Below are 52,750 nucleotides of genomic sequence, written 5' to 3'. Positions count from 1 at the left end.
TTACGTCAATGGTTTATACGTAATTTTTTATAGGTTATGTCATAAAAACAATGTTTTAAGTAAGATATAAGCCTCAAACGATCCAATATGTAAAATACTGGACGGTCCGCAGCGCTAACGCGCTTCGGACAGTCCAGTATTTTACATATTGGATCGTTTTCGTCTTATATCCTATACGTAAAATACATAGACAAATGTCCACTTTCGGTTTAATTCGGTCTTATTTCACAATTTTCAAAAGTTCTCACGTCAAGAAATGCCTTCGCATTGCAGATCGACCTGCATACGTAAGAAGTATAACAATTAAATAACATTGCCCTCAAATTTGTTACAGAAAGTAAAATAAAAACTCACCCTCTGCCTTAGTTTACATTTTTCGTTTAGTTCCGGCCATTAGCTCAGCCTGGGAAGTATCACTGTCTCTTATTTCAACTCATCTCCATAAAGAGCGGGAGCCAGTGTTTACAGCCCGTGAACACGTTCCTGTCAAAGTTCTTACAGTGTGCAAAAAAATATTGAGAAAGTATTAGAAACTCAGATTAACTAAAAGGATGAATGCTATCTTAATCAGTCATTTAGATGGATTATTTGTACAGTAATGATAGCGATTCAGATGCTAGGAAGTTGATGAATAATTGGTTGCGAACACGAACGTCAGTCGTAAACTGCAATTATAACACGTCCCGATTCAAAGACTTAGTGATTTGTCGTTGAATAAAAGCATTGTTTGGTGTTTAGATGCGAAAGGGTTATATCATGAGGGCATGGCCCGGTTGACACAATACTACACACCTGAACGACAAACAATGACACTATGCAGGAGCAAATCACTATATGAGATATATTATTTCGATTCAAACACGTTATCAAGGACTATTTTGTACATCCTTTACGTAATCCACCAAATATTTGCCTGTTTTCTGTTGTTGTTTTCAGCGTCCCACTAAGCTGTTTGACGCTATAGCGTCATTACTGTGACATCAGAAAAAATAAATTGTTGCATAACACACAATTTTCAAAAACAGATCAGGTCAGAGGTCTATAAGAAATTACAACATTTTATTTTGCTCACGTCACAATAATTAAGTATTAGCATCAAACTGCATAGCAGCGCGCTGGAAAAGAAGCCAACAGCATGCAGATGTGATATAATCCCTTCAACTTCAAACAATTATTTTATCCAGCGACAAATCACGGAATGAGATATATTATTCCTTTAACAATTTGCAGCCTACAAAGAAATGACATTTAAGGCAGTTTCTATCACAACTCAGATTTTATGATCTCTTGAGAAGGAACAAAGAATTGGTAAATCACACTTGACTAAGCAACTAAACTCGAAAACTGTTTTCATTGCAAGCAGGCCAATCAAACTCCGTGATCTCCGTGACCTTAGAACTATCCTCTTTCCTTACTGAGGCGACTCTCTGGCTAAATGCGCTCCGCGTATTACATGCTACTAAACCCGAGAATGAAAAATGGATTTGTTGAAACATGCCAAACATCTTATTTGTCACAAAGGTAAACATACCTCGTTACATACGAATCATTATGTAAAGATAAACCCCATTGCGACCCTCTCCTTGTGCGCAACAAATTCATAGAATGCTCGGGCGTAACATTCCCGACATTTAGGACAGAATCTACTAAATTACAGCATTTAATTACTTGATAAATGACCACATAGTTTGTTGTATGCGAGGACGTAGATAGTTAGCGCATCAAATCACTAGATTAGGATCATAAACAGAAAAATAAACCGAATATACCGTATCCCCCGTTTAAACGCCCCCATAATAAACGCCCCCACCATATATCTAGGAAAAATGACAGTAATACCTGCTTTGATACCAGCTTTAAAGGGGCGAACATCTTACTTCCAAGAAGTAAGGCAAAAAGTAACTTATTGCAATTGAACAATTCCGTAAGATATCCATTTTATACAGAGTCCCGTAAAATATCCACTATTCACTTTTAATATCCGCTACTGTCATCGTCTGCTATCATCTCTATAAACTCGTGAGTTAAACTAGTTAGTTAGTGCTAAGTGTATAGTTTTCCAGTTACATCATCCGCAGGTACACTACATGTGGACATGGACTGAGTTTAAATCGGGTCAATGTGTACAGCAACTCTTTCTTAATTGCTGTATTTACTCAACTGAAAGTGGTAATGAATTGACTTTGTTAATAGTGTGAACATAGCGTCCCTGGGACGCTTAAACGGAAGGATACGGAATGTCAATAAGGAAAGATGGTCTTGTCCTTGCGTCCAATCCTGGGGTTCCACACAATGATAAAACAGACATTGCAACCAAAATACTACAAGATGATCGTGATATATGTCTACAGTTGTGCCCTTTAAGGAACTCTTGCTATGCTTTAACATGTTGATGATTTTGTTGAGGCATCACGATACCTCTCAAAATTATTCAGATATACCTACATACAACCCAGTAAGTCTAAGATGATAATGAATAACTCTAAGAGTTCTTATGGTGTTACCGCCAATATTCGAAAGTTGAATAATAAAATCATCATTAATCAAGCGATTTCCTATTGATCTACTTATTTGTCTTCAGAAAGTCATATTGGCCAACTTGCGCTTATGGGGCTACCAGCGGGGAACATTATAGCCGATAAATGAAAGTGACAATATTTCTGTAGGAAAAACAAAAAAATAAATAGTATTTTTTTAAGATATTTTTTTTTTATTTCATCTCCTGAGCTTCGAAAATAGTATTCTCACGAGTGTACTGTTTTCGAAGCTCTCGAGATGAAACAAAATCCATCCTCTATTTATTTCTTTCAACTCTAGTATGTGTGATGGCTTTTTGTGAGTGCAGTGCAGTGTTACGGGAGGTGCCGATGATAAATATCAGGATTATAGATACTGTAAAAACGTGGAGATAGGGAAATCATTTTATACCATTTTAAGTACTGGTCCAACAACAAAAACATCTCTCTTTTTTTTAAATATTATTTCTATCTGGGCTGGTATTCATAAAGCTCCTAAGGGAAAATTTTCCCTAAGGGACTAACTAAGGGGAAAGTTCCAAATCATTTTGTGGACAATCATCGAGATAGTTGTAATTTCTAACAAAATTGCAATTGTCACATAGAGTCTGGCATAGTAATGACGATTATCAATAAATCTTATAACGTCTACAATTTTCTTTTGTGCTATGTCGTTTAGCAAATTTTACAAAGTTAAGGATTTTCCTAAGTTTTCTCCTTAGGAGCTTTATGAATACGGGCCCAGTTTGTCTATCAAATAAACTAAGACATAAAAATATAAATACTAGTAAACAAAATCATATATGTTAGGCGAATCAAAACAGGTAGCATATTTTGAGTAGCGTAACATACATGTACATGAAACATGTTTTAGCACATATAATACATAGTACTATAATCTTAAAAAAATGAAAATAATAGAAAGCAGGAAAAATTAGAATAAGAAAAGAATTACAAACTTGACTATTTCATTTTCAGATATTATAAGTAAATGTGAGTCTATTCGTTCTTTTATTACATTCAATGAAATTTTCGATGAATAAAAAATTAATGAATTAGATCTAACTTGCAAAATGTAATTTTACCTAAGTAATGAACACTTGAAAAACTCATCGTCACACACATATAAGAATAAACAGAAACAACTCATTATAAAGTATTCCCGCACTGTCATTATCACTTCTATAATTATCCAAATAATAAAATATATTTTCCAAAATGCACATCTAATTTATTGATAACCGCTCCAGTCACACAAAATCTTTGTCGTTAAAGGAGATTAATTCAAATTATTATATAAAATTATGGATAGTTTACATACTCTAGCTTCTTTTCTAATGTTCATAAGAAACAGTCGTTTTTAATTCACGAAGTTGTCATAACTTTCTTTCTTTCTGTGTTTCTTTCTTTGATTTTGATATTAATTAAAATCTGTTGTAACAAACAGCTCTTAAATTTCTGTGCTATCAGCAGCTTAATTTCGGTCGAGTTCGTATGTTTCCGCACAGTTCCTGCTGCTAGTTTACCCGAAAGGGGCTTAAGCAGTATGAAAAGATAGAGAGCGTTAGGAAATATCACTAACACGAGCAGATGAAGATTTTTTACAAAGATCATCAACTTTTCAACGTCTAGGGAAGCAAGAAAACATTAAAATAATTTCAAAACAAAAACATATATTATAAGAATTTATCGTCTGTAAAATACTTCAGTAGGATAATAAATATTCACAAAAGATGAATAAAGAGAATACAGAGGAAAGAGCCCGCCCGCTTAGCTCAATAGGGATAATCATAGTCAAACTTTTTACAAATGTTACCAGACAATAAGGCAAGAAACTGGCCATGGAACATAGACAATAGAGCAAGGTACTTTAAAATGCAATTCACCTTGGTTCAAAGGCCAGTTTTTGCCTTATTGTTTGGTTACATTTGTAACACGTTTGACTATGAAATCACCGTGTCTGTATCGATAATCTATGTTGACAGAAACAAATCCTTGTTAGGAGTAAACCAAGAAAGAATGTATTTGAAAAAAAAAAGTAAAAAATGAGACACTTGAAGTATTAATTCGTCGCTGATTACTATTGGAAAATGACAATTATCAGATTTGCTACAATGTATCAATACAAGAATGAAAAAAAGATTCGCTAATTAACTTGTGAACAACTTTTACACATTAGTTAACATCTTCACATTTTGCATTCATAATATGGCAGGTGTATGACTTACCAACGTTAACTCTTCTTCCGCATGATTCGCACAGCACATGAGATATGGAACAAGTACTTTTAAAAGTTCTTCTTACATGTAGCAATATTCAGGGTTATTTTCCCTATTATTTTAACCAGGTTTTCGTAGAAAGCCCGTTATTAGATTGGGATATGTCTTTGGACGAGTGGGTGATTGTCAAACTTGGTTTCCGCACAATAACTTTAGTTTGGAACAAGCTATAGACACCAAACCTTGCCATTAGATAAATGGTAAGGTCACAAAGGTTGGGATTTCATTTAGGTCAAGGTCGCTGTTGCTAAAATAGAAAAAAATAATTTCCGCTCAATAACTTTACTTTGCATGGATGTATTGAAATTAAACTGGGCCTATGGGTAGCTTATAGAAAAACCAAGGTTGGGATTGTATATGGGATCAGTGGAGTCAAGTTCAAGGTCAGGATGAATTATTCTCCACTCTTAGAAAATCCCACGGTGTCGCAGTGGTCTAGAGCGTTCGGCCAAAGCTACTTTTTAGTCAGTGGGACGAAGGGTGTGGGTTCAAATCCTTCTTAGATCTACTTTTTACTTGTTTTCTTTTTTATGATAAAAAGGTCATTTAAATGCCATTCGGTCAAGGTCAAGGACACATACTAACAATACATTTTCTCTTAAATATATTTTTTCTCAATGTGATCATCAAAAATGTTCTTTCCGCTTGGTCTTACTTACTCTCAGCAAAATATGTGGACAGCAAGCTTATCTGAAAAATTAGCTTTGAATGGTATTTGTGGTCACTTTTATTAAAATAGAAAAAGGCTTCCACTCAATATCTAGTTTGGGTACACTTATTGTCAGTATAATGTATTTGAAATAAAAAATAGATTTTTGTGCTGTGGAATGAAACGGTGTCGATTCAAACATACTGAGATCCTTCTTCTTGTCGTTCGCGACTACACTGTCAGACCAGTAGCCTCGATGAAACTTGTGGGTTGCCGCAGATCCTCAATGCCTCTACACAGTTTCTGGTGGATTGAGGTATCTATCGGCCAAGTCGCAGCTCGCTCCTGGTCATGTCTTTTACATCTCTGAAGTATATGTTCTGCAGTCTGATATGCTCAGCTCAGTTTTGAACTCTCGGTTGAGTTTCTTTGCCTCACGACGAAGCTTCTACGTTTGAGCCGATTCTTTGTGTAGCCATCTAGCTTGGCTTTCATGGGATGGTCTTGAAAAGACCTGAACTTCTCTGCTTGAAGCAGAACCTTTGCATGTCTTCTGTCTTGTAACGGCTGTGTGCCTGTTAGCTTCTCCATGAAGATTGGTGTAGACTTTGTAGCACCTGTCATGATCCGCAATGCTTGGTTCTGAACCTTGTCTAAAGCCTGTTGGTTAGTTTTGGCAGTAGTGGACCAGGCAGTTGAGCTATACTCTAAATGGGGTCTCACTGTTCGCTGATATACTGTCTTGAATATTTGCTCATTTGCTCCCCACGTTGTTCCTTGCGCATCATGGCAAGCTTTTTACGGACCTTCCTTTCTGCTTGACTAATGTGGGGCTTCCAGGTTAGCCGTTTGTCAAAGGTCACTCCGAGGTTTTTCGCCTCGTCTGCTTCAATCAGCGTAGTATTTCCCATCTTGACTTTACTCCCCTCCCCCCACCCCCCGCCCTCTGCTTTGACGACAGGGAGAATAGTGTTGTGGACGATTTCTCTGTATTGATCGATACAGACCAATCTTCAGCCCAAGCTGAAAGAAAACTGAAACTGAAACTGTTTTATTTGATTAAACGCCTATTTTTACGTAAAACATATTCAATGGCGTTTTACAAATTCATAAAAAATACGTCTAAAAATAAGACATTCTAAATGACATATGAAATAAATGAGCATAAATATCTAAATATCAGTGAATAAACTATTTAGTAAGCGTTAACAAAAGATCGGGTAAGATTAATAAAAATATTAGACTATTTAGATACAGTAAGATAGCTATTTTGTTATTAAATAAGTAGAAGTAGGTTATTGCGACATGCCCATAAGTTATTATAAACAACTGTATTTTTGTATTTGCGATAAAATAGTTCAGATTCGAATGTATTTACACAATAAAATCATCCAGTTCATTTTACTTCAATATCTTAAAAATCACAGTCACAGTCTCTAAAAGAGTGCAAAGTAATTTCCAAAATAATGAGTTTCAACTTCTTTTTGAAAACATCTATTGTGTCTGAGTTCCTTATTTCGAGAGGCAATTCATTCCAGAGTTTAGGTCCAACAGTACCAAAACTTCTGTCGCTGAACGTTTTGCGCTATTTGAAAGGAACAGCGAAACACCCAACAACAGAATTTGAAGATAGCAAGTTCCTTGTCTATGTTTGTTTCATGTGAAGTTCTGAAAGATATTCTGGAGAGTTTCCAACTGAACAATTATACATGTAGGTGAGCATTTTGAATGTGATTCTGGCTTTGATGGGTAGCCAGTGAAGATCATAGAGCGCTTGCTTGGAACTGTCATATTTTCTTTGATTTAGGACAGGTTTTGCACACATGTTCTGAATTCGTTGCATTTTGTTTACCTCGCTTTGAGCAATACCATACAGAATGACATTACAATAATCTAAATGGGATATCACCAATAACAGCATAAGGGTTTCGGTAGCCTCTTTGGTAAGATATTTCCGGATACATTTTATTCTGAAGTAGTTGAGCATTGCTGTTCTACACTTACGTTTTACATGCTCTTTTAGATTCAAGTTTTCATCCAGGTATGCACCTAGATATCGAATAAAGCTAACTGATGTCACTTCATCACCTACAATGCATATTTTGTCAGTTGCACACTCAGAGAGCTGCTGCCTACTACCAAACATGATGAACTCAGTTTTGAAGTGTTCATTTTGAACTTATTTTCATTCATCCAGTTGTTGATTGTTTTGGCACATTCTTCCAGTTCTTGTATTGCCTGGGATTCTACTGTTGGAGATAATGGTTTAAAGCGTTTATTAGCAGTGCGGTCATCCGCAAAGCTGTATACTGAAATCGATGGCGGAATGACATCAAACAGTGTCCCCGCATATGTCAAATAGAACCACGGTCCTAAGCAGCTCCCTTGTGGAACGCTACAATTTAACTGGCGTGGAAAGGACATGGCTGAATTGACATTTACACGGCAACTTCTTGGGCGCAGATAGGAATCAACCCAGCTCAGTGCTGTTCCACGAACGCCATACTGCTTGTTTAGGACATCAACAAGAATGCCATGGTCTACAGTATCAAAGGCGGCACTGAGATCGATGGCAATTGGCGCCGTTATTTCTTTCTTCTCCATAGCATCCGGTAAACCATTTACTAAACGTAACAATGCTGATTCGCAAGAATGGTTTTTCCTGTAAGCAGATTGTTTTTTTTTGGTAGAAGATTGTGTTTGTTTACATAATCATATAGTCTGAAAAGAGCTGCTTTTTCAATTAATTTTGACAGAAACGATAGGTTGCTAACAGGCCTGTAGTTTGCAAATTCAAGTTCGAGTCCCATTTTCTTCAACAAAGGTCTTACAATTGCCTGTTTCCATTTTGTTGGAAAGATGCCGTCACGCAACGACAAATTTACCAATTTGGTAATAACAGGCAGTTGCTCATCTAAGTACGATTTTAGCACTTTTGTTGGTAGGATATCAAGTTCACATGATTTCGTCTGTAGTTGGTTAATAAGTTTTCTAACTTCTTCCTCGCTCAGATCTTTAAAACTGTCAAAATACGGAATATCTTTTTCGCTTGTTGATGGCTTCTTGCATCCTGTATGTGACTGTAGTGGCATGTTCTTCCTAACACCATAACACAAGATCGTCAGCGTAGAGAGCAGCCTTAAATCTTTTCGGTAGTTCAGACACCAGATCATTGATGAAAAACAAGAAGAGTGTAGGGGATAAGACTCCACCTTATGGGACACCATGACGCAACAGGAACTTCCTACTGTTGGCATGTTCTAAACTGTCTCTTGCTCTCCTGTTGTGGAGGTATGACTTAATCCACCTCAGCTTGTGACCTCCTACTCTAGTCCTCATCAGCCTGACGAGGAGTCCATCAGTCCAGACTTTGTCAAACGCCCTCTGCAGATGCACTTGGAGGCGTCCATTATCTCTTGCGATAGATAAGTGGTCTGGTCCTCAGTGGAGCGGAATTGTCTGAAGTCAGTTTGTTGCGTTTCGAATAGGTTGTTAGTCTCAATGTACCACTTCAGACGTGCATTCACAATCCTCTCCATGGTCTTTCCAACACAGCTGGTAAGGCTGACTGGGCGATAGCTTGCAGCCTTCTTTTGAACCTTCCCTTTCTTGTGGATGGGGATCATGACTGCCTCTTTCCATATCTGTGGAAGCAGTCCTTGTATCTAGCTCTAGCTGTAGTTTTAAATTTCCAGGAGTTTGCAAATTGCTTCAGTGCCTAGATGGGTCAGCATTTCAATTGTGACTCCATCTGGTCCAGGAGACTTCTTTGTCTTCAACTGCCTAAGAGCTGTCTGTAGCTCATGCAGTTTAAGACTCTGCTTCATGCATTCTGGCGTTGAAGTCTTTGACAACCTGGTTGTCTTTACAAAGCTCATCACTCAGACTTTAGTAAAAGGTCCATCTGGCCTTCTTTTGGTTCCATCTGGGGATGTTAGGTGAATTTGAGGCGATACGGTCCATAGTAAGTTTGGGCGATGGTCGCTACCTCCTAGTTGTTCATTGACTTCCCGCTTGACATGTCCATGTATGTCATCAGTACATAAAGCAAGATCAGGGGTTGATGTTGTTCGCTAGCTTCTGGAGTAAAAGGTTGGGGGATCATCTGGCTTGTTCATATGGTTTAGTTTGTTATCATCTTGCCAGGTATCCGCTTCCTCTCCACGTTTATCCAGGTGGTCATATTCCCAGCTTTGTGAGGGACTGTTAAAGTCTCCTACAATGATGAACCTGGTTTCATCATTTGTAACTTTGTCAAGGGACAGAGCTTTGTCACTTGGAGAGTATATGTTCACAAGTTTCAAATTGAACTCGTTCTTTCTGAGGCTCAGAACTTGGAACTCAGAGTCATCCATATGCGTGTTGGTCTGGACAGCGCTGATGTTGTTCCTGACCAATGTCATGATGCCTCCTTTTCGTCTGCCAATTCTGTCACAGAGAAAACACTGGTATTCTCTGACTTTGAAGGATTTCTCCGGCTGTAGGAGAGTTTCCTGAACGCAACAGGCATTGATGTCTTTCTCATGGAGGATATGCTCAAGCTCACCTTTCTTATTGAAGACACCCTCCGCATTCCAATGCATCAGCCTGAAAGATGACAAAAAGGTCATTTAATAGCCATTTGGTAACCAAAAATAAAACATTATGGCCATATGTTAATAAAAATAGATTTATTTTCAGTTTGATCGTCAAAAAGCTGGTTCAAGTATAAGAACTGGCTTCGTGTCGTATTGTAGGTCACTGTAGAATAGATAAAATGGTTTGTGCTAAATATCTTTAGTTTGGATGCACCTATAGTCAGCAAACTTTTTGTTTAGGTAGCTTTTATCAAAGAATCATAACTTACATAGGGAAATGACATATTTGCTTTTCTTATACCTGTACTTCTTTATGGTATAATTGGATGCAGCCAGATGTGTATAATAGAGTATGACCAGACTGTTGGTGTGATGCAAAGTTTGAAAACCCAGTTTTCGAGGAATTGCCAAGTTTCTTGTTGTATTATTTTTATGAATAAGTTTGAAGAATGCAAGACATAACTACGCAATTTAAGATATATTTTGATATGGATATCATTCATATGTTTACACTGTCACGTTGTTCGGGGGCAACGAGCCTTTTTAGACGTTTGTAGACTGGAAGTTATAAGGTTAGTTACTATTAGGTTATTTAATATTGTTCTGTACAATACGGAGATATATTTGGACGAGTAGCCAGCTGAGAAAACCATATTGGACGAGCCGCTAGGCGAGTTCAATATGGTTTTCTCAGCTGGGTACGAGTCCAAATATATCTCGTATTGTACAGTATTATGTTAAATAACATTTTTATTTTATATCTATTTTATCTTACTATAATAATAGTTTAAATTAAAAATGTTTCACTAAATATTGTATTCCTGCCTTTTCTAGTTTTTCCCAGCTTGGAAGGCCTATGAGTGCAAATATATATTATACAGAACAATGTTAGGTCTTAAATAACCTTTTATTCTATATTTATTTCACTTCATACGTATTATACGTAATTCATTGAATGTTGTTTTTTCTGCGTATCATTATTCAAACAAACTATATGGTGCAACCTCACTACAACAGCCATTTGGCGAATACTTGGCTGAGATATTATGCCCACAAACATTGTCAGCAAGTTTGGTGAAGATCGGATGAAAACTGTTCGACTTGAAAGAGCGGACAAGGCTAAATTCCCCGTTTTTTGAGTAATTCAAGGACTACAATCAAAGAGTGCCTGGTACAATTTGGCTGGTTATCGAAACTGGCCGAGATGTTATGCCCACAAACATTGTCAGCAAGTTTGGTGACGATCCGATGAAAACTGAATTAGAGAGCAGACATGTTTTGGATGCTGACCGCCCGTCCGCTGCCATTCATAAACTTCTCCATTTTGTTTCTTAACCGTTAAATAAAAACTGCTGAGTTAGCTATTCAGACAGTCAGGTATCTTCCAATTTCTAGGTTTCGTCCGGAACGGCTTCTTTTAGCGACTTTTCAAATATTCCAACATCTGATGATCCTTTTTACTGTATTTTTAAGTGTTTGATTATTAATGAACGTTTTAATATCTAAATCAGATAGCATTGTTATCACTTGAATCGTTTTTGTGTACTGTAAACAAAAAAAAATCCTCAAATTAAATCCAGATTTCAAGACGCATAATCAAACTCTGTACATAGAGTGCCTACATCATCCGATTTACATTCGGAACATTTTCACGCGTTTCGGGATTTATCGTATGTTTAATATGGGACTGTTGAACCGTCCAAATACAGAAAATACAGGATTTTTTTTGTACGCGCGTGCGTCTAAATACAGAAAATATAGGATTTTTGTACGCACGTGCATCCAAATACCGTAATATATTGTACGGTCACGTGTTGTAAATGAACGTTCGCGATTGGACAGATAAAATAGATATAGAATAAAGTTAAAAATTGGCAATATAAGCTCGAAGTTCGAGATCACAGGAGGAGGAAGTAAACTTTCGTTGTGTGTAATGTCGCGTTACATAGAATTGATGATAGAGGCTGGGAAGGGGAGGGGTTGGATTTTGTGCCTGTTACATTATAATTTTTCAGGTAATTTATTACAGATATTTACTTTGATGTTTTTTAATTAATTAACTTAGTCAGCTGATTAAACATGTATTTTATTTCAAGAATTGTTTTTGTATTTTGTTTACATTATTGGTTTTTCTGCATTTTGCAGTAAATAAGTTGTCCATGTATGTGACATTTTTAAAGTATGATTGCTTCAGAGCCAAGTGCACATGAACGTTTGCGAAAACAGATGTTTAATTGACATTTCATGTTTATAGAATTGTTTTGTTTACTTAAATTCACCCGCCTGATGTACTAAGATGAACTTAAACATTTATATGAATTGATCGAAACATGTAATAAACCTTTGGTCAATTTGGCCTATATAGTATAAACATTTGGACATATTTCATACATATTTTGACAACACATTTCAAACATGACATTTCAAAAATATCACGGGTAAATTGCATCAGAAATTTTTAAAACCTTTGACTTTGGTTTTTCAATTATTTTAGATTTTGATCAGTTTAAGTTATTCCCACCTTTTCCTGTCAAAACATTTGTCAACTCATTTTAAGCTATTATAAGTATAGTGGACTGGTCTCGGATGTTTGATGTATTAAGATGTTTTAAGCTTTCGATTATTAATTAGTTCTATTTCTTGTTCTTAGACTTTTTGGTAGAGGTTAATAGTATGTTTTACATTAAATTTTATGATACTGGATAAACTTTGATGAAAAATAAAATTCAACTATACGATCAATATTAAATTGCTTTTGAAACATTAAAAATTATTGGCAGTTTAACTGACTTTTGTTTCCCTTATCACCTGAGTGACTACCTGGGTTATGCCATAAGCCGTAATGGAAAATTAAGACACAAGAAGCTTAAAAAAATAACTTTCAAGCTAAGCCACAGATACAGCATGATCACCCACATTAACAATGACATTGGTCGGGAGGTAAAAAACTTATTTATCTTTAACAACGGGCGGCCGGGCGTTAAAAGTGAGCAAATCAGGAGCAAAATTCTTGGTCGAATTTTCGAGTTAGTTAGTCTGAATTTAGAGTAAGTACGTTGAAACTTTGAAAAAAAGGTCAAAATTTCGAGATATTAACGCTCAAAATTACAAGTTAAGTATTTCGAAAGTTTTTGTTACATAATTATAGAAAATTTGAGTTGCTTAGTTGAAATTTCTAGTTACATACTTCAAAAATTATAATGAAAAAACATACACCTGTCAATAATTATCTTCTAGTTTGATTAGGGTTAAAGGTATGTTAGACCAAATTTCATATTTGAAAACACGAACAATAACTACATATAGTTTTAAACATAAACATGTGTATTAACAGTACAATGCATAATGTTCAAAATAGTACACGTTGATTTAAAAAAAACTTGAGTTTGACTCTTTGAGGATCAAATAGATTGACATTGTTTCCGCACATAACTCACACCGGGTATTCGGCTACCTACTCGTGTGAGCGATAGATCGTCCTCGTGTGATTTATATACATGTAGGTGTACTAGATATTCACGCCTTAACCAGGTATTTATTCCGTATTTTACTGAAGATTTGAAAAGTTTAAGTATTGAATGTGTAAGATCATACCTTAACTATATCCACGTAAAATTTCTATCTCATATGATATGAATAATTGTGAAAAAATACGGTTTTTGTCGCGAAAATAAATATACCTTAAGGCGATGCTATCTATTTCCATAAATAATGGTATTATTTAGAATTATATTAGGACATTTTTGTTATGAAAATGTAAAGCAGGCATTCTGTGTGTTAGCCATTGCTTTCGTTTCACAAAATCTGGAGGCACAGTAAAATTAGAGCGTTTTTTTCGAAGACAATGTTAGAAAAAGGGATACCTCCGACAATGTACCATGATACCATCCTCGTTGTTTCTGTCAATCGAGCGGATACCGTCCTCGTTATTGAAATGAACATTACATTGAAGCAAACCCCTTTTCTAAAATTTAGCGATAATATGCAATGACCAGCCAAAATAAAGATAAAACTTGGGTCTTCTATAACCTTCAGCTACTGGAAGTAGACTTCTTCCCGCACAATTTCTTCAAATTTGCTACTAAGATCCATCCATATAGACCCATTCTTGTATGTACTTACCAACTGAATTGCGACTTTAGAAGCAGCAAAGTCTGGTCTGTCAGTACGTGTTGTCTTGTCCTGTTTAAAATATTCGCCCATCAAGGAGAAGATATTAATTCGGCTGTTCCACTAATATTTCATTGCAGCGGTGTCTACAGATAGAAGTATTGCCTATAGACATTGTGAGTCTCCCTAATTGGAGCTGTAATTTTGCCTTGGCAGGTTTTCTGCCCCTTTTGTTTATGTCCTCTACTCGAAATAACCCCTAAAACTGACTTTTGTAGGTACAATTTATATATTTCGGACGCTCGTACTAGTCAGACCCCCTATTTACGAGACAGAGCGTCATCTATAATGAGATCACCATACAAGCATATTTAAAATATGCATTGTTGCTTCATTTCAGAACAGCATATGTTTTCATAATTATTGGAAGACACAGCCGAAATATTCGTAAAATTTCAGTGTTAAATTAAAAAAAATTGTCAATTTTGGCTAGGAATGGTGGGGGGGGGGGGGGAGCGGGAGTGGGGGGGCACGTGCCCCCTTGCCCCTGCCCCCGTTCCTACGCCCCTATGAACCGAAGAGACCCAGGACCATAGGTCCTGCAGAAATTGAAATTAAGACTGACGGTAACAACAATGTTTCATTGATAACCTTTCTAGGTTTGCAGGTTTGGCGAATCGAGCCTCAAGAAATTTGCTAATTATCAAAATGTTGAAAATCAGACATAAAATGATGGGAAATGAAAAAAAAGAATGAAAACGACGAGAAATGTTAGTGAAACTATATGCTTTTTTGCAGTTTGGCGGGTCCCATTGATCAAAGTCCTGGATCCACCCTATGCCTGTTCTAGGTAACTATTTGTATAATATTTCAAAGTTATTTGAGCTCGTCTGATATCAACTTACCTGTTTTGGCATCTGTCGTCATGTTGTGAATACATGTGTTGCAAATGGTGATAATGAATCTAAAGGGAGCAAGTTAAAGTCTGAACAAACCAATCTGTGTATATTGTATGCACTTGTAAATAAGTTGCGTAATGAGCACTGCCTTAATGGACGATGCACCTATAAACAAAGGCGAATATTACCCGATAATTGATGAAGCAGAAGCATCTCCCTATACGCATACATGCGCAGATCAGGAGAGGGGTCCGAATTCCCTTTCGGGAAGAGAAGGAATGTCTTATCATAGGCACAGCTGCACGGTGCGTCCACAAGTTTTGTCGTTTTTAGAAAAAAAAAAACTGAAGGAGAAAAAAAGAAGACCTTCAAGAAGACGAGAGGATAGAATGTGTAGGAGAAGAGGGTCGGTGTTAGGACGGGTGTTAGGGAAGGCTTAATACTGGTGAAATACCGTCAACACGGTCCACTCTCACTTCTTTACATCTTAAAAGTTAACATCCTAATCATATTGATCTACTAAAGGTCGAGTTTTACATGATGTACTCCATTATCTAGTTCTTATACCTTTCATTGCGCTTAGGGGCCTCCGTGGCCGAGTGGTTAAGGTCGCTGACTTCAAATCACTTGCCCCTCAGTGATGTGGGATTGAGCCACACTCGAGGCGTTGAATTCTTCATGTAAGGAAGCCATCCAGCTGGCTTACGGAAGGAGGGTTGTTCTACCCAGATGCTCGCTCGTGATGAAATAATGCACGGAGGGGCGTGTCAGAATAATTTGTATGTCTGATGTATTGATAACGTAATACATAAGCACAGATAATGCTTGTCTCCCTTTTCATGCTATCATTGCTATAATTATATTTGAATTGCTGTAAATAATAGGATTTAAGTCATTATGGACGATTTGGGTCAATTACAGAGATAGCTGGATCACATCATCACACATTATGTTGTATACAATAGTTTAAGGGAACCAACTTTTTGTGAAAGCAAGTACCCATTGTGAAATATTAAGTACAAATTTGGACCACTCAGAAACAAGTTCTATAAATAGCACAAATCAAAGCTCACGTCTGTTAAGGTATAAATAGGTAGATGGATGACAGAGAGAGATCATTCTGTATCCAGCGATAGAAGAAGTCACATCGAGGATTCAACTTATAATTTATCTCAGTACCTTGATAAGGAAGTTATTGCAATTACCCAGCCCGGGCGGATAAATTATTGAAAAGAAGACGTTTGAAGTTCATTGACTAAAAAAGAGTTGCAGAATTCCAAGAAGGTTTCGAGCTATAGGGCAAGAGCATAGGAGATTTATCTTAAGGGTAGTTGGATACTATAGACGAGAGCAAATATAGGCTGAGCATCGGAAAGCTGAGACAGAGACCCAGAGTTTGATAGTTTACGGAGATAGAAGGAGAGTTCCAGCTTATAGATGGTTCAGCGTTATTGGAGAAGTACAGCCAAGGCATCGGGGATATATATGTTAGTTGAATGCTCAAGTGATAGCATATAGGCGCTGAGCATCCAGAGTCAGGGCAATTATATAGAGTTGCAACTTTAATTAAGAGGACAGAGGCCGAGCTTCTATGCGATAGGACTCGTATGTTGTTGACATTGTCTGACGGGAACTTCAACAAAAAGACCAGTCAAGTATAGAGTCTCCAGCCTATAAGAGTTTGAGCTAATTATTATTAATTGGAGATTGTTAGTTTGAAACATTTAGTGATTTGCCTGATCCCTGCAATTATCTAGCTCATAACTGAAATCATTTACGAATCGTTGGTACACGAATCATTTAGGCAAGGCAGCCGGAGGAAAATTCTGTATATGAGATATTTGGTCTCACCAACTCTGTTTTAACAAAGGAAATTCTACATCGTTTGTCAGCTAGTCTAAGACATAGTCACCTATTAGTAAGCGACTGGACCCTATTCGTTGTTCAAGATACTTAAGGCGTAGTACGTCTCAAAACGTCACAATACATGCATTTCGATATATTTCTTCAATCTTTTTAGTCGGGGCCTGCGTGGCCGAGTGGTTAAGATCGCTGACTTCAAATCACTTGCCCCGCATCGATGTGGGCTCGAGCCTCACTCGAGGCGTTGAATTCTTTATGTGAGGAAGCCATCCAGCTGGCTTACGAAAGGTCGGTGGTTCTACCCAGGTGCCCGCTCGTGATGAAATATTGCACGGAGGGGCACCTGGGGTCTTACTCTACCATTAAAGCTGGAAAGTTGCCATATGACCTATCATGTGTCGGTGCGACGATAAATCCAAATAAAAAAAGAAAAAAAAATGAAAAAATACTTTATAGTCATATCAATATTATTGATGGCTGATATTTTCACTAGTACGAATTAATGCATTGTCTCCGACGAATATGTCTATAAAATGTTCATCATCCTTAAATATGTGACATACGTTAGCATTGTTTTTATTTACCCTAAACAGCCTACATGTATATAAATCACAAGAGAACGGTATCGCTTACACGAGTAGGGTGTGTAACTGCTCTGTTTGGATAAAACATAATCAATGCAAGAAAAAATCTCAATACATATTTTCTTTTATTCACAAATTCAACGAAGAAAATCAAGTAGAAAATATTACATTGATTTCTTATTGATGTATTTACTTAAGCTACCTTAGATAAATACATAATTTTTACATTTTCAAAAGCTATTTCTTATCATTCTTATATTTTATCATCTCAATTTACTAAATAAATAATATGCTTATTGCGATAAACTGCTTAAAAGTGTACCGGCTATATTTCCGCAGAGCCCGGCTATAACAAAATCCTGGGGATAACCCTGCCTGCATACATGTATAGCTGAACACAGTACAAATGTGAACTACCAATAAAACACTAGAAGTTTTTTAACAGTCTACTGTTACTGCATGACTTTTAATTATGAATGTAGCCCTACCTACACAATACATTTATATACTTAGTAAAGTTACATATATATGTATTTGGTGAGGATTTTCTACATTATAAGTAAATATGAAAATATAAAATATTTTTGTGTAAGATAGCCATTTGGATATCTTTGAATATTTCTCCAAATATTTTGGAAAAAGTAATTTTAGCAGTACTGTGTTATAAAATACAAATGTGAAAATTGTTCAAAAATATTTAAAAACACTATTGCAAAGAATTAGACCATAACGCGTTCAGATCCAGATCTGCTTTCAGTTGCTAAATTATGTTTTAAATTGAAATCATTTGCCAAAGATGTAATAAAATGTAAAAGCACAAAAGTATTTTTTTTATGAAATGAACCATGTAAAATAACTGGATGACGGGTATATAATAATGTTCGCGCTCCAGCGCTTTAGTTGTAAAGCATACCCAAGTGTCAAATATATAGACGGATATAGTAGACACCCGTTTATGAAAGGTAAGATTTAAAATTATTTATCAATTCTCATTATATTTGTTTTACGATTGCAGTAATTACTCGAGTAAAGTTAAGACTATGCGCTGGAAAGAACCACATGCAAGCGATTAAAATGTATGCTAACATGCGCCAATTTATATATTCGAACGTAAATTCAATCATTATATACGTTGTTATAATATACCGCTCCAGCTATTTGTACGCGTACAAATAGCCTGCCAATTCAGCTCGGAATGACAGAGAACATTTAGAGATCTAAAGATCTCGCGTTATCCTATCGATCTCCATAGCCATTCGTCGGCCGCTACCAATGTAATATAGTTGTCAGTTATTGCGACTGATAAGAAGCCCACGGTCACGGATAGATTATAAGAAAATTAAATTACTGTTATGTTGCTTAAAATGGACTTTAAAACCGTAAACAGGTTGCTGTTGGTCATAATAGATATTTGGTCTCGTTAAAATATTAACATCGCCAAAGGCATTAATTTATATTTAGCAAAATCGACACATATTTGCATTTGGCAAATGAATATCGTGTAATAATATTAATTATTTGCATAACATGGCGTTCATATTCACATTAAATGCATTTCAAACCCTTAATTCCTTACAATATTTAAATCTTTTATTCTTAGCAGATGGTATTAATTTATCAAACATTCTCAAATTTGGCCACTTTAGTTTTAGCAAATACTTTACACGTAAGTTCACATATTTAGAGCAAGTTATACAACACTTAAATTACATTTTTGATATATTCTTTGATTCCTTGCTATACCACTTCATCTTCCTGTTTCAATAAATAAAAACGGGAAGATATCTTTAAAGGTCCATAATGCTTTACATTTTTATCTTAAAAACAGACGAAACAGCTTTCCAGGTAGATGTTATGTGTACTTACATGGTTAGAAAAAACACTATTTAATATTGCACATGAACTGTTACAATTAGAGTCATAAAGGGGGGCAATAAAAATAATAAATTAAATAAGACATTCTAGTATATTCAGTAATATTCAAAACTTTGAGAAATGTTAAAGAAAGCAATTATTAGAAAAAAGTATTTAAAAAGAAATTAATGTATTTTATGTTCATAAAGGATAATGTGGCAGCCACAATTTATACAAAGGCATTACGAGTCTTTAACATTATACACCATTTTCAAACACCATTTTCAAACAGAGTCTGAGGGAGGACTTTGTCTCCCATTTAAGTTCTTGAAATATATGCTTTAAAAGTGGAGAACATGTGACGTTTACAACAGTTTATAAAATTAGACTGCTTTATCACATGTTTTGACGTTCTAGGAGTGACATAAAGCCATTACATAATTTTGGAATAATGATGAGACGTTGGTCGAATTGATTTGCTATATAATAGGTAAAGGAAGAAGATATGATTTTTGTGTTTCAGTATGAAAACATAATATGTTAAAAAATTTATATTACATCTGTGCCTTTCCGCGATCCGCACAATTTATAATTTTAATCATTCAATATGATAAGACACTCGCGTAATAACCCCTTTTAATTGTTGACTGTCTTATGAAAAAGTAAATGTACTCAAAAACACTTTTCCATGCACCGCCAGACACTTATAAATAAGATTTATATGATACCTATATGATTTCGTTCTGCTTACATGCATGCATACATACACAGGCGTTTTTGGTTGCAAGTTACATTTACATAGAAACTATAACTGTACCCAACAATGAACAAAGCAGCCTTTCTAACACATGATTGCTGCTTGGTATCGAGTTACACAAGGTGAACCAATATAAATGAAAAAAAAAAATGTACTTTTAACGAACACATAATTTATTTTAACAAATATTTGGCAGCTATTTTCAATATTTTATTGCTACCTAAACCTGTTTAGCAGGTAAAACCGCTTACAACATTAACAAACGATTTCCTTTTTTACAATAAAAAATTTAAGATCTGAAGAAAAAATGCCGAGATAATTTATTATGTTCCGAGCTTACGGGAGGGTTTAGGTCCTGTGAACAGCTTGTTATTAAACATGAATTGTCTCGGGAAGTTTTAAACAACCCAAATGAAATACGTTTTGGGTTTGTTCGTGACACTTCACGGAAAAATATGTGGGGTCAGTACAATAAATCATACTGACCGAAAATATTTCCAGGAGGGGCACTGACATATCATATAATTGTTTTGTTTTAAAGGCCTAAAACGACATGAAAATCAACTGACCCTCCATAGAAATGTAGTTGGTCACCACGTGACCATCTTTTATCCAATCGTATTTGAGTTAAGAACATATGTTATAGTACTTCTAATGTAATAACATCAACAATTAAAGAAAATGACATCAACGAATTAATATTTCTTTCGAAGAAAACCGCGAAATCTCAAGTCTACGAAATTAAAAGATTTCACAGTATACCTCAACTGAAAATAGTACAATACATGCGAAGGAATAGTTATTATTTAAAGTTATCCAATGCCCCTCTTTCACTAAAAACTATATTCAGGTAATTACTTCGACTGTAGAAAATTTCACCAAATGAATTTAACTTTACTAAATATATAAATTAAATGCAAATGCAGAGCAACATTCATAATGAAATGTCATACAGTAAAAGTCTTTTGTTAAAACTTTCAGTTATTAGTGATGATATACATTTTTATACTGCCTTTAGTTATACATATATTAAGTCTGTACTACTAAAGTATTACTGAATCCATTATTCATCATTACCTCAGTTTATGGTTTTGACAGTATAAGTTCATATGCAGCATTGAAATTAGTGCTTTTCTATAATATATATTATGCTCATTCTATAATTTGGACAGCTGCATTATCTGTTTTAACATACAAGTAAAAGCATTTTGGACCTTTAATGTTCCGTTTTGAAAAAAGCTTGAATACAAAACTCCTCAATGTGGACTTTTATACTTCATTGTTTTAGAAGAGAAAGGAGACGCTTCCTACCAATGGCAGCTACCAAAATTCTGTTGTTCTTCTTCTGTACCATTGTGGCTGCTAACGCCAAAGGTAAGCAATATTATATATCTTATTTGATATGGCTACATATTTGAAAGCCTCATTTTTTTATAGTTTGACATGAATCCTTTACAAAATATTTGGGAACACTACATTTAAGTATTAACTTACAACTGTCACATCCTGTTAGGCGGTGTCGGCGTATACAAATATGTACTAAACTTAGGACTTCTCAAGCTACGCCTTGATATCAGTACAAGATGATAAGCGCCGGATACATGTAATATTGCTGCTCGCTACACGTTAATCTACATGTTTCAGACTTTATTTGATTAATATACATCCGTAATCCGTAATATTTCTAAATACATTTCAAATCACGACCGCTTTCTAACAGCGATAACATCACATCAATACAGCGTAAATGGTTAAAATGAAATATTTCTGCAATAGTAATACAATACAAAAGTGTTTATCATCTCCTTATGAAAATATAATTGAGCCGCACCATGAGAAAACCAACATAGTGGCATCCGCGCAGTCTGGTCAGGATTCATGCTGTTCGCTTTCTAAGCCTACTGCAATTAGAGAAACTGTTAGCGAACAGCATGGATCCTGACCAGATTGCGCGGATGCGCAGGCTGGTCTGGATCCATGCTGGTCGCAAAGCCACTATGTTGGTTTTCTCATTGCGCGGCTCATATCAAATGTCAAGATGTCATTGACCCACTAAAATATATTATTTCTGATGACCTTAAATAGAACGAACGTTCTATTTTACACCCTCTGTGGGGTGAACCATGTTTTAAATATATTACAAAAGATGAATTATTTTATAATAAATTAACCAGTATTTGATTCATCATACAAGTGCGTAAAATTGAATATTCGTATGATTTAAGGTAATAAAAAACAAAACAGTTTTTACTAGCATCAATACTATATCTTAAGTCATTAAATTATTACAGAAAGGTAATGAACACTTTTATTTTGTATCATTTTTGTAGAAATGAGCAATTTAAAACATTTAATTCTTCTCGCTGTGATTGCACTTAAATCGAAATATTACGGGGCTAGTTAGCACAGCCATACGTCCTTTATTTCTTCGGCTAACATGTTGTTCTGAATTTTAACAGCTCAGAAGAGAATAAAACCACATGAACGCTTACCCGTACATGTATGAAATTGCAGCATCTCTATGAGGGAATTTTTAAGTAATTAATATGATTCGCTTTGTAAACTGTATGTAGAGCAGAGCATAGAACGGATTTAATAGTTGTAAATCTGAAAACTGTGATGACATCACTTGTATTTTGTTTTGTTGTGTTTAAAACAAACCGACACGATTTAGGGCATATGTCGACTTTTCACCTCTGAACGGAAAATTTAATGTTCTCCTCCGGACACACGCATACTAGGAGCCTTCATTAAGTTGATATTAACGCAGAACTATTAAATATACGCCAAAGAGCCTCTCCCCTTGCACTTGATATCATCCCAGTAGCTTATACCTGATCTTTGGAGATTTTATAGCAACATATTATAATCATTTACTTTGGTAATGCGGGTATAGCGACACGGAGTACATTGTAAACTATATTAAATTTAGTTTTGCTTTTAAATTTTGATATTTGAAAAAACACCATCGACATATTTTTTACGCTGTAAGGCTTATAGATACAAGATGTCCAGCAATCGTTCTGACATCAAGAAAACAATTTAATAATGATTAATGGAAGCGGTCACTTGAAGGTGAAATGTTAAATTAAAGCTTGTCATCGTCGAAATGTGTCCATCTTGTGGACATTTTGTTTCCTTAAGACAGAATGTTGGTCCGCGCAACGTTGCACGAGATGAAGGTGACTGTCTAAACAATAGTGTCTTGTTAGGACACGACATGATACAAATGCATTTATGATAAATGTGGCCAATCATAACACGAAGAGCATTCTTATAGAAGGGATGTTCAGTTTACGTTGTTAAACGTTTCGACATTATTTTGCAGTTTGAGGTGGTCCGTGCGTGTTTACTGCGCATTTATAAACCGGTTTTATTTACCTTTCCTTACTTTTATAGCTATCAAAATATGCACATTTAACAGAAAATTTAATATAATATTATCCTTTCATATGCTTAGGATGACAGATTTATTAATGCAATTCGAGATCTTTACGATAATCCCATGTATGTGCAGATTTTCACATTATGGGTATTTTATTTTGATTTTGAATATATTTATGAGAAAGCAATTTAATTTTGCTCGTAACATTTGAAATACCACATTGCCCTTGAACATATAATGATAAATATTTATATACATGTCTTGAAATACAAATGAAATGACTCTCCATATTCAGTTAAAAAAATAACAAGTATACGATAATTAAATATATGAGAGAAGTAATAGAGACCGGGTACAGTCAATATCTATTTATATTGTAGTTTATCTCTTTATATAACATTAATAGCATCTTCAAATATGACTCATAAGTCAATATGAATCATACGCAGCTATAACTAAGGAATAAAGTCAGTAATTCGGTCGAAAATATGCTTCCGTGGTGTATTCGAGAAATTCCAAGGTAAAAATATCCCATTTTCCCATTTGTTTCCCCTCATTCGTGTAGAACGAGTGCTTTAATCACACTTTTTCACTGCTAGAATACATTCTGAATGGAATGAGGCGGTTTTCATGTTATTCACCCCATGTGGCAAGTTTTGCAGATCGAAACGGATAAAAGTTTTTTTTTGTTCTATAAAGATACGTACAGACGACCTGAAGTTGTCTTTTTTTTATATGAAACAAAGAAGACCTTCAGCCTTAACGACTGTGACTCACTGCAGACCTGGAGCGCCTGTGTAAGTCTCTTTAATGTTTATGTATATAGTTGTAACCATGGTAATAAAAATCACATTTAACCTCAAGTCAGTATAGTATACATATTACACATTAAATGCGTGCGCACATGCATTTTTACGTATTCTACCGTTCGCTCCAATTGATAACACGTCCGGACAAGCGCAATGAAAACATCGATAATTAATAATCATAATAAACATGAGAAATTCGCTTTCAGATATAATAGGGCAGAGGATCAATCCATATGCACCCAAAAGCAACACAGTTACGGTCAAATATGAAGGAACAGAAAAAGACGCAAGAGAGTTAGCGTCAAGCTTGGGCTTGGAATTTAAAAAGAAGGCAAGTCTAGAGCATGATTCAATTAGTGCTACAAGAATGGAAACTTTGAAAACTTTACATGTCGCCCGAAAAGGCGAAAAAGAAGATGTTGCAGGCTCGATTTGATTGAGGCAAAAATTCGTAGTTTAAGGCAGAATAAAAAGTACAACAATAACAGAAATAAACTTTACCCTGCTAAATTTCTAAAATGGAATAGACCATCATTCAACTTGAGCAGTACCAATTGATATTTGAAGGATGTTCAGTGAAATTTTATTGACTGACTCACTAATGAACAGTGCAAACCAAGATCATGGTCTACACTGTTCGCAAAGGTTAAACAATAAGAATGAATTGGCCGCTATAATATTTCAATTACGTCCGAGACCTGTAGAAATTGACAAGCCGGCCAGTGGTTTGGTGATATACACTTGGTGTCCTAATGACTCTTTTCTTTCCACTGGTCCGTTGCAATCAACTCTGAGCTGATCGACTCTTGACCTTAACGTTTGTGAATACAATAGCGGTATATCTTTTCCATTTTAAAGAACTTTCAAAATTGACTTAAAAGAAGAAAGTTACGAACGTTTTGTTTCCATGACAACAAAACAATAAATCGATTCTTGAAATATATTTTCCTACATTTCCCAACTAGAGCGGAAGAAATTATGTCTTTGGAAACTATAGAACTTCGTCTATTTAAAAGAGTATTTGCTGATTAAAAAATTAGCAGTGTATAAATGACGCCTTTAACACTAAAATGACAGCCTCTGTGGTCAGTCATTTTCTTAATTATTATATTGTCACAATGTTTCCAATAATGGTCCGATTAAAAAAAGAGTATTGTATCGTTATGGATGTCTAAACGATGACTTTTATATACACTTAACTTTTTGTTAAGCATTCCTTACACTTTATAATACAGTAAGATTCGTTTTATATCATCTATTTTTATTCAAACGTTACAATAAGAAGGGTTTTCACATAAAGGCGGGTAAAAGTAGGAATTACATTCTAAGCTAAGAAGTCAGTTTCTATCTTTAGAGATTTTTTTCTTTTTTCTTTTAAAGATTTTTGGAGATTGGTACTTGTTTACCATCCCGCAGATAAATGATATTGTCCCAAGAGAAGTTCCGGACATTTACCTTAATTTGAGAAAAGCCAAGAAGATTGATAAAAAGGTATGTTTCCTTCTGATTTCTAGATTCAGTGTTGTTATATTTTCTGGTCCTTTGGGATCATGTAGTCCATAGATGTGTGATTGAAGTGCTAGGGGACGTGAGAGGTGTTGCACATTTCTTTATACCTCTTTAACAGATTCAGGCAAACCGAATCTGCTATAATTATTCTGCTTGTCTGTATTCTATGCTTCCAAAGGATCTATTTACAGATCTTATTACTGAATATTTCTGTTTACAAGGTATGCAGTTTCATTGTTTTATTTCATAAAGTTTTTTTTTCCAAAAATGATTGACAACACTGATTTTTAATATCAAAATTTGGTTCGTTCCTCAAATTCTTATTAACTTATGGTAAAATATTTAAAACCTGTAATTACTTTTATTTCCGCTTTAAGTATCCAAACAATATACAACTTGTGAAATGAACTATGAAAATAGTTGTCTATCTGAATATGCTTGTCCGGTCTAGTTGGTCATTTAGTGTTCATTTATTCCAGCTCTTGGTGCTATTCTACACCGGTTGATTTATATTTGAAAACTGTGAAAGCACTGAACTGCGAATAAATTGAAATGTCTAATTGCGACTGCTTTTAACGTACGCATGTCAAAGAACGGGAATCATATTTCAGATAAAATACATACAGCAAGAAAGCTACCGGAGGCTGTCGAAACGTTCATTTACAGTCAACGATGAAGCATGGCCAAACCAATGGAATCTGGTAAGAAAGTCATGGGGCCCATTTCGCAAAATGTTCATAAGTTCTGTCCTAAGTTTAAGCTTTGAAAATACATTTCTTTGGTAGGGTATTACTTTAATAATTTAAAAAAGGTGAACAGTTGTTAATTCAATTTTAAGACAAATAACTCTTTTTTTTCGACACAGCATCTAGAAATAGCCGAATAGTAAATGTGAATCTGCTAAGAATGATGTTCGTGAAGCACATTACTCTTAAACTCCAATTTTGTACTAAGTAGGCCACGTGAAACTGGCCCCCGTGTTCAACAGAATCAAATTAATTGTTACATAACGTTAACCATTGTGATATATAAGTGAAATACTTCAAAGAATAAGCAGTTTGTATAGATTGCGAATATATTTAACGATGGTAACTTACCTTTTTCGAAGCACTTCCTAACCTCAGTATCTCTCTGAAGTGTATGCTATCAGGTTTGCCAAACTTCACTTTTGAGTCCTTCAAAGTTTTTGAAGTAAGCAATTATCTATTCAACCAGTTCAAATTTTAATAGAAGTAGAACGTGACATCTGCAAATTTAATCACGATAAATGTGTTAATAATAAAGCAATTACAATACTTCCAGCAACCTTCGCAGACTCCGAGCATGAACGTTTACAAAGTGTGGGAAATGGGTTATACTGGAAAAGGTATCACCGTGGCAATAGTTGACGATGGAATAGATGTAGAGCATCCGGACCTGATCAAAAACTATGTTTGTATCCAAATTAACAATTTGTAAAAAAAAGCAACTTGATTAAATCATTCATGAGACACCTTTTCCATGCACACTTGTGACTTAGAAGTGTCTTATTCAAAGTTTTGTACTTGACTCATTCAGTAGGCTGTTTCGAAAACACATCTTAGCAGGAAGTAATTATCACTAATAAGAAAAATAATGGTGAACTTGTGAAGATGGTAGAAAAGCTTTTATTGCCGAGTCAGACTTATCTTTTAGCATTATTTTTAAAATTACGTTTTTATGTTGATAACATGACCAAACTTCAGTTTTGAAGAAAAATAACTTAAGTCAATGTCTGGAGTCCAGACCCTTCAAGGTTTTGTATAGACAGACCTTTAAACAATATAGCTAATTTACACATTAAGTTTGAGACTTTTATTTAAAGTAAAGAGAATCCAATCTGATTATAACATTGATCCTTTTATGTCAATAAATTTTATATAAAAATTGCAGTTGTATTTAACTGAGTTTTTCCTCCTTAAATTAATTTTCAGAATGCGTCATTAAGTTACGATTTTATCACAGATATACCGGATGCTTCACATAAAGAGGAGGAAGAAGGGTATGCTATTTTCAATTAAATAACCGATATTTCCGTAATTATTTAAACTGTTATTAGGTATAATGCTAATTTAACTCTTCTTACCAAAGGTCTCCTAAAAGTATATAATATTAAGTTAAGTCAATAAAGTGTCCATATAATTTCGTGTTTGTCATCTGAAGTGGCTAGACAAGGAACCAGAAGGCCTCAAACTTAGTTACTCTCGTTCTCGAACCGGATATCCAAATACTTGATCATGGCCTTTGATTTGATATGAAAACACAAACAGGGGCAAGTGATTCGAAGCGCCAGCTACATGGAGTACAACGTATTTGACATTATTATATGTTTTTCAGTGGATTATCGAAACATTAGAGTGAATTATCTCGTATTTTCACTGTGAAAAATATCAAATATATTCTTCATTGGTAAGAAACTATAAATTGGTTTATTAAGTCAAAACATAAAGTGAAGAGAAAATGTGTTTTACATGTAAGATTGAAATATCTTTCACTCATGAACATGATATCTTACAATTCCAATTGTGGCTAAGCCACTGGTGAAAATATTGCATCCGGTGTTCACTCGTGAAAGATACTTCAATCTTACAAAGAAAAAAATGAATATCCTCTACATGTATCACTGTAATTAGTTGTCAAGAATCTGTGGTCTGATCAGGAGCGTACCTGGATGATTTTGAACTGTACGCCAGATAGAAGAGCACATAACTATGGGCCAAACAGCAATGCTGCGAGTATGGGGTATATATGAGCGTAGAACAATGTTCCGTTTGGACAATCGTGACTTTTTATTGAATCTTAAACCGCGATGCACAATGGTACGATGACGACAACACGATGTTGCGATGGCAAGATGATGAAACAACGATGGTACGATGGTGAAAACGTGATGGCACGATGATGAAATCGGGATGGTGCGATAGTACGATGGTGCGATGTCGATGTAATATCGCGTTTTCATCATCGTACCATCACTTTTTCACCATCGTCCTATCGCATTTTCATCATCGTAACATCGTGCCATCTCGTCTTCACCATCGTACCATCGTGTTTCCACCATTGTACCATCGCGTTATCACCATCGTAACATCGCGTTTTCACAATCGTACCATCGCGTTATCACCACCGTACCATCGCCTTCCGGTTAGGTATGCGTTGTTCCGTGGACTTGCATTTTCGTAAACTTTGTATTTTATGTATCCGTGAAAGTAAATAAAAAGCTGAGTGTAATAGTCACATTATATTGTTCAAACTCATGGCAGCTTATTCTTGTTAGGATGTAGAAGGAACATAGTGCAATGTGAAAATGAGATTCCGTCAAGCCTGTACTGTACTGAAACATTTTCCTGTAAGAAATACTGGACCACTGCGCATGACCACTGGAAGGCGATGGTACGATGGAGAAAACGCGATGGTGCGATGTTCATAACGCGACGGTACGATGGTGAAAAGGCGATGGCACGATGGAAAGATGATGAAAATGCGATGGTACGATGTTGAAAAGCGATGGTACGATGACGAAAATACGATATTACATCGACATTCCACCATCGTAAAATCGCAATTTCATCATCGTGCCATCGCGTTTTCACCATCTCACCATCGTTGTTTCATCATCGTGCCATCGCATCATCGCGTATTCGTCATCGTACCATCATGCATCACGGTTTAGGATTCAATAAAAAGTCACGGTTGTCCAAACGGAACGCCTTATAAGAGAGTCTCGATTTGATTGTGTAAGGATATTCTAGTTTTTGTTGTTATCGTTTTTGAAATTATTGTAACATTTAAATTTCAAGCATGACTTCTGCATATGCATTTTGACAGGTTTTTGATAAATGCGTCTACCAATACATTGCGAATGTGTCAGGTTTTATCAAATAATTATTGATATATCTTTCTCACACGAATGTAAACATTTTCTGGAAAACGTTTTTGCAAACCAAAAATCAAACTGCGTAAATTGCTTTGGTATTTCGGTATCTTGATCTGGATGTAGATTGATAGATTGAATTGCATATCGGTATGGATGTTAAATGTTATATTAAGCGCAATCTTTTTTTACTTGAGACGTTGGATGACTGAAGCATTTTTGTTCTCCCTTTGCATGCTTGAATACCAATGTTTAACTTTGGGCCTCTAAGGCCGAATGGTTAAGGTCGCTAACTTTCAGTCACATGCACCTCACCGATGTGGGTTCGAGACTGACTCGGGGCGTTGAATGATTCATATGAAGAAACAATCCAGCTGTCTTATGGAAGGTCGTTGGTTCTACCCGGATGTCCACCCGTGATAAAATAATGCAAGGAGGAGCACATGGGGAATAAAACTAAATGGAATACTGTCAATAGGACCAGCTTTTATCAATAAAATTGTTTCTTTGTAAACAATATATAATTTAGAAATATCAAAGGTGTTACCATTGCCGTTCCTGGGCTTACAATATATAATTTAGAATGAAGAAAAATATCAAAGGTGTTACCATCGCCGTTCCTGGGCTTACAATATATAATTTAGAATGAAGAAAAATATCGAAGATGTTACCATTGCCGTTCCAGGGCTTACAATATATAATTAAGAATGAAGAAAAATATCGAAGGTGTAACCATCGCCGTTCCTGGGCTTACAATATATAATTGAGAATGAAGAAAAATATCAAAGGTATTACCATTGCCGTTCCTGGGCTTACAATATGTAATTTTGAATGAAGAAAAATATCGAAGGTGTTACCATTGCCGTTCCTGGGCTTACAATATATATTTTAGAATGAAGAAAAATATCAAAGGTGTTTCCATTTCCGTTCCTGGGCAGTGACAACATTGTTCTTTTTGTCATCGCTGTCTGGTTGTGTGCCTGTGTGCATATGTTCGCCTGTGTTTCTATTTAAGGCGGGCCTATTTGGCGATGTGTGGCTCTGACTGTATTTGCCGTGCCTTATGCTTGCAAGAAATCAACCCTTTCCTTTTCCAAGATAATTACAGGAACAAACAAATCTATTTTGGAAACGAATTTGATGAATCTCATGCAGATGATATTGTTAAACGAAGAATTTGAAATAGCCGCCTAACTCGCTTAGGCTTTACATTTTATTGCATTGTTTTCACACTTTAAGCTTTTTCATTTACCCTGTATCGAATTTAATTGTACGCACAGGCCTACCAGCTTATGCCCTTTTACAAATGTTTAAATGATGAATAATCTTTTTTTCTTTACGCTAATTCAGACATGGTACTAACGTGGCAGGTTTAGTGGGGGCAGCCAAAGATACAAATTGCGTAATTGGAGTGGCGTATGAAAGTACTTTAACTGGTAATGAAATTATTAGAAATGATTGTTTCAGTCACACGGAGACAATTGAGGTCATATGTTGACCTTCCAGCTTTTGATGTTGAAGAAAAACTCTGTTGGCAATGTATACGTTAATAAAGAAAGACATGAATAAAACTCAAGTAACGGCTCTAATTAATAAAGAAATTGAATTAGTAAACATGAAATGAGCCGCATCATGAGAAAACCAACATAGTGCATTTGCGACCAGCATGGATCCAGACCAGCCTGCGCACCCGCGCAGTCTTATCAGGATCCATGCTGCTCGCTAACGGTTTCTCTGATTGCAATAGGCTTTAAAAGCGAACAGCATGGATCCTGACCAGACTGCGCGAATGCACAGGCTGGTCTGGATCCATGATGGTCGCAAATGCATTCTGTTGGTTTTCTAATGGTGCGGCTCAAATATAATGGAATACGAGGAGGCGATATTGATGTATTTGAACTTATTTTCAAAAGCTCCTTTTTATACCTCGTTTCAAGTAATTGGAATTAGGTTAAGGTCGGCCGTAAAGAAGGACGCTTATTTAATACGCCAGTTAAAGTAAGTAGTTTTGTATATATGGGCATGTATCTACCTACGTAATATTTTTTTAAAAAGACGCCATCTCTAAATCCTCGGTGTTTTAAGAATATTTCATACGACATTAACACCCATTTATTCTGTTCAACGAAACAGAAAGCACAAAAATGATGAACATGAACTTGTAGTAGAATTGGAAAACCACTCAAACATATTTTGTACCTTTTCATCAATATTAATGGTAACAAATGATTTGTTTTTCTACAAGCACTGGGGTGGATTAAGTTGCAGCAGAGTCTATGGACACATAAACGAACTAATATATTAATAAATACTCGTATCCTAGTACATTACGTACAGTAAAATTTATAATTTGTATCTATTTTTAGGAATTCGAAATTTAGGAACCACTGAGGAGGACGACGTACGTTCAGTTGCGTCAATAGAAGCAATGTCTCTCACATACAAGTACGAGTACATCGATATTTATAGTAACAGTTGGGGCCCTGATGATGATGGCGTTTACATGGAGCCTCTGGAACATATTCTTAATGACGCATTTGAACTTACCATTAAAGAGGTATATTCGTCAAATTATTTTGTTGAAAATCTTAGCAACTTAAAGAAAACATTCACTTCCATCGTAAAATTCATCAAAGAGAAATTTTAAGTGTAGTCTGTGATACTATTTTTATCACCATTGATGCCTTTTTCTGTCTGAAACAAAGAGAATGGTAGAAACGCTTTAACAATGATGGAAAGTATAAAGAATAAGTCTTTATATTATAAATTTCTCAAGGAAAGTTATGGAATTCTCCATACAAATAAAACTGTGGCAGAATAAAAAAGAACCTACATATTTCAGGGGAGAAATGGAAAGGGTACAATATACACATTTGCTTCCGGAAATGGTGGAAGGGTGGACAGTTGCGGTGCAGACGCTTATGCAAGTAACATGTACACCATATCAATCGCTGCTTTGGACAAGTTAGGATCCCCAACAACGTATTCTGAACCATGCACGTCAATTTTCGCTGCGACGTATAGTGGTGATGATTTTTTACCTAATATTGTAAGTGACATTTTTAGAAAAAATGTTTATCATAGTACTGAATACGAACATACTGGTAGACAATTTACTGCCTGAAATGGAACACCTTCACAAAGGCTAACACGAGACTCAGCTTATAACTTAATGTAATGCACACGTAATGAAAACTGGCAGTTTTGTTTGTTTCAATTACGTAATCAACGTTTGCGATTTCGGCATTGTTCGGTTGTTATGGAAAAGGAAGTTTCTATTAAGGCCAGAATGCCGAAATAGCATACGAGATTACGTCATCGCACGGGAATTGCCGATTGTCAGTACAAGTCCGCTACCTTAAATCATTGATAACTGACCAAACAGACATCGCTACAGACGGCTTGCATTTGCGCTGAAAAAGTTGTATATAGAACTTACGTAACTGTATGATGAAGAAGAGTATGAAGAAGTGGCGATTGTTGATGTTTTACATTTATTACTAGCTTAAAGTAAGATAGATACAAGTAAGTTTTTGGGCAGCTTGGAAAGACATTATTCTGGACGTCTAAATAGTTTCCGTTTTCAATAATTTTAGCAATCTTACTGTCAAAAAGCCTTAACGGCTTTGATGAAACTTCAGTAACTTGACCGAAATCGTTTTTTTTCATTGTTATCAGACAACGACAGGTCCTTACAAAACCTGTGTTGATGATTTTGATGGGACCTCAGCAGCTACTCCTCAGGCATCAGGCATCATTGCTTTGACACTTCAAGCCAAGTATGTACATGTAAATTTTTGGTATTTAGTTTCGAATGTGTATAAAATAAAAGTTAGGGACATTTTGTCAGATATTTGAGTATTCAGGCCTTTAAGGCACATCCTACCGGGTTTTTGACCAAAATCATATTTTGAAACTCCTTTCGTTTTCCTTGATATTTAACATTGACCAAGAGGGCATAGTATTTTATTTTTCTAAAATTGTGAAGTTCAGTAAAATAATCAATTTTCGTATATTTCTCATAATTCATACATAATTTTTATAAGCTGAAAGTTTAACCAAGAAAGTTTTTTTCTTCACAATTGTACATTGTACATAGCATTCCTTTGCAATCATTTTAATTGTTTGCAACGCACCGGATCGAACAAAAATTGTAAGGGTGTTTCTTGAAAAATAAAAACATTTTACATTTAAGGAGTGGAATATGATGATTTCAAGCTAATTGCTGTGAACTATAAACAGTTTTAATAATTGTCAAGCTTGCTAGTCTTCTCCTACTTAGACTTAGTGTTGTAATATTTTCCGGATCTTTTTGATGATGGCGTACATTCAGTTTTACTACAGTTGAAATCTGCTTAGGCCGGTGCTTAAGGGCATAAGGGGTGTTGTACATTTTGTTACCTCTCAAGATCATATTCTGTTTGGTTGCTTTAGATGCTTCCAAATATCTTCTTATGAATTTGATTAATATTTGGATCCTTTCTCTTAGCAGCTGCCAACAGAGTAAAACATAATTTCAAGATAAGAAATGAAATTTGTTTTGTATATTTTGGTAGTTTTACGTTTGTAAAACATTAGTGCATGCAAAACTTAAAAGGCGTTAGACTACATTTTTAAATAGCTATACATTCAATTACTAGTTAAAGCTAACAATTGACAACATTTCAAAAATGTCTGTTATATACGCATTTCACATCTTTCTTTTTTTGCAATAATGACAATATTCCCGAGCCTTTTCTCTAAGATTGTCAACCCCAGCTATTTAGTTACTATTGTTTATTCAAGATAGTGAAGCCGAACGGAATTTTCTGTTCTATAACGTATTTGAGCAGCGCCATGAGAAAACCAACATAGTGCGTTTGCGACCAGCATTGATCCAGACCAGCCTGCGCGTCCGCACAGTCTGGTCAGGATCCATACTGTTCGCTTCTAAACCCTTTTGCAATTAGAGAAAATGTTAGCGATCAGCATGGATCCCGACCAGACTGCGCGGATGCGCAGGCTGGTCTGGATCCATGCTGGTCGCAAATGCACTTTGTTGGTTTTATCTCATGGTGCGGCTCTTTTTACTTTTGCGATTTCGGCATTCCCTGATTGTTATGAAAATACAATTCCTAAGGACGCAGTAATAGTATACAGACATACTTAAACATGCTAAAGCTACAGCCTTTTATTATTGGATATATATAAAGTGGTAATACTTTTGGCGCTGGGTTTATTCAGTGCGCCATTTTGGACATCTGATGAACACTTCTAAATCATTTTAGATCTGATATAATTGTATATAAATGTCTAGTTCTAATTTTGTACAGCCCAGAACTCACTTGGAGGGATATACAACACATGACTGCTGAATTTTCAAACCAGTCTGGATTACAACAGTCTTCCAAAGACTACGAGTTTTACAAAAATGGTGCAGGAAAACAAGGTTAATACTCATTTTTACATTTTTTCAAAATATGCCACTTAGAGTATATATCTATCGAAAATAATAGTATACTAGTATCTTATGAGGGTTTTATAATTTTTCAAAGCATTTCAAATATGTACACAATATCAGTTAATATATATTCCCATATTCCTTGTTACTACTTTTCTACAAGTAAATAGCAACTTTCGCATTACCATTTAGACAAAAACCTTCTTGCGACCTATCCATTTTGAAGATATTGAGGACTGGACAGCAGATTATGCCAGGAAAGCTAATTTGAGTTCTAGCTTCTGTGTTGAAATTAGCATTCAGCACGCCCTAAATTTAGCATTGAATGCGCATGTTTGATTTTATCACAGATGATTAATTGTGCACAGCTCTTAACAATCTTAGTAAGAGAAGTAAATTCACTATCGTAATAATCTTGATTTGGAAAGGATGTGGTTTCGTGCATCATTTTGCTTCTTTTGCTTTAAATTCTTATACACTTAAACAATTAATAAAATTAGTTTTAAGTAATTTATTTTCTGTATCTGATCCCCTTACAGTTAGTCTCATGACTGGTTTTGGACTGATGGATGCAAAGGCAATGGTAGATAACGCTCCAAATTGGCCAACCGTGCCTCCAAGAATATCTTGTGGGTCTGGCGATTTATTTGTTGATAGGTAAACGAAACGATCATAATTATTATTTGGTAGCGCATTCATTGTTTTTGATATCACAAGATGCAGTCTCTTTTTATTTTCTAAATTTATTTTGCTAATACATGAAGTGCATATTAATATCAAAAACTAAATAGGAAAAGAGATATCAAAAAGTTCAGATACTTGTAATTAAATACATGCCTAGTTAAATTGCGTTCTTGGTCTCTGTGTTGTTAAATATCTCGTCCTGTTGGGGATCAGTCAAACCTTGTCTACTATGCTGTTGCTTAGTTGTGTTCTGTGCTTCCAAAGGATCTTTTCCAAATAAAGTCATTACAATTTCTTGCCATTTGAACCATGACTTCAAAAAGGTAAGTATATTTGAACAAGTGTCATTTATGTACTTATACATACACTGTTGAAAGATTTTTGTTTGGGAAAATTGCGTTTGTTTTTATATGTGACTATTGACTATTCCTATTGTTTCTTTATCATTGTTCGTTATTAGTTTCAGATGCTTTAAGCTTCAATTATTTGTTTTTCAGATTGGAAACAAATCCGACCGATATTAGTGTGATTTACGACCTGACAAACTGTTTTATACAATATCTTGAACATGTGCAGATTTATATCCATTATAATTCCTCGTTTCGTGGTGATGTGGAATTATATCTTCTTTCACCAATGGGCACCAAGAGCAAAATATTATCCGCGCGTCCATACGACAATATTGCAAACTTTACAACTTTCGAATTCATGTCTTTGCATACATGGGGGGAGGATCCCAATGGTGAATGGAAGCTCACAATGTTTCCATTGTATGAGGAAATGGGTAACTTGTACTTTTGATAACTATATCATCATTTATGGTTATTATACAAAAATACAAGAAATGAGTGTTTATTCGTTCTCTTTGTTGAATCGTAGTATAGCCATTCCTATCCTATTGTCAGTGGCAATAAGTAGATGCTTAAGTTAGTGTTTTACCAAAGTGCACGTGATATCGTGTGGGTTACATATACGTCTGTGTTGCACTGTTAACAATAAGTGAGGGCGGGCAGTTAACTAAACCAGTTGTCTGTGGTATCTGTATCGTTTCCTAATCATCCGCAAGTAACTGATAACTTCCTAACTTGAATTAAAGATGGAGAACGCAATGTGTTCTATCTAATCGTCACGTAGAAAATATGTGGGGACCGAACTCATGACCCCATGTTCCCTATATTTGCCCTCTCCCTATTGAGCTATGTGGGTGGTGTACGGGTCTATATTTATAGCTACTCATTCATATTTATGCCAATACTGTTGACTGCCTTTATCTGAGTTTTTTTTTTAAATTTATGTAGATCTGACAGAAAAAAAGTAAAAGAATTGGAAACCGGTAGTTCATTTTTGAAATTTCCACAATTCAGTGTAGGTTCTAAAATACATCATAATTTGTTCACTGCCATATTAGACTTTCTGACAAAATGCTCTCCTTATTTTAAAACAAGTAACACAGAGTCCCTTTTAAATAGTTTTGCTGTTTTTCTTTAGATGTTCACTTGTACGAGTGGGGACTTGAATTCTTTGGTACAGCGACAGACCCTTTGAATGGAATTCCTTCTGGTTTGTTTTATAGTTTTGTTTATTAGTTTATTATACCATTAAATGGAGTTGTTAGAACAGTCTAACAAGGAAGACTAGGACAGAGTCGAGGTAATTTTACGATGAAATTACGTCAGCGATAAAGTTGTTCAATCTATATAAGCTGACGAAATATTTACAGAATCTGAGTAAGAGGTTTGACTTTTGACATTTTTAAGAAAGTTACATTAGTGTTTAAGCAATAACATAGCTCTTCTTTTCAAATTTTCAAACAGCTATAAGAAATTCACAGCAGGAGCTTAAAGTTACTTTTACATTATCGTAAAATCCTTTCTTTACAAATCATCTGATAAAATGTTAAGCTTGCCCCAGTAAAGGATTGGAGTGTGAAGCTTCAGAGGTTAGAGTTTAATTGTGGTTCTTAAATATTTCGAAGTTTTCGATTTTGTAAAGCTTGCATTCCCAACCATGGTATAAAATTCCTAAACAAAGGGCAGTTACTTTACATGGAGTTCTGTATTGTTTTCCAGACGGTATATTTGGTAGCCCGTGTAACAGTCCGGATACTTGCAACTCTATACCTGACGGAGGTTGTTTAAAGGATCCCAATGAATTATGTGACAACATTTGTGTTTCGTGCAAAAACGGATACCACTTCAACGGTGACTATTGCGAAAAAGGTTTGTAATATAATAGTTGTACAAGTTTTGCCTTCAGGTATGTTTTGTCGGGTCTTTAACAGTGGTATCTTTATGCTTTACGTTTTGCAGAGACATGGAGCATATGTGTACATTGCTTATTATGAAACTTACATTTATGGTTTTATTTGCTTGGTTGCTATAAATAAATACAAGCTTTTTATTCTAGTTATGTCGTAGTTCAACCAGACAAAGCTTCGGACCGTGACATAATCATTTCATACAACGAACAGTTCAATTTAGTAGTACTAAAGCATACATTTTAAGCCCTTCAACTGAATAGGCCTTGGTTGCCAGTCGTATCAATAATACCTTGGACAGAGAAACAATAGGAAGAGTTAATTCCAAGAACACAGCCTCTCCAAAAGAAAAGCCATACAGCTTTTTCAATATTTGTCTTAGGCCTGTTTTGTAGGACCCTTAATAATGTTCTTTTGTTGTTCTGCTTTTTTAGGGATATCGGGTACATGCATATATCGTTCATTAGATTCTTCATATTTCGGGTCTGTAGATGCCATTGCGTATATAAGGGATTCAGCTGGCGGATATTACTTTTATTTACACTGTCTTGTAACTTTGTAACATGATGGGGATAAAGGAGCAAGGCTTTGCGCACACTTAATTCTCCATTGGCGTTTTATGTCACATACTGTTCTTGTGTGGTGCCCTTCTGTGTACCTTCATGCATTCCTTTTGTCCACATTGTATATATGTTTAAGCTGGTGTTTGTATGTTTGTATATATCACTCATGTACTTCTCAATGGGACATGGCTTTTCCTCTCGTTTTTTCAAAGACTTTGTTTTACCACACACACACACACACACACACACACACACACATACACACACATACAAAATAATTCATCAGTTTGCTGCAGATATTCTCTTCCAGTCGCCAACACAAAAAAATGTAAAAGTATTTGCTTCAGTATTAACTTTTCTGCCTACAAATACCTCCTGTCTTCTATATTGACAATGTCAGTATATGCATATTTATATGTGGCTAATATATATAGTAACGTATAATACTAGTACATGTACTTTTTAGTTATTACTAGTATGTAATAGCAATATTCAGATCAATTTTACAGATTGTCATCCTCTCGTGTCTGGGGAAGGTAATTACGTGGTCGTTACGTATACTCAGGAAGGTGTCATAGCCGAGTATAGTTGTTATGAAGGGTACCTGTACACTGAAGGCGATTTAACCAGAACGTGTGGTGACGATGGTGTATGGACTGGCTCAGAACCCGTATGCGACATCGGTAAGTATAAATGGAATAAACAAAGCAAGAGCAGAATTCAAAATGAAGAATGAAGAATTGAAGGGGTCTATGCAAAAAGGTACCTATCTCCATTTAGTAAAAATGTTGGAAAAACAAAATTTCGGTGAAGTGTGATATTTCCCAAAATAATTGCAGCTATAGTTGTATACTGTTTAAATAGCCATATTACCAAGTATCGTGTATTTTGCACTACAATGTGTTTATATCATTTTTATAACAAAAAATGTTGCTTTTGTCGATTATGTTTATGCAACAGGGGTTATAAGTCCATGGAGTTATGCTTGATTTCCGCATCATTTTGCCTAGATATATCAATGGAATATGTTAATTTTACATACCTGATGATTTAAAATTATTGATATAGTCCATTTACATCAGGCGTGTGTTCCGGTTATCATTCGAAACAGCCATCAAATGTCTGTACATTAAATACCATTTTTTACTCTTAACCAGAAGAACACGTTACTTGAAAGAGGGGTGGGCGGTAATCAGGTTTGGAATGTTCTTTTTATGTTACAAAGGTCCTTACTCTATTTTGACCAAAAATGGAGATAGGTACCTGTTTGCACGGACCCCTTCCTTTATTTGTAAATATTTACCTTTTGAATTAAACAACGTTTGAAGGAATTCACAACTTACTTCTATATCAGTATGATTTGCTAGAGCATGTAGGTATGTTGAAGATTTAAGTAAACGCAATCAATATGTTACCAGTGAATTTCTAATAAACTCATTTGACAGTAGGGTTACAGTATGGTTTCCGTCGTCATCATCTGTGCAAATATGTTAATAAAACTCATAATTGTACTTCAGATTTGGTTTTAAAATTCAATACTAATTTAAAGACACAGTTGCGACAATATGTATCAAAACTGACTTTTAAGAAACTTTGTAACTTTGTCATAGCAATTTTCCAATTGTGTTTGATAAGAAAACAAATAAAAAGAGATTTTACTTTTATTTTGAGGGACGAACAAGCATTGTATTTAGACTTGATTTGGACGCTACACGTTCCTATTATGCTACCAAGCAGTTCTCAGTGCTAACACTGTTCTGTTTTCGTACTTTCTCCGTCGGCATGTCTTGCTAGGCCCTTGAAGGTGTTTCTCTTGTTGTGCCATCTACAAAGTTATCAAGTACATGTGTATATGGTTTATAGATATGTTTTCAATAGCATCTGTGTGTTTTACATCACAAAATCTACAAGAATATCTATTGGAAGCATAGAACTCGGCAAATAAATATAGCAGACCCGAAAGGTTAAAATGTGAAAAACACCTCACCCCCCCCCCCCCCCCCCCCCCCTAGCATTGGCTTAAGCAGAACTCTATCAAAGTAAAATTGAATGTACTCCATTATTCCAAATGACCAGATAACATAACAACTCTGTGTCTATACCAATGCGTGTTTTTGGAATTCACCTGCCGAGTATGTCCTTTAATTACATTGTCCTGAGCCTTTGGAACATGTGATGTTTGGTGAGTTTTAACTCCCCTGTGGTGTTATTATCATTGGCTTTTTTACCGAACTATGTTTCTTTATTTGCTTTTTCTGTCCTTTTTATCTAATTATTTTTGTGTTAACGCATGCGCAAACTCGCATGCATGTGAAGTCGCACGCACGCGCTCACGAACATACTGACTATGGGACACAACACTGACGCCAGACCAGAAAGAAAATGCCTCTGTACATGTTATACCCTACCCCTAGGTATCTATAAGAACCATGGTCATGAACGGGAAAATTTACTAACCTGTTTCAATCGTAAATTTCTCGACTTAAACGCGCACCTAGTATATTGAACAAGCGATAATTTATCTTCCGTCGTGCACCAGTCACCTTATCTCAATGTTCCATATTGCTGAGATTATCAACATAATTTGTGCTTTCGTCAGCGTTACAGAAAAAACTTGCTTGACCTTCCCTAATGAACATCGGGTCTAGAGGTCACGGCAGTGTGCACATGCTTTTGGCGAAATGTAAACAAACAAAAATAGAATTTAAAAAAAATAATACAATTTTACACTTAAACTGGAAATGATGAATGAAATTCATCTTGTATATGCTCTTTAATTTGAAATCGTACATTGGTCTGCATCTGTTCTATTTATTTTATTCATTTTGCACATTTATGCAGCATTTTCACATTTTAGTGAACACGTGTAGTAAACGACGATTGACATACATATTCACAACAGCCAATCAGAATGGTTTTGTAATCTAGAACGGAACTTCACCAGGGAAGGTCAAGCAAGTTTTTTTTGTGTAACGTTGAAATAACTATAAACTACGCGTTGTTTTTTTAAGATAAGAAATATTGAAGAAATGTGACCGGGACACAATGGAAGATAAATCACCATATGTATGATATCCATAGTACACATTTACCGAACTGCGTGTTTTAAGTATGAAATGCGCGATTGAAACGGGTTAGTAAATTTTCCCCTTCATGACCATGGATAGAAAACCTAGGGGTAAGGTATAACATGTACAGAGGCACTTTCTGTCTGTTCTGGTGCCAGTGGGACACAATATACTCAAATAACCGACATTTCCCAATATTCTTGCATATTGTATTGCTTAAATTATAAGTCTTATTTCTAGGTGCTCCAACCAAAATTACATATTTGGTCATCAAAAAAACATTGCATTTCTTACTTTCGTACCATTTATGATCTTTATTTTGCATGCAAAACGTTTGAATTGAATTATATCATTTGATTCAGATATTGTTCGCTAAATTTTTCTTTTAATGTACCATTTATGATACAACGTAGAATTTAATTCAGATTGTGGACCTGTAAATATTTCAGAAAATGGAACGGAATTTTGCGCAAATTGTAATTTTTATACTACGAATGATTTCAGACTGTGGAGAACTAAACGCCCCGGACAACGGAAATGTTTCTTTCTCTGGCACATCTTACGGTTTTGAAGCGGTCTATTCTTGCAAAGACGGATATATACCGGCAAGTGGGGATGATGAGCGATATTGTTTAGAAGATGGGCACTGGAACGGCAGTGAACCAATTTGCAGTAGAGGTATCAGCAAATGTTTTTCTTATCCCTGTATCTACTTATGATAAATAAAATAAAATCCCGTTACGGTACAGTACATCTAATGCCAGATATACACGCATTTCACTTTCTGTCTACGCATTCGCAAACTTTGTAGCGATATGAATTATCTTTGCGCCGTAAATCCAAATTAAGTCAGTACTTGTTGATACGTGTGAATGTCTTCATTTGCACAGATATCGATTGTATATGTGTGGCATTGTAAAATAACAAGAAGCATGACAATTGGTCTAAAATAGTTTTAAAATTCTGTCATGATTCAGCACCGAATTTTGGTTTGAATTTGCTTCCTCCGCATCAGATTTTAAAATGAAACCATGATCGTTAAAAAGAAAATGATCTAAGTTAACTAAGAAAATGAGAGCTCAAACATCTATGTTTCGTTAAGAAATAAGAAAGTATCGCCGTTTACCGGATATTACTGCTATCGGTTTCGGCATGATTTCAAAGTTGATATACAATCATTAACATAAAATGATTAACACAGGATTCACCGACGTGTAAACGTCTCGGATAAACTTATCAAATTGCTTGAAGTAATAGAAATTGGAATTATATAGAAATAACTTACATATGAAATCCTCACTACGAACAGCAGCTTACAACCACAACCAAGTACGATATTTTCTTGATACGAACATTCACCAGCAACAGGATGTAATTAAATCATATTACTGGAAAAAACAACATAAATTAAATGGTCAATAAAATGCAGAATATAAATTAAATCAAAGTAAAGACACCACAGACGCCGCCTAAGACTCAGTGCGAAAACATCATATCACCCAGAGATATGATAAATACAATATCACATGCTCAGAAAATCACAATTATGCTGTTGTGCATATAATATTAAAACGCTGATACTATCACATGCGCAGAAAACCATGATTTTGCACATGAGATATTTAATCACTGGGTAAAAATGATTAATTATTCAAGTTAAATCAGTAGGGGAACTTGTGTTGAACATTTATGTGAGGTATTGTAAAACAAAAATATCGACGTCTGAATAACAAAATAAGTAATACTAAACATAGCGAATACTTCATTCTGGTAGACTTGCTTCTTTCTACAATCGTATGTTTTTTTTCTAATTGTAATATGTATACATATGTTTAGAATGAGAAGCCATAAATCTGCCAGAAACTGCATTAAACAAAATTTTGAAAACGTCACATTTTACCAAAACATTTTTAGTTTGTGATCTTTTGTTTGCGAACATATCTTCTCCTTGTATTGTTAATCAAATCCAAAACCGTTACATATTTTCCTATGTAATTAGAAATTTATCGTTATCATTAATATTTTACAAATCTAGCCGAAAAATGATTGACGATGTTAGACTGATATTTACTTTTTAAGATTGCGGACCACTTGAACATCCTACAAACGGAAACGTATCTTTCAATGGGACCTTCGAAAACTCAGAGGCTATATATACTTGCACGAAAGGATATGTTCTTTCTAGTGAGGACGCCAAAAGAGTATGTCAACCGGACGGTAAATGGTCATCTGTGGATCCAGTATGTTTGGCTGGTAGGTCCTATAAATGTTTCTTGTTTCTCTGAGTTGATAACGTTTTTCACCTTTATTGCGGTTATATAGCGGCGGATTAACTAGTTTTTCAAGGTTCAGTATCAGTACTAACCTATTCTACGTAAGTAACTTGACAAATGATGTACATGAATTAGAGATGGAGGACGACAGTAAGTGATATTTACAATAAAAGACTGATATCCTCATTAGGAATGATTATGCTTACATTTGTACGAAACACAATCATGACTGTTACCTTAATTTTTGATATCATTCTCTTCTTCCGCCAACCGATGACTGGGCAATGTTTTATTTAACTTGAACTTGCTAAGAAAAGTTGTTGATACCATGTGCGTTTTCCACAAATGAAATAATAAGTTTGTCATGTCAGTAATGCTATAAACATAACCTATTTGATTTTCCTTCGAAAGAAAAGAAATGACCAAAGCAAAAATAGCGGACTTGGCTTTTTGAGTCTACTCTTGAGAGGTAAAGGAATGAGCAACACCCGACACGCAACAATTTATGCGCTTTTGTGGAAATGTATTATGCAAACGTATAGAACAATGAGTCTTAGTACTTGTAGCCTTTGTATAGCCGTCCCTCGCTACTCAAGGATTTCTTGTTAAAGTAAACGAAATCTATTATGAATTGAAAGGAGCCAAGCGAAATAATAGCCGACGCGTTATCAATTACTCATTGATAATTCGGTAGGAACCGAACAGAATATATGGACAGCTTTATTAGTTTGTCCTTCTTTGTCAACATTATATTATCAACATATGTTCTATTTAACGTAAAAGACAATCAGAAAAAAAAACACTTTAAAATGTTATACGTGCCCATTTGTTTATGGTTGCATTTAAATATATGGATGATAAAGCACATCAAACAGATAATAAGTTATAAAACTACTTGAGCTTATACATTTGTAAGCTGTATGTGGGATCAAGAGTTTGCCCAACACATAATAATATCAGAAAAAAATAATATTTTTTTCAGAGTGCTGCCGCCTGGAGCCTCCAGCAAAGGGAACTGTAAACTCAACGTCCAACCTGGAAGGGTCCACCGCGATATATACTTGTTTGACTGGTTATGCTATCAGTTCTGGAAATTTATTAAGAACTTGTACTTCGGACAGAAGCTGGAATGGAACCGCGCCAGTATGTGATATAGGTATGACTTGTGTACCCTTTTCAGTCATATGTAACATATACGTCTGCTTTTTTATAGAATAATTGAAGTAAATTGCAGTTAAATTTGGTTTCATTTAACCCGTCCGCATGCCGATTTCAGACTGCGGGCCCCTGGATTCTCCAGCAAATGGAACTGTAAATGTATCATCTACCACGAAAGGCTCGACTGCGACATATTCTTGCTTGAATGGTTTGTCTGTAAAGTCAGGAGATGTGTTGAGAGCGTGTGCTTCTGACGGCAGCTGGACTGGAACAAAACCAGTTTGTGGTAAGTGTAATAGCGGCAACAGCGTCTACGTATGTCTTTAGATTGAATAATTTTGGCGTCTCATAAATTTTGCGATTTATTATTCATTAGAAATAATTGCGTTGTCCTGGAATTTACGGTTTGGATTTAGTTTTACTTCAATATATAACGCAGCTTATTATTCGCGAGTATTTTGAAACCGTATATCGCTCTGTTAGGACTAAATAACGAAAGTAAAAATATCGCGAATACTACTTAATCTACAGTATTTAAACTTCCGTAAATATACACTGAATTTTTGCATTTTTCCTCATTTTGTTCATATTACGAAATCAATTGATACAAACGGAATCATTTTTTTCGACTTTAGAAAATATAGAAATATGTGTAGTAACGTGAGAAATTCTGTCTCTCCCTCGAATGTAAGAAGTGCAAAATTGAATCTGTCCTATAAAAATCTGGTAGGAACGATAAACGAAGGTAAATTACTGAAATTTGTAATGTTATATATCATGCAGGTAGAGTTTCAATTGATCTTTTGCTGTTTTTTTCATATACTAGAGCTGTAGAAGTTACCTTTTCATCGGCGTCGGTATCGGCGTCACAGAAGGTTAAGGTTTTGCATGCAAGCAGGTTTGTTCTTAGAAACTGCTATGCCAAATGGTTTCTCAGGAATTACTTGACCAGATGTTTTCAGATTCTCCACACTTCTTTGGCATCATTTAATGACCTCACATGGCAAGTTTCAAAACTCTGGCTTTAAATTTCGGCAAAATTATGCCCCTTTTCAACTTTGAAAATGTTGCTAAAGCTTTTGTTTGTAAGCTTGCGCTAGGTGGAAAGGCTTCAAATAGTCGAGCGCGCTGTCATTAGACTGCTCTTGTTGACTATCACGTACTTCAGTGAAACTATTTGAAATCAAATTAATCTAAATGGTTTTAATCCTGTATATATTTTCAGCGAAACATGATGTCATATCGTTGGCTTCTCAAAGTAAGTGTTAAACTTGTCATATTTAGCACTTATCTACCTTTTAACTACAAAAAACTAAATTACTGCGGTTATATATAGTTCTCAGGGCTTAAGGCGTTGAATAAAATACGTTTATATGTTTTGTATTCATACCTTCTATGGTCCTCCTTGGTTGAGTGTTTAGTGTAGCTGACTTCGAATTACTTGCCCCTCGACGCTTTTGGTTCGAGATCTCGCTTAGAATGTAAAATTCACTCATGTAAAGATCTATCCAACTTCCCGAAAATCGATGATTCTACTCGCTTCTGTCGGAAATAATGCCCAGAGCGTCACATATGGCCTACGTCTGCTATCAAGCCACATGACTTAAAATTGTGTTGGCATGACTTTGAAACCAGGTAAACAGACAGGCACTCCTATTCATATTTAATTGTTCTTTAAAACTTGTTATAAAAGTCGCAACTACAATTACTGTTAACGTTTGATAGTATATAAACTATAGTTTTGATTCTGACTACTTAATTAAAACCTTCTCATTATGTCTTAAAACTGCAGGCAACTAAGTAAAGAAATACACACAAAGAACCAGATTTATACTATTAAGATAGACTGAGATTAATATGTATTTTTGGGTGTAACGTTATACTGACACAGTTCAGAATATGTTGGACTTTCCAGCGCTTTGTCGTGGAGGACGACCCCCAGCATATTTTCTCGGTACAGGCTGACACAAACAGCTGGATTCCTTTTCGCTAGAAAGAAAGTGAAGCATCATATTTAATAACAATCTTACTAAAGATTTACAAAACAGAAGGATGTAAGATATCGCTCAGAGACCCTTAGACAATTTTTTTCTCTTGTTCTAAAACTATGTATTGACCTATGTTTAATGTACTTTTACAATTTCTGTTGTTTTTTTTCTGTATGTTTGGATTTGTTTTCAGTAAACCTGAACGTTATTGCGGAGCTATGTGTAGGCATACTGACAGTTGTGTTTTTCGTTCTTTGAGCTCAGGATGGACATAGTTCGTAGCTGTTTGTATTGGATATTTGTCCTCGTTTCATCAAGAAGGTTGGAAGTTTTAAGACTGAGCTGACGAAGATGCTACAAAAATGTTTTCTTATTATGTACATAATATATATCTGCGTATCTCTATATATATTTCCTTGCAACGACCCTAGCAACGACCCCTCCAGGAGAATGAATGTGAATTTACTTTAAGGATTGTGACACAATACAGAAGATGGAGATTTCCCAATTAAAGAAACTCCTTCTTTTCTCGTGTGTAAACACCCATACATGGAACTCTATAATAAAGAATAAAAGTAGGTTTAGTTGGCGGAGCGGTGGATCGAGCTCGCGAGCATGGTTGCTTAATTCAACCGCTCAAAAAATATATATTGAATTCATAATTGACTATTGTATGTATTAATTTGTATTGGTATGTAAACTGGAATATTATGTTTTATTATATTGCATGTAATGCACGCTAAAGTATAAATTACTGATTTAAGGATTTTGTACATAATGTACGCTAAAATGAGCTTTATAAATAACTATGTATGGACTATAGTAAACGCTTCAAAGTGAATATATTATATATATTATTCTGGATTGAAATAGTTCTTACAGTCCCTAACATTATGAAAGAAAAGACAAAAAAACTAAGACTGATCTTAAGTTTTTCAACTGCCTTCTTTGTAATGATAATAAAATGTTTAGATTGAGTTAGATATACAGGTCATAAATGCCGCGTGATTCAGAAAGAAGAGCCGTTTCCTTGACGATCTGAACTATACAACGGTTCTTCCAAATAAAAATATTCCTTGATTCAAGGGCTGAAGATTAAATCCTAGCGAAAGAAGGGCTACGTCGATTTCAGATTTTTAGCAATTTCCGTTATAATAATGTTTTGGAGGAGATAATGGAAAATCGTTAAACATAGGTCATGTTTAGCAATTTACCGTATCACAGTTAGTCGCTTTGCTTTGCAATTTTATGGCGCAATGGCTAATAAAATCTTAAGACTCAGTGATGCTTTTCTCCTAAATCCTACTAAAACGGACGGAGAGGGTAGAATTTTGTTTCTCAGATTACCTAGTCGTGCCCATAAAAGTTAGGCAAGTTTCCTTATTCCAAGTCAGTGCCCTTATTTTCCCAACTTGTTTTTGTCCGTTTCGTAATTCATATTACGCATATTGTCTTGTTTGTTGATGGTGTTTCTTTCCTTATTATTGCCATTTGATATATTATATGCAATTACCCCTGCGTCATTTTTAATTTCATGAGAATTTTGCGGATTTTTTTTTTGAGTCTAGAATAGATTTCTTTTTACTTTAAAGTTTATTTCATGTTCGATGTTTATCATTTCATTTCATTTTCCTCTATTTCTTTTTTGTTGCGCTTTTATACAATTAGAGCTAGGAGAAGATCCGTCAGAAGAATTTAACGCAATCAACTTAACCCTTACCCTGCTAAATATCTGTAATAAACTGTCCAATTTGGACAGTACAAATAAGTGTTAAAATGGGTGCTTATCGCAAAGATACTGACTGATTGAAGAGCAGTGCAAATCATGATCAAACTGCACAGATCCTGACCTGTGAGTAGCTGACCCAAGAATCAATAGAGATTTCCTCAAACGGTACCTATTTCTTTTTGCAATTATGCAAGCAACAACTAATAAAATGTCTGACTTAGAGCCTGGAAACGAAACAATACCATAAATTTAATCATGTCCCTATGACATTGAGCTGTAGCTCACCGATCTTTTTATTTATTAGAGACACATACTCGATGTTTAAAAGCTGAAGAACAATTTATGACCTACAGTCCTGAAATTATTTTCAGTCTTAAAGTCACTATATTGAATTAAATTCATACTAATCATATGTAGGCCGGTGGTAAAGTGGTAACACGCCTGACTGTCCATCCAGAGGTCCGGAGTTCGAATCCCGGTCCAGGCGATGGAAATTTCTGAGATGCTCTTGAGTGTCTCCTACCTAACTATAGGCCTGTACTGGTTCTTCCCAGGAAAGACGGCTTCGCATGTATCGGTGCTATACACCTGGCACGTTAAAGAACCAGATTGTCTATCCGCAAATAGCTAGGCTAAGTTAGCCGGACACGTCTGTATCTAAAAAGTTATCTCTGTCTGTTCTGGGGTCTGTCCCTTTGGTCAGATCGCTCTGTGTCTGTACTAGTAGAGGATGAATTTCGCGCCCTGTGTGGCTGCGTTTGCTACATGTAAAGCGCTTTTGAACGTTTTTATCATGAAAAGGGCGCTATATAAATCTGGTATGATAATGATTATAATAATGTCATTACGGTGACAGTCACTGGTATTAACTGTCACATTACAATGTGCTGATCTTGGTTTTCTAAAAAGCACCGGACTTGAAAGATTTACAGTTATTATAAACATGTAAAACATGTGGTAACTGAAGGAAATAATTCTGGCACATTCGGTTTTCGTGTTGAATGGTATAAAAAATGCTGACATATAATGCATCAGTTGCGATTAATATGATCTGCCAAATGATAGTATAAAGTCTGTAAGTTACGATTGTCATAGACTGAAAAGTGCTACCATCTTTTAAATCAGTTGCGATTGACACGAAATACAAAGTGCTGGTGTAAACTCTATCAGTTCTTATTTACAAGGTCTGTAACATACCAGTCTTCACGGTATCAGTTGCGGTTTACAATTCTCTAAAGTTCTGGTACAAATAAAGTAGTAACCTGTGTTAAACATTTGTAACTGCATAGGTCTTGACATGTGGATAGGAGAGCGTGTTTGTACATGTAGATTAGTGTTTTGAGAGTATCAGCTGTGATTGACAATGTTAAATGTCATTAAAACGGAAAATAACTTCCATATACTACTATAATATATCTCTTATTGCATTTGTATTAGAAACAAATGTAAACGTTTATGTACATTCTGCTGTGAAAGTTTTAGATACATGCATATCATTGCTCCTCTGGTTTGATAAAACCTTTTGACATTTTCACGAGAAAAAAAAAAACTGTCGCTTTTACGAGTTCCTATTGCGACTGACATTCACTGGCAATTAATGATTTAATTGGTGCAAAAATAAAAACGTTTCTGAACGCATAATTCAATCTGAACTGCTATGTAAATCGAGTGAAATAGCTAAGTCATTTTCAAAGAATATATTTAGATCATATAGTTCCAGACTTGAGCCTTAAGAAGAGGCTAAACTGCTCAATAATCAGGTCACCACAATTGATTTTTTTACGTACTTAATACCTATAGACAATTGCTTTGTATGGGGAAATATGCCAGCTTTCAGGGGAAATATTGCGCGATTCGGAGCGAAATTTTTTCCCACTAAAGTGCTTTTTTTCCCCGATGCAAAGATAATAACCTTTTTCATACATAGACTACACTTTAAAATTTTTTGGAATATCATAAATGGGTTTAAATCTGAATAGGATTGACAAATTTGAACTAAATAAAAAAAATATGCAATAACTCAACGAATTACGCCGCACCCGATATAAAATTCAGGCGCCCGGTTTAAAAAATATTGGTTTCCGGTACCGGGTAATTTTTATGGAAAATAAAAACGAGTATTTAAAAAAAATTTTTAAAAATAATTGTTTGTTAAAAGCGTGTCCTGTTTTGGTAAAATAGTAAAGAAAAAAAAACAAGTTACCCCAAAAACCTTTTTCGTCTGTTTTTTTAATTGCATTTCAAAGAGTTAAAGGACTATTTTAGCAGTACGTGTTTCTTATTCTGATAAAATTTCTGTTCAATTTATATGACAAGCGTTGCTTCGAGACAAGAATTAAACATGTCAAACATTCGAGAAAATTAAATGTCATTTGTAGAAGTCAATGTTTGTTTCTAACTATTTGTTACATGTTTTATTGTTGACATAAATCTGTCTTATATGTATGAAGAGGAATCAGCTTTTATTCTGCTGGTGGCAAGTGATACGCCTTTGCGACTAGTGCATCCCAAGACAGTGTAAAGGTCGCATGTTCGTTTATTCATCAAAAATTTTTCGTTAACACCTCCGATGAATGTTTTTTGTGCACTGTGCTGTTTCGAAATTTCTGTTACTTTAAATTTAATGAATTTTTGAAAACATCTAAATGTCTTCTACGATATTTTTCTATATAAGAAATAATACTAACATAACTATCGCCAACGACCAGGAAGGGTTTTTTAAAAAATTATGGGAGTCAAAACGACGACCTATATCCTTAATTCAGAAAATCCTTGAAAAGTCTTTAACCGCATCCTTTGACCTTGTAGCTGTGAAACGAAAACTTATTATTTTCCGATAACGTATGTTCATATAAAACGCCAATGGTTTAAAAATTTTTTTTTTTAGTTACATAATTTTATACATTTACTTTTTAATTTGGCCGAGGGGTCCTTAACGAAAAGAATTTGATTTGATTTTTTTTGGTTAAGCTAAAATACCCACCCCTTTCTAGCAAGTTGTAAAAAATACATAATACCAAGTATTTGATGAAATGTTGTAAATTAAATTTTGGGCAACAGGTAAAATTATATTTCAGTCGCTTTTTTTTCGTAACCTGTTGTTAAAAAGCTATTCAAAGAGAAATCATGTACGAACTTTCCCTTCCCTTTTTTTAAATAAATTTGTTGTTTATTTATCACTGGTTTTGTATTCTTAAAATATCAAATTTACCTTGATAAAAGATTTTGCTTTTTTTTATATGTACGTTAATAATAAATCGTAGTACTATGAAAAACAAAATCGGCAAGAAAATCTATGGAAGTGTAGAAATCACTACAGAAGAAATAAAAGTGCATCAATTTTTCATACCCTTTAGCAGCAGCTAAATCGGAACAATGTTATACAAATAATCTGAATGGACTCGGAGCAAAAGATAAAACAACATCGAATTCAAGCACGATTAGACATTTTACAGCCACACCACTGCGTTAAAAAAGTCGCTTTTACTGAATATTATTCTTTTGTTTACCGAAAAGGTAATAAAAGATAAAATGTTTTACCTCTTCAGATATGCACTTTACGATACCGAATGTTAGCTCTACTCTATCAGCTTAAAAAGACCTAGTAGCGGGTTGGTGTCTTTATTCTGACATATAAAAATTTTTCGTAATTGCCAAACTTGGTCGGCGAATTATGTTAAAAATTAACCCGGACGCTAATAAATGTATTTTTAAATAAACCAAATTAAAAAGTTTGTAATCAGTACCCCCATTTCAGATTTTTCATTTATGTTGCAGAATTTCGGAAAACGTTTGATTAAAAAATTTGCTCCAACAATGTTTATCCTTGAGTTAAAATAAGTAAACCCTCGACAAAAAATGTGTTATTTCAAATTCTAATTTTTTACCACTACACAACCTATAGTAA

General features: G+C 35.1%; 1 protein-coding gene across 1 annotated transcript; it reads left to right on the top strand.

Moving 5' to 3' along the window:
* Window positions 1–18,304: 18,304 nt before the first annotated feature.
* On the top strand, window positions 18,305–47,971 carry LOC123534595 (neuroendocrine convertase 2-like). The gene is made up of 23 exons (XM_045316907.2): window positions 18,305–18,439; window positions 21,377–21,462; window positions 24,489–24,613; window positions 25,663–25,773; window positions 26,403–26,492; window positions 27,094–27,222; window positions 27,744–27,811; window positions 31,034–31,119; window positions 32,050–32,240; window positions 32,526–32,732; window positions 33,362–33,462; window positions 34,996–35,111; window positions 35,663–35,780; window positions 36,305–36,591; window positions 37,296–37,367; window positions 37,877–38,026; window positions 39,137–39,310; window positions 42,200–42,373; window positions 43,775–43,948; window positions 44,951–45,124; window positions 45,245–45,412; window positions 46,352–46,384; window positions 47,308–47,971. Exons 2-23 carry the CDS (start codon window positions 21,402–21,404, stop codon window positions 47,370–47,372), a joined length of 2,874 nt encoding a protein of 957 aa, XP_045172842.2. The 5' UTR covers window positions 18,305–18,439; window positions 21,377–21,401; the 3' UTR covers window positions 47,373–47,971.
* Window positions 47,972–52,750: the final 4,779 nt, after the last annotated feature.

The sequence above is a fragment of the Mercenaria mercenaria genome, chromosome 12 (assembly GCF_021730395.1).
Source record: "Mercenaria mercenaria strain notata chromosome 12, MADL_Memer_1, whole genome shotgun sequence".
NCBI classification, from domain to species: Eukaryota; Metazoa; Mollusca; class Bivalvia; order Venerida; family Veneridae; genus Mercenaria; species Mercenaria mercenaria.
Note: the sequence above shows the minus strand (reverse complement) of the source record. Positions and strands in the feature narration are given on the sequence as shown.

Excerpts from the sequence above, each read along its gene's own strand:
- LOC123534595 (XM_045316907.2), top strand. The coding sequence starts at position 21,402 with ATGGCAGCTACCAAAATTCTGTTGTTCTTCTTCTGTACCATTGTGGCT. Across the intron at positions 27,812-31,033 it reads CATAAAGAGGAGGAAGAAGG|ACATGGTACTAACGTGGCAG; the intron begins GTATGCTATTTT and ends ACGCTAATTCAG. Across the intron at positions 39,311-42,199 it reads AGAACCCGTATGCGACATCG|ACTGTGGAGAACTAAACGCC; the intron begins GTAAGTATAAAT and ends GAATGATTTCAG.